Source organism: Aedes albopictus, chromosome 2, assembly GCF_035046485.1.
Source record: "Aedes albopictus strain Foshan chromosome 2, AalbF5, whole genome shotgun sequence".
Classification (NCBI taxonomy): Eukaryota; Metazoa; Arthropoda; class Insecta; order Diptera; family Culicidae; genus Aedes; species Aedes albopictus.
This window is the reverse complement of record NC_085137.1, coordinates 326,524,465-326,596,553: the sequence shown is the minus strand read 5'-3', so window position 1 is coordinate 326,596,553 and position 72,089 is coordinate 326,524,465. Positions and strand designations below refer to the sequence as shown.

The following is a 72,089-nucleotide window of genomic DNA, read 5'->3' as shown; positions in this document are numbered from 1 at the left end:
CAAAGTCAATTAAACAAACTTTAGGCCCAAATAATCGGGTTGATTTTTTTTTCAAACTCCCTTAACGTTGAACTTTTCGTCATTGAAATCATCGTCATCATCAAACATTTGAAAGCAGTTTTTTCGTTCAAAACAAAAGTTTTTGCTATGAAAATATATTCACTGTACTTCACATGAGGAATATAATGCAATGAATATATTTTCATGAACCTTGTTTTGATTTGCAGCGAGAAAACTGCTTTTTACTTTCCGAAAAATGATGACGAATGCTTGAGCAAGGGGGAGTCGCTAAGCACATCTTTACTTGCGCCAATTATTTTCAGTGTGCCACCGGGTATTGAATTGTGCCTCAGTGTGCCCCGAAGTGCCAACTGCTTGATTCAGATTTTGCTTGGCAACTACCAAGACAACCAACTGTTTGTTTTCATTTTGCAGGTCAAATGCACATGGTTGCCTAGTTTTTTTCACCCAAACTCAAGTGTCAAAATTGTGCCTTAGAGTGCCTCGGTGTGCCACACAGCGTATAAGACGGTGTGCTTGGCACCTCTTGGCACAATGTTCCAAGCGACTAGCCCCTTGTGCTTGAGCCTTAAACGCCTCGCAATATACAATGCGCGTAGGTACATCTATCCGTAATTGCCAGTGTTCATTTTGCCTCGAATCGACTACAACATTAAAATTGCTATTTTGAGTACCTAAATTCTGATCAAAAATAAAATACTTCAAGTATTGCTAAATCTGCGTTTACATTTAGATAAGGTAACAATCCACTTGGTTTTATGGCGGACACACTCAAACACTCGTAATACCTTATTTGCAGCTGCTTCGAAATTATAAGAATTTCACCATATTTGAAATTCCATGATATTTTGGTTATGTTGGAGGAATATAAAAGGTACTTTTGGAGAATAGAACAGTGACTTGTTGTTTTCCACTGCATTAAAAGTTTAACATAAAAGTCAATGGTTTCGGCAAAAACAGGGGTGTCCATTTCGCCCCAGGTGCCCATTATGCCCCGATCTCCCCTACTACTACTACTATATACCTTACAGCTCATACTAAAACGTACTTCTTACTAAGAGTATCTGGATTCGATTCTAGGTACGGTCCAAGGTTCATTTGTGAAAAGTGTGACAAAGTGTGGAAGCGCACTTCAAGAAAAACACCTCCCGATCAATTTCACCCCTGATTAATAATATAACGTTCCACAATACATTTGTTCTTTATGGGCAAACAACACATAGTTCTGTAAGACAACGGTTTTACAGACACGTATTTTTCTGCTGCGATTTCCAGGTTGGACAATCTTAATTGATTGCTTCCTATCATGTTGAAGAAAGAAACACAACAGAAACAACGATCACCAAACAAATTTACAAGTTCAAAGTAGGTACGTATTCACATTGCTCGGCGCTCCGCACTGAAACCGATTTTAGTAGTGGCAGAGAAACATTTCCTGAGGTCGAGTTCAATGCCAAACAAAAGCAACGGCAACGCTGGCTGGCTTGCGCTGCCTGCTGTCAATAAATGGCAACGAACCACCATAGTATAATAGCGGCCACGCGCCAGCCGCCTTTGAGACCGTAAAGAAGTGGGACCCGTATACCTACTGTGGAACTACCGTCATCGGAGGAAAATGAGCTCTACGGATCGCTCTCACACAGATTTTATTGTATCACAGATTGATTCATAGAGAGACCGTAAATATGTTTTTTTCGTTGATGTGAATTGTGCAGACAACAAATGGACAAAATTGGCGATATCATGTAGGAACTCATATATTACCAATATGGTTATTCATTTATTTCATCTCAACTAAGTTTTCAATATTAGGTAGACTATGTAGGAATCGATAATATTAGCTCAAGTATTAACTAGCTTCCGATTATTTTCAAACTAGAAACAGTTTATCATCAGAATCAGTATTTTGATACATTTAATTGCAGATACTTCTATAAATAAGCATTTATTAATTTTGAAAAACGTTATGGTAATGTTTCGAGGGTTTAGTTTTGTCTAACTGTTTGTAACTTATAGTCTCTAATTTCCACTGAAGAGTAAACGTATCTCTAGAGCTGAAAAGCATAACCGATGTAATAAGTGTCGCAATCAATCCATTCTAAATAGCACCTACCATGGAGAAGCGAGCCATTACTTTTCAAATGGCGTTGATCAATCATCCGGATCAATAATCGATCCCAATCATCAACATACCGCTCTGTTCTAAATTACACATCTCGCGTATACTCCCCGGGTGCGTAATTAAGCACGGAGTACTTTTATTACACCCCACCACTGCATCGCACTAAATTAAGTCGTTCATGAAAGCCGTCATAACTCTGCAGCTCCTGATCAGGATTTCCTCAATTCAACCTGAAAAATCAAGTCAGAATTCCTCGGCAGTCAGTTGTCAGGCAACAATTATAGGCACTGTGATGAATTATAATACCATTCGCGCATTGGCGCTCACGGTGAACCGCGCTTCCAATCGAAAGGATAGTCATGAGGTAAAAATATGTTAATTAATTTCCAGTAGCTAGAACCGCGTCAAGCCTCATCTAGCCCAGGTGCGAAACGCGTATGCAGCACACTTTACCCGCGAGAATGTTCCAGGAGACTGAACCAACAACGTCATCACCGTCCACCACGCCGATCGACGCGACGCGACGTTCACTTGTCGTCGTCATACCCTAAGTCAGCAGAACTTCTTGACTGACCTCCGGAGGACGGTAAACGAACCGTCCACAACCTCATGCATGACCGATTCCCAAGCCTTTCTACATTTGGCGAAGCGTGTACTAAAGTGAGCAACTTAATTCGATTCACCTGAGATTAAAACCGAACTTTTAATTGGATAATGCGATGGAAGCACTCTATTGGATGAGATTGTTTCAATATGGGTGAGGTTCAAAAGCGGTAATTAGCATGCGTTGGCAGCTGGCAAGACCAAGCGTAACGAACGGATCTTGCAGGCATTTATGATCGGATCATTTTCTTACGGAAACGAAGCATCTGATGATGGCGTATCAAATGAGCTTGCGATGCCACGCGAAATTTGACGCCTTGTTGTGTGGATTGTTTGGATTCGATCCACGGAGGATAGGGTCTGGAACCATTTGGGCAGGGGGACCTATTTTAGGCTGCTACTGTAACTCATTTAATTTTGAACAAATTGCTTTGATTTTTGGGGCACGGTAAGATACGTACAATATTTAGTATGGTACAAAAATTCAAGCCTATTGGTTTGAAATTCAATGAGTTATAGCGGAAAGTATCCAAAAATGGTCCCCCTGCCCAAATGGTCCACGATACTATAGGTCGGATTGTATGACGGTATCTGGAGGAGTTGCTGCGTAAGCTATGAAATCTCTAGGCGAGTGAAAGACATCTTTTGCAGGTTCAGGTACCAGGTATCAGAAGGCCGGCTCCAGAGGCACGTTATCCTCCATTTGGGACATTTGTGCCATCGCCATACATATAAATAATTAGAATGCTGTCTAGCATTCGATAAAAAAATAATTTTATTCAATTAAACACTAAGTTACAACTCACGATTAAGACTAACTTATTCTAGACACTGAAAGTGGCTTTTATAAACTCATTATGTCAACTCAGCAAACCTATCCGCCTGGTGACTGTTCCTCTGTGGGTCCGTCGTCGATCGGGTGATCGGTCGAATCGATTAATGCGTGTCATCAGTTTATGCGTTTGCCAAAGTGCAATTCCTCATAGCGCCTGCTCGTTCGTCCAATGTGGCATGGCGCCTTACTTTGTTGTTGCTATGTCGATGTTGCCACCCTGGTGTTTCTATCTGTGTTGGTGTTGGGGTTCTGGGGCCGGCTTCCTCCTAACGTCTCCCCCCTTAAGTGTCGGGCGTCCTCGTTCGACTTCTCCTGGACCTCTAACCTCGTAAGCCTTGGGAGAGGGATGAACTTCGAAGGTGTTGGCTTTCCCTCTGATGATATCGTTTCCAGACTGGTTACCTTGTCCTCAATGATTTCTGCCTTGGTGTTTGTTGGTTTACCAAAGCACTGCTTCCTGAATCTGTGAAGATAGACTATGATCAAAAGAAAAATGGTTATGGAGGCAATAGTGGCTCCTCCGATCATTTGTGAATTGGACAGCTGCAATCGGATCCTTGCGATCTCCTCCAAGTTCTCCAAGTGTGCCTGATGGACTTCTTCTACATCGGCGATCTGCTTGTTTGCTTCAATACGTTTCCCAAAAATTGGTGTGGAAAACTCGGCATTCGATAAGGTTTGGAAGTTTTGCAAGAACGTTTGATTGTGTATTTTTACCGTGCAATTTTCCGTTTCAATTATTGTGGTAGCCGCTATAATACGGTCATCTCCACAAGAGTCGTAAACGTGTACCCTAGCTCGGGTATCAAGAAGGATGGTACCTGGGATGATCTCTTTTAGAATGAATTGGTTTGTATCCTTGGACATGTTGCACTTTGCCGCCTGGTTGGTTAATATGTTGTAGACACACTCATCGGCTAATTTGTGAGTGTTGTCGCATAACACGCATCTCTCGCTCTGCTTGTACATGGACTTTCTGAATTTGGCCACATACTGGGTCTCCAAATTGATTCTGCTCCCGTTGATGTTTGTTGCCTCTAGTTGAATGAGCTGATATTCCTGACTTTCTACAACTGGTAGTTTTATTATAAAAACAATATGCTCGTCTTTCAGTGTTGTAATACATTTAACAGATTCCAAGATTTCGTCATCAAAATAAAGTTTGATCCCTTGCTTTTTGTAAAATCCAATGATATAATCTTTGTCTAAGCGGGATAGAATGTTTTTGTTAAGGATGTTTGATTTTGAAAAAATAATTTGTTCTTCTATGTCTTCAAGAATTTTAATGATTATATCCAAATTTCGAATCAAGTTAATTTCTTCTACATCTTTCCTGAACGTTTCCCTGTCCGTACTCATTCGTTTGGCAATCTTGGCTATTGTAATTGATACTTTATTAACCGTTTTTTGTAAAGAGTTATTGATTTTAATCTGTCTATCCTGGTTGCTTATAATGCGGTTCTCGGTTGATTCGATTTTTTCCAAATTATGTTGTACAAGTTCAAGGTCTTCGTTATCTGGATTTCCTGCTACAAACTTTATTACGGTTCCTAGCGCGTTTACTAATCCTCTCTTATGACGTTTTGGATATAGGCTGTTCAGCTTGCTTTTTGCAATATTAAGTTTATATAGAAATGTATCTGCTAGGTGGTCTGTAAGATTTAATAGATTACTGACATTTTCAATATATAACAAGTTTGATTGTACATCATTGAGATCTACTTTATGAATGATTCTATGGTATCCTGTTCTGATTCTCGCTTTATGTAGGTTGATGGTTATTAATCCATTATGGTTGCTAATGTCTTGGTAAACTGTTGCAGTGACGATTGATATGAATCTGAAATTAAAGATTTATCGATTTGATTATTTTATTACTTTTTTATTCGGTTTTTATGGATTTTAATATCGTTTGTATCGCGAAATGTTAAATCGTTATCATTTTGGATTGTTATGAGTTTGAATGGGTCTTTATCTTTGGTTAACCTTTGGGATATTTTAACGTATTTCTTTTCTCCGGCTTCAAGGGGTTTAGGTTTTTCTTTGTTTTCGTGCTTTTCCTCGTATTTAGTTTTCCTCTTAAGAAGTTCTACTTTTACCGCCGAATGCAGATTTTTTAATTTTTCCGTAATTTCTTCCATATTTATGACTTTTGATTCGTTAAAAATTAAACTACGCGGTTGTCGTTTCGTCGATTGATGAAATGTATTATTATAAATGTCAACCGCGATGTTGATCATTTCTGTTGTATTCAAATTTTCAAACTTCGATTTGTTCGTTCTGTAAATTTCGATAAGTGTAGAGTGGAAACGCTCTACTATTCCGTTGGAGTTAGAGTTACTAGCGAAATGCATTTCGATGCCTAAGTCGTTCAAAAACCCGATAAAATCAATTGACCTGAAAGATGGCTCTTGGTCACCTACTATAGTTTTTGGTCTGCCAAAATGTCGTATGTGCTCTGTAATAGCGTTTTTTATGTCGACTATTGTTCTGGATGGTAATGGGATCGCGTTTGCAAATTTTGAGAAAGAATCTACTATAGTAAGCCACGTTTGCCCTTTGAGAAAAAATATGTCAATGTGTACTCGATCGAAAGGGTTATCTCCAAATACGCTTTTATGAATTAATTTTGGTGGCCTTCTGTCATATTTGGCTCTTTTACAGATATCGCAAGATTCATAGAAAATTTTAAGCTTTCGGTCGAGCTGTGGAAAGAAATATTGTTGTAAGATTTGTATTCGGTTCTCTTTGGGTCCTCTGTGCCCATAGTTGTGTGTTTCTCTCACGAGCTCGTCCTGCTCGTTGTCCATTCTCACGTCCTGTAGTAAAGTTGCTGAAATTAATACCTTATAGGTTTTGTTAGATGAGAAATGTTTTTTAAATGTTTCTTGGAGTAATTGAGCAAGAGATATAGGAATTTTAATGCAGCTAGGGTTAAGTTTTTGCTTAAGGGTTTCGACTATATCCTCTTCTGTAAATTCACTCTTGGCGATTATGTGTCTATGATATCTGGGGAAGATTTGTTCGTACGTATTGATATCGTTACCACTTATTCTGAAAATCACTTGGGTTCTGAAAAAGTTTATGGGTCTCTCAGTGTAACGTATGTAATAATCGTCACTAGAGTCCGCGGAGTGCACCGTCATTCCATCGCTTTCTTGATCGGTGTCTTTTTCATGTTCCGAAGGTTCGACATCCATCGATGCTTGCGAATTCGCATTCAATTCATCGACTTTAATTCGAGACAAACCATCAGCTACCGAATTTAGTTTTCCCGGTTTATATATTAGCTCGTAGTCGAATTCTTCTAACGCGAGTTTACCTCTTATGATTCTATGGTTTGCGTTAGTCATGGAAAATGTCAAAGGCTGGTGGTCTGTGAACAATTTGAATTTGCGTCCGTACAGATACGGTCTGAAATGTTTAACTGCCCATACAATAGCGAGAAATTCTTTTTCAGTTGTAGAATATCTTTCTTCTGTTTGGGTTAAAGTTCTTGATGCGTAAGCTATAGGTCTGTCTTTACCTACTGACCCTTGCGAAAGTACAGCGCCTATTGCAAAGTCGCTTGCATCTGTTGTTAGTGTAAACTCTTTGTTAAAATCTGGGTATGTTAACACAGGGTCTAAAGTCAAAATTTGTTTGCATTTTTCAAAGCTTTCTTTGATTTCCTCTGTAATTATGAATTCAGCATCTTTTCTGAGTAGTGCTGTTAGTGGTTTTACTAATTTAGCGAAATCCTTTATAAATCGCCTATAATAACCCAATGTTCCTAAAAATTGTCTAACTTCTTTTTCTGTTCTAGGCATTGGCCATTTTCTAATGACTTCTATTTTGTCACTGTTTGGCTTCACACCTTCTTCAGAAACAGTGTGCCCTAGGAATTGAGTTTCTTTTCTGAAGAACTCACATTTATCAAGTTGAATTTTTAATTGAGCCTCTCTCAATTTTTGTAAAACTTGGGCGATGTGTTTCTTGTGTTCTTGGAGAGAGCTGGAAAATATGATTATGTCGTCCATGTAAACGAAACAACATATTCCTATTAGTTCTCTTAATACACAGTCCATAACTCTCTGGAAGGTTGCCGGGGCGTTTTTCAACCCAGATGGCATACGAGTGAACTCATATTTCCCTCCGTTTACCGAGAATGCTGTTTTTTCTGTGTCTTCTTCCGTCATTTGAATTTGGTGAAAACCGGACACTAAGTCAATGGTAGTAAAATAGGTAGCTCTACCCAGTTTATCTAAAATATCTGTAATCTCCGGTATTGAATACTTGTCGTTTATTGTTTTTTCATTAAGTTTCCTGTAGTCTATGACTAGACGAAACTTTTTTCGACCGGTTGCATCGGTTTTTTTCGGGACTACCCATACAGGTGACGTGTATGGTGAGATTGATTCTTTAATTATCCCGTCATTTAACATTTTTCTTACTTGTTCCTGAACTTCGTTTTCGAACGCGTAAGGATATTTGTAAGATTTCGTGTGCACTGGAATGCAATCTGTAGTGCGAATTTTATGCTTAATTTTGTGTGTAAATGAAAGTTTATCAGACTCCGTGTAAAGAACTTCTTTGTTTTGCTTAATAACCTCTTGCAGTGCTTCTTTTTCTTCATTATTCATGTGGTCATCGCGAAAATTATAGTTAGTCGGGTCAATTTGCGTTGGCAATTCCAACAAATCGAATGGATCGTTATCTAATTTGACTTGATTTAAATTAATCTCTTGAGTACATTTTGAAATATTTTGGATTGCCACAATTGCTTTGCTATTGGTGCTTCTGTATAGGCCGGGTAAAATTTTAAATGAGCTATAATTTATTTTATCTGTTATCAAAAAATCACCGTCTTTTTTTGTTTGAAGCGAAATGTACTGGAATTCTTGCTCGTTTATATTGATATTTTGCTGATTATCTGGGAAACGTTTGAGCATCTGGAAGGTTTTTCTACCAATTTTCAAAGTGTTTTTTCTTATGTCGATCTGAGCATTGAGGTCTCTGAGCGACTCGTAGCCGATCAACCCGTCAAAATATTTATGGAATTTAAAAACAAAAAATTTTTGCTTTTTGTTAATTTGGAAAGGGTCAAATGAAACAGATTTATTAATAGTTATGGTTCCATTTATGTTCGTTACTCGGATTCCAGTTTCATTTTTACAGTTATCGATATTCACGTGTTCGGGGGAAATGTAATTTTTATTCGCACCAGTGTCGACCAAGAATTTCATTTCTCCTTTGGAAGTTTTTATTGAAATATAAGGTATAAAATTGTTACATTTCACGTTTTTCCCTTTACCGTCTCTTCCTCGAGAAAATTTAGCTCGTCATCAACTAAATATTCATCATCGTCTGACTCGAGCAGTGAGTCGTCGGGCTGATGTGGGGTGTCATATTCTTTCTCCCTCGAATTACCGCATTCGTTTTGCGTTGCACAGCTGTTGTGGTTATTCACCTCAATTTTTGACTTGGCCGTTCTCATCGAAACGTCGTCATCTAAATTATTTTTCTGGTTTCTAAATCTTCCTGATACATTGAACTTATTATTTAGATTTTGAGATTGCTGGGTGTTAAATTTTGCTTGCGGGTTCTGAAGACTTGATGGTACTTGACCTTGTGGCTGAGATTGTGTTCTTTTATCCGCGTGCCACTGGCGGTCTTGTGTGGGTTTTTTGTTTAATTTTTGCCTATAAGCAGCGTTTGAATATTGAACTGTGATTTCGTACGCTTCTTCCAGTGATTCTGGTCTATAACTTCTCACGTGGAAAGATAGTTCATCCGATAAGCCGTCTATAAATCTGGTGAGTGTCATAAGACTCACAAGACTATTTATTGCTTTCGTTGAGCTTTTATAGTCATCAATCGTTGCTGCCGTTGATTTAATGGCTGTATCGATTGTTTTAATTTTGTTATAATATTCTTGTAGGGTTTTCTTTCCCTGATTCGTGTAAAATAAGGATTGTATATGCGTTGTAAGGTCACGTCTATCCCCGTATGAATTAAATAAAACGGATTTAATTTCGTCCCAACTGTTGGGGTTACCGGCGGCTATCAGGATTCCTTTAGCCTCGCCAATAATCTTGTTTTTTATCGCTCTGACTATTTGTGAATACATCGGTTTCCCTCTGTATTCCTTAAATAAGTCAAGAGTATTTTCTGCATCTTCTAGCCATGCGCTAGTTTCTTTTTTATTGCCACCAAATGTGGGCAGATTTTTGACTGGATCCGGTGTTCTAAAAGCTAGGAACGGATCGTCGTTTTTTGCCTTCAGTTCGGCAATCGTTTGCATCAGCATGTTTTGATTGTTTGTGAGCTGGGTAATTTGATCAATTAGCTGCTCTTCAAGTGTTGGCGGTGGAACGTCTGGCAGTTCCCCGTCTTGTTGAACTTGGTAATCATTATTCATGATTGTAGTTTTTTGACGTAGGACTACGTCTCTCTTTTCTATATCGGGTGTCATTCTAAATTTTCAAAAATCGGCCGCGTTACGTTTGAAGTGGAGATTTTGAGCGTTAATAACTCAGCCATCTTTCGTTGAATTTTCAAAATTTTGGCTCCAATCGATTGGAAATCTTTACACCAATTATGTCCAATATTAACATTTGCTGATTTTCAATAACAAACTATTGAAAAATTGGGAAAAGTGAACCCATGTTTATTCCAGCCAATCACGATCGAGCACATTTTGGATGCTCCCGTCGAATATAAAAGCTACTGCTTCTTCGCATCTTCCCTCATTTGTGTTTGTCGTCTCGAGGTGAACGCATCGAACGAGAGCTGCCCACTTTCTTCGTTTGCGTTTTCCCTCATTCTTCTTTGACGGCCGTATCAGTTCGGTGGTTGTCGGCATGGGTGCTGTTGCACATTCACCTGCTAACCGTCTAACGCGGCAGACGCAGACCAAGGAAGGAATAATTTTCATCGATTGCTCGGCGGTGGTGGCAGAGTCAGCAGCAAAATCCGGAATCGCACCCACGGCAGCAAGCGGTGGGCCAATTTTCGACGGCTTCCAGCAAATAGCACGGAGAAATCCAACACGCATTGCGTGGCATGATGAATTCATGTAAATTTTCTGTCTGAAATCGTCCAATATTCAAACGATTCTTTTCAGGATCATAGAAAATTATTCCTCAAGAGTTGTGAATCAGATAATTATTTCATTCCATCGCTCGGTTAAAGTGTGGTGTAACCGAAAAGTGAAAAATTGTATGCTTGGTGGCTCCGCAACAATAATGATGCCGGCCACTAATGATTCCACCACGAATTTAGCAACGCTTTATCCTGTCCTGACCATTTTTCATTGTTTAATTTAACCATTTTTAACCATTTTTCGAATTGAAATAATCGGAATCTTCCAATGTTTCGGTTACTTTATTCGTTCAATGAAAATTTTCTCAATTCTCGGTTGATTGATCGTTTGAAGTGTCCGGAGCATACGGGGCGGGTCATACAAATGAAATAAACTGGAAAGCCAGCCGAATGGGAGGAGCTTCATCTGCCAATCTAGGGACATAAAAGCTGTTCCCTCTGATTTCTTTCGTCATTTTCGTTGGATCAGTCAGGAAGGGTGGATGTCACCTCCACAGCTGAGCAGTGGCACTTCAACCCAGCCGCAACTCTCGGCTATCGTGCGGATAGCACCAAGAATCTCCATGGCAGAAAGCGGCGTACCAGTTTTCGGTGGCATCCTGTATTTAGCAAAGAGAAAACCAACACGCATTGCGTGACATGATGTTTTCATGCCATTTCGTTCCTAAAATCGTCAAATAATCAAACGGTCCTTTTCAGGACCACCGAAAATAATTCCTCAAGAGTTGTAAATCAGATAATTTCATTCCATCAATCGAGAAAAGTGTGGTTCAATCGAAAAATGAATGATTGAATTCCGGCCACTAATCGTACCACCCAGAATTTTGCAACGCATTGTCCTATCAGAAACATTTTTCGTGAAACATTGGGGAGCGTCCAGAAATTACGTCACATTTATAGGTCAGCAAAGTGTGACGACCCATACAAAAATTTCAGAGGTTTCATACAAGAAGTGTGACATAGGAGGGGTTGAAAATTACTCATTTTTGTGTGCTGTAATTTAAGGACGATCCCTTGTTTAATTCTAGCATTTTTCGAATGAAAATGATCTAAATCTTTTTATATTTTGGTTACTTTATTTGTTAAATGAAAATGTCTCTCATTTCTTGGTTGAAAATCGTTTGAAGCGTCCGAAGCATGCGGGGCGGGTCATGCAATCGAAATAAACTGGAAAGCCAGCCGAATGGGAGGAGCTTCATCTGCTAATCTAGGGACATAAAAGCTGTTCCCTCTGATTTCTTTCGTCATTTTCGTTGGATCAGTCAAGGAGGGTGGAGGTGGATATCACGTCCTCGGCTGCGAAGCAGCACGTCAACTGCGATGAGTGATAACACCAGGAATGTAATCCACTAATCAAGGCTGTTGTGGGCCTAGCAATGGAAGTTACCTCCGGAGCTGGGTAGCTGCGCACCAACCCAGCGACGACTCTCGACTATCTATCTGATAGAACCAGAAATCTCATTCACGGCAGCAGGCGGCGGCAGTTTTCGATGGCTTCCCGCATTCAGTGCGGATAATTTTCAATTGTCTTTCTAAAATCAACCGTTATTTGAACGGACCTTTTCAGGATCAGAGAAAATTGTTCCTTAAGAGTTATAAATCGGATAATTTTCGGATATATTCCATCGATCGTTAAAAGTGTAGTGCATTCGAAAAGTGAATGGTTGAATGCTTTGTGGCTCAGCAACAGCAAAATCGATCACTAATCTTTCTACACGAAATTTAGCAATGCATTCGAACAATTGTGCCTGGAACATTGTTTCATTCTAATATTTATCGAATTAAAATGATCTTAACTATTCAATACTTCTATTAGCTTATCCGTTCGATTAGAAATTGTCTCAAAGAACGGTTGATTAGTCGTTTGAAGCGTCTGACACAATGTGGGCGGGTCATGCAAACGGAATAAACTGGAAAGCCAGCCGAATGGGAGGAGCTTCATCTGCTAATCTAGGGGCACAACAGCTGTTTCCTCTGTTATCTTCCGTCATTTTCCTTGGATCAGTTAAGGAGAAGGGAGATGTCACCTCCCAGCTAGGCAGCAGCACACAAACTCAGCGATGACTCTCGGCTTTCGTAGTGGCAGCACCAGGAATCTCATCCACGACAGCAAACGGTCGCATTCAGTATGGGTAAAATCGCAATGCGTGATGAATTCATGCAATTGTCTTGCCAAAATCTTCCGTTTTATAAACGGTCTTTTCCAAGATCAGCGAAAATAATTCCTCAAGAGTTATGATTCGGATAATCAAAAGCGACAGACTGAAAGCTTGGTAGTTCAGCAATAGTGAAGTCGGCCACTAATATGTTCTTCCTGGATGAAAACATCATTATTGTGGAAAAAGAGTTTCACGTTAAACTTTATTTGAAAAGATCTATCTAACGCCGTTCAACTATCTAATAATTTTATCCGCTCGATGAAAATTCTCTCGTAGAACAGTAATTTGACCATTTCTCTTCAAAACTAAATAACTTTTGAACTAGTCAACATGTTTCCAAGTAACCGAATCAGCTGAATAACAGCTTCTTGAGCTAAAGTTAGCTTAAGAGTGATTTGTTTTACTCTTATACAGCAAAAATGTTTGTTGGGTTATAAATGCGTTCAGCGAAAGCGACCACACAACAACTTTGCTCAACACATCAGTCCACCATTTGTATTATCATAACAACAAACATTGTATTATGGAAATATAAAAGTCGGAATCTCGTTCCAGCCTTTGTCCTACGTCAACATTGCGGTTATGTGACATTACCCACTCCTAGTTTTTTTCTTTGTTTTGTCACTAGACACTATGTTTCCCGTTTCACTTGGGTTTATTGTACGACTGATCGCGTATGAAAATAATTAAATGCCGTGGATGGAAATGAAAGATATGCCCTCTTCACTCGTATCACTAGCACTGGTTATTTCAATGTGGTTCTTTTCGATCACTTTATGATTTAAAAAAGGAAGGTTTTACTTACAGGAGAATAATTTTCATCCCGGAGTCGTCTCGTGGTTGTCCCGTGGGTTGTAGGTTGTTGCGTGTGGGTCCTTCTGTCGCTTCCGAATCACTCAAACAGAATGATATTCCCTCAACTGTGGCTGTTGCCGATGATCCGGTTCTTCGCACTGAAGTTTGCTAAAGTTGGAAATTTCGTAATGTCTTTGGTTTCACTATTTTCACTCAAAGTCCTTCACTACTTCCACACACTTTTCCGAAGACTGCGCCAATAATTAGAATGCTGTCTAGCATTCGATAAAAAAATAATTTTATTCAATTAAACACTAAGTTACAACTCACGATTAAGACTAACTTATTCTAGACACTGAAAGTGGCTTTTATAAACTCATTATGTCAACTCAGCAAACCTATCCGCCTGGTGACTGTTCCTCTGTGGGTCCGTCGTCGATCGGGTGATCGGTCGAATCGATTAATGCGTGTCATCAGTTTATGCGTTTGCCAAAGTGCAATTCCTCATAGCGCCTGCTCGTTCGTCCAATGTGGCATGGCGCCTTACTTTGTTGTTGCTATGTCGATGTTGCCACCCTGGTGTTTCTATCTGTGTTGGTGTTGGGGTTCTGGGGCCGGCTTCCTCCTAACGTATAAGTCTATTTCATCATTTACCTGAGGGAGAATGGGACAAGGGATGGAATGGGATAAGGAAAGGGAAAGGTGATGAAACAGGAAGGGGTACCCTAGAAGAGGGAATGAACGCATAAGCGCAACGAGAGCTCATAGCCTATACCACAACAACGGGTTTAATCTGTGCCCTGAAAAGGACACTGTAAAACGTATAACAGGTCGGATTGTATGACGGTACCAGGAGGAGTTGCTGCGTAAACTATGAAATCTCTAGGCGAGTGAAAGACATCTTTCGCAGGTTAGTAAAAGGAGATCACAGTTGTTGGTTTAATTTTTCACATGACTGCATATATGACTTTTTATTAAGAAGGACGACCTTTGATTTACCTTAAAATATAATAAAATAGTCCCAACTGGCCGGCGAAGATTGGTTACACGGTTCCCGTCAACGCCACCCGGAACTGTCCCTGTGTACTCCTGAGGCAACGTCCGCGTCCCGCGCTGCAGGATTTATTCAGGTGGCGGAATCGAATTTCTTCGACATTCTTCAGGCTGTCAAGGATGCTAAGGATTTTCCAGCGAGCCGAACGTACAATGTTGATGAAACTTCGGCTGTGACCGTAAGTAAACCGGAAGTTGTTAAAATTTCAATTGACCTAATCACAAACCTTTTTTTATAGGTGCAAACCAAAAAATCGAAAGTGCTGGCGCTGAAAGGAAGACGACTTTTTGGAACACATCAGGCCGACTGCAGCTTCTCCGGTGCTACTGATTCTGGAAGGGCACGTCACCCATACCAAAAACATAGCCATCCTCGAAAAGGCCCAACAGAATCACGTGACGGTGGTCAGTTTGCCTCCTCATTGTAGCCATCATATGCAGCCGCTCGATGTGAGTTTCATGGCTCCCCTCAAATCCCCTCAAGCGGAACCCGGGAAAAGTGGTCACAGTCAATGATGTGAGCGCATTGTTCGGGGAAGCCTACTTGAAAACTACAACAGCTCCCGTGGCAGAGAGTGGATTTAAAGCTACGGGAATCGTACCGTTTGACCAGTTCATTTTTACTGCGGCCGATTTCGCACCGTCCGACGTAATTGATGCTCCGGAAGCCGTGGAACAACTTGAACATTGAACAACCCGCTAGGGCGATGTTTTTGCATCACTGTCACATCCGGGGCAACCTGCTGAGCCACCAATACCTTTTCGTCCAGACCCAACTTTAAAACCTCATATTGAAGATGATGAAATAGGCTTTTTTCTCGGATTCGACGAATGCGGCAAACCGATTTTCCAGCAACTTGATGGGGTTGTTGTTGATGAGCCTATGCCATGCACCAGTCAGGAAACTGCCAAAAAATCATTCGCAGCAGGAGCCTTTGATGTCACACCTGAAGATATCCGTCCTCTGCCAAAAGTACCTATCAAAACAGTCGGCCACAGAATTGACTTCAAGTCCTTACCGGCGAAGTCTCAAAGGATTTCGGACATCAGAGGACATAAAGCAACTGAAGGAGACGGAACGTAAATCTACAGTTACCGTAAACCCGGGGTTAAATTGATCACTTTAAAACAACTTTTGCGGATTACATTTGTGACAATTCAAATATTGCCAAAAGAATTTCTGTAAAATCAGTACCCAGTTGATCTCCATGAAACCATGTAACAGAATTTTGTTTAACAAATTTAAACTCTTAGTTAAATTACCTCAAAAATCAAAAAATTGAAGAAGCCACTTTGGGGCGAAATTGATCAGTATACAATTAAGCTTGCTGTGCATATATTTAGGCGTTTTCGGCATTTAGGTATGTTTTGTTATCGTCTAATGCCCAAATATATGCATATCAATCGAACACCACAATTTCTCCATGCAAGCTCCGGTCATAAACTGTGAGGCCTTGCACTAATATTTTTCAAAAATTCTTGCACTATAACACCTCTAGGGTCCCAAACTACTGTTCTTTTTTTTTTTTCTTATTCCATAACCAGAAAAAGTGTAATCAATTCATTGTCCCATTGGCAAAGGGGATATTCGGTCGGAACTTCCTGTGGTGTTTTTTTCTGTTGAACAAGGAAAACTGAAGAAATGCACACCCTTGCTTTTGAACCACTGTTGGTCATGTGTAAAAAGAACGGTATCCTCTTCAAAACCCAAATACGCACTCGCGGACTTTGAAAGGGCTGTTGTGGACACTATTCAAGACGTCCTACCTGAAACAGAGTGTTTTGTTTGCTTCTTCCACTTTTTCCCAAAATCTCATACGGCAGCTGCCATCATTTGGCTACAAGGTGTCATACTCAAACCAAACGGATGTTTACATGTTAGTGAATAAAATTCACAGGTTCTCGTTTCTTCCAGCTGGTAGAATCGGAGCTACTTATATCAAGTTCAAAACAACTTCACCGGATATCCTACAAAACTTCTTCGACTACTTTAAGCAGACCTATATACGTAACAGGTTATAAACAATAACAACAGACCCCTGTTCAATCCGAAATTCTGATAAAATAATAAGCCAGTGATTAGCAAGATCACGGTGCTAACATGCCACTTAGAAGTGTAGCACCGTCGTTGGACGGCATTAGTCGGGTTAAGCCATTTGTCGATATTTACCACGGCAAAACTACAACAAGCGTTTTCTGATTATACACGAATTGGATTTTGACGATAAGAAGTTTGTAATGTTTGAAAAACATCCGATTCGCTGCGCCGCTGATTCAGCCCCTCAACAATCGTTTGAAAACGCTCATGCAGGACAAGGCTTTCGAAGTAGCTTCGTTTTTAGATTCTCGATTCAATTGCTTGAATTATACAGTGATATACCACTAGCAAAGAAAGAATAAAGTTCAGCTTTGTATTGGTATTTTTATTTGTTTCTGGTTTGTTAGTCAACGGTGCAGAAGAATTAACTTCAACCAACAGTCAGCAGAGCTTGGGAAATAAAATTTCAGAATTCATAAGCGAAATGTTTGGTGGCACCTGACAGGATGCAACTTACTTACAGGATGCTAAGGCTGCCCAATAAGACAATCCATGAGACAGATGCGATCAGCTGATTTTTTTTTGTTTACCATGTGATTTTGACATCCGATGATCGGGGGTAACAGTTGAACACAAAGGAACTTGTTAAGCACTGACGACACTTGACGAAACTTTGTTAAGTAGTACCGTAATCCGGGGTCAAATTGATCACTTTAAAACAATTTTTGCGGATAACATCGGTGCCTGTTCAAATATTGCCAAAAGAATTTCTGTAAAACCAGTACCCAGTGGATCTCCATGGAACCATGTGACAGAATTTTGTTCAACAAATTTAAACTTTAAGTTAAATAACTTCAAATATCAAAATATTGGAAATGCCACTTTGGGGCGAAATTGATCAGTATACAATTAAGCATCTGTTGGAAAGGAAAATTTCCTTCACCGCTTAATTTTGCTGTTCTAAACCCGAATAACGCGTCTAAAACCTTACAACTAGTGAATTTAATACTTTAAATGCAAAATTAAATTTCGAAATTTCCCCTTAAACGCCTAAAGGTAGGCAATTTCATTTGAAATAAGTGATTTCTATTACAATAAATGACTATTTCTTCATAAAATAAACTTTTTATAACAATTTCATGTTCTGATTAGCTGCATAACATCCCAACCAAGGCTCCACAAAAATGTTAAAACAGAGACTTCACGGGAAGTCCTATTAGCAATAGATTGTTAAGCAGCAATGATTTCAGCTAAATGAGAAATACATTGCAATTTCTTGAAAAAATATGGCAAAACTAACTTTTTCTAAAAAAAATTAAAAGTCTACACTCATCTCTAGACATCTACGAATCAGATGACGTAAAAAGTTTAAGATCATTACGACGCTTAAGAGTTCCTCGTATGGAATTACAATGTAGTACCCGAGTGATCAATTTCACCCCGCTGATCAATTTGACCCCGGTTTACGGTACTCACACTGTGTTTACAGTTTTGGCAGTCACCCCCATCGCGAAAAGTCGCAACACACTACAATAACTCAGCACCAAAATGTGTAAGACCTACTCATAAGTGCATAATTTCCAGACCACATATAAATGTGTAACAGTTACACAACAGAGAACAGACATTCAAGCTAGAACAAATTTTCTCTCGAAAGCTGTGTAGGAACTCAAATGTTTTAGCGTTAACAATAATAGCGCCACCATACAGCAAGTTGCCACAATCAGTGGTGAGTATACATATCTAGATAAGTTTCATAATCACCACTGACAACGGCATGGGAACTTTGCGATGGCAGCGCCGCCACGAAATTGCCGCTTGTGTTGCCATTTCAAATGACCGTTAAATTCCTTACACAGTTTCAGAACTAGACTTGGATGTTTGTTCTCTGTGGTTATTGTACGTATCTCACCGTGTTTCAAAAACCAAATCAGTTGGTCAAAATTGGCTGAGTTATTGCAGTAAGTGCCCAAAATATGTACCACTGCCAAAATGGTCCCAGACCCTATATCCTCTAATTGCATTACTTTTTCTGCCAAGGACGCCTAAAAAGTGAGATAAATCATCGACTACGTATGCCAACAACCAGCACAACAAAACAAATCAAAAATAATTTCTTTGTTTTGCTTCACTGTCTACCCCAAAACTGCAATTGAATCATTTTACAGCACTTCAACACCCACATACCATTCGGTCATTAATCCTCTTAGTTACAAGGCTTCCCCGTCTTGAGGAGGACAGTGCGATCAACTTTGACATTACTCAATACACGTAATCTAGATCACGTCTCGAATCAGCCAGTCACACTTTTTCCATTAATCTTGGCCCAGTTATGCGTGGTCCAACACGGCTGTTACTTCACTACAACGGGTTCCTTGCTCCGAGCGGCGGGAATTCCTTCGGTGACATAACCGAGTAAAACTAGTCAAACAATCCTGAATTTATCACCTTGTAGGTCTTGTTCCCTTTGATCATGTGTGAAAAGCTGGAAACAGGTTTGTTCTGTGGAGAACAAGCCCCACGAGAGAATAAAGCGAAGGCGTCCACTAGTAGCGCCAGCTGGGCAATTAATTTACCCCAAGATATGACAGTGCCGCTAATCGCTGGTTAAAGTGCAATCTAAGACAATCAACGGAGCAAAACGATTTACCTTATACCTAAGTCGCCGGAAATGTTGGCGTGAGAATGCAGCCTTTCAGTTCAGTCTCAGCTTCGATTTTATGATTTCATTTGACTTCACTCGTCATAGATTCAGGTGTCGCTGAGGGCGTTGGCGATTCAAATGGCTGTTGTAGAGTGATCGAACCTGGTACCTACCTGATGCTAATATCGGTATGGTACCTAGGTCTAGCCAGATCATTTACAATGACTCAGCTCCCGGGAACGAAGTTGTCGATTCTAATAAACGTTTGTAAAACCGCTCCAATGAGCGCGCTGCTTATCTAGTAGTGGCTGCTGCCATGCTGATAGAATACAGGGGTGCTGCAGTTACTCTTTGTTGCACGAGGCGTGTGAAAATCATGCGGTGGGATCTAAGTGAGTAATAGTTGATTCTGTGTGTGAATACATTTGTTTACGGTACAAGCTACGGCTGTCTTCGAACGTGAGAACCTCTCCTGATTAAGTGAAAGTGTGAATCATTCATAAGATTGTTTCTAATCTTAATTTATAAAGCTGAAACTGAGATTAAAATTCTGATAATTCTCTTAAATGAAGGGTGGTTGATATTCGACATCCAGATGACGTGCCAACCGTAGCCTCCCGATTTTCGCGGTGTGGACTAGTTGGTTCTCTCAGCAGCTGATAGAGCTCGTAGTTCATTCGCCTTCTCCAAATCCTGTCTTCTATCTACACTCCGTCGTAGGTGGTACACAACACCTTCCGTTCGGAAACTTCAAGAGAGCGTTGGTCCTCTGCACGTACACACTTAAAACTCATTCTCGAGCTCGGCAGAATAATAAGCCGATTTCAATCGGCAAACTAACATTTTGCTGATATTTCAGCAAACAAAACATGTTTGCCGAGACTGTCCAAAATGTTTTACTGAAATATCAGCAAGTGGATTGAAAACTACGAAAACTGACAGCATTTTTTGCTAAGTCCACCGGAAAACATATATTTTACTGAAATCAGCAAACAAAATTACCGAGATTTCGGCAATCTTTTCATTCATTGCCAAATTTCGGTACCTACTACAACTGTCACTTCTGTAGCCGCCTCGATCCGAAAAAAAAAACGCTGAGATCTGAGGAAAGTGTAAGTATATATTTTTTCAGTGAGCCCAAGTACACGAATTCTTCAACCGCCTCGATAGAAATTTGGGGTGGCATGCGCGGTAATTCCTCGTATTATAATGAGTAAAAAAATATCTACTATTCTTGACTAAACACATGTGCTGTGTGTAAATGAATTCGGCATAATAAAAAGAAGATCATTGTTTTTTCGGTGTCGCGACCAGAAAACACGAGTTTTATTGCACCTCCCTGGAGCCCTTCACCATTATGTACTTTGTTTTCGACACATTAACGACTAATCCGATTCGCCTGGTATTAGTCGGATGTACGCTTCCGCCATCGTCTCAAATTTGCGAGCTATAATATCAATATCATCAGTGAAACCAAGCAGCTGAACGAACTTTGTGAAAATCGTTCCACTCGTGTTTATTGCTGCTCCCCTTATTACACCTTCAAAGGCGATGTTAAACAGCATGCACGAGAGATCATCACCTCTCCGTAATTCTCTGCGAGATTCGAAGGAACTCGAATGTTATCCATGATACTCGAACTACGCATATCACTCGATCCATCGTCGCCTTGATCAATCGTATCAGTACATTGCAAAATATTTTTGCTGGTAATCAGCAAATTTTGCTGATTTTTGGCGTGCTGGTTGCATTCAGCAATACAAATTTCTGAGTATCAGGAATTATTTTTCAACTTGCTGAACAATCCATCAATTTTGACAGTTGATCAGCAACTTTATGCTGAAATTCAGCAAAAATGTTGCTGGAATTCAGCAGTTTCTTTTGCTGATTTTTTGCGAGCTGGAAGCATTTCAAAAATTTTGGTGTGTATATCCGGGAATTCGTATTCGTGCATAATCGGCCATAGCTGTTCTCGATCGATTGTATCATACGCCGATTTGAAAGCGATTCCAGCAGTTCTTCCAAAAATTGTGCCAGGAATTCCTCCAGGATTTTTTTCCATAAATTCGTCCAGGAATTCCTCCGGCAATATTTCTAGGATATCCTCAAAACTTTTTCCAGGAATTCCTCAAGGCACTCCTTCAGAAATTCCTCCGGGGATTCCTCCAGCGATTACTTCAAGAAATCCTCCGGGGATTCCTCCAGGAATTCCTTCACAGATTCTTTCTGGAATACCTCCAAAGATTTCTCCAGCAATTACTTCAGGAAGTGCTCCGCGAATTCCTCCGGAAGTTCTTCCAGTAATACTTCCCGGAATTTCTCCAAGAATTCTTCCAGGAAATCTTCAAGATTTTTCTCTAGGGATTTTTTTCAGAAATACCTCGAGGTATTTCTTCCGAAATACCTCCGGGGATACATCCAGGAATTCTTCCGGGAATTTTTAAAGAAATTGCTCCATTGATTCCTCCGGGGATCCTACCAGCACTTTTCAGCTATTCCTTCAGAATATCCTCAAAGAATTCTTCCGAGGATTCTTCCACGATAGCTTCAAACAATTCCTTCAGAATTTTTCCAGGAATTCCTCCAGGATTTTTTCAAGAAATGCCCCCAGGAAGTCCTTTGAAGATTCTTCCTGTAAAACCTCCACGAATTTCTCTAGTAGTTCCTCCGGAGATTTCTTCAGGAATTTCTTTGAAGATTCCTTAATTAAATGCGTCGTGAACTCCTCCGAAAATTCCTCCAGAAATTCTTCCAGTAACACTCTCAGGAATTTCTCGAAGCATTCCTTCATGGAAGAATTCTTTAAAAAATTTCTGGAGGAATCCCTGTACAAATTCCTGGAAGACCTCATGGAGGAATTCCTGAAAGGACTCCTGGAGGAATTCCTGGAGGAATTCCTGAAAGAACTCCTGGATTTCTGGAGGAATTCCTGGAAGAACTCCTGGAGAAATTTCTGGAGGAATTCCTGGATGAATTCCTGGTGGAATACTCAGAAGAATTCCTGGAGAAATTCCTGGAAGATTTTTTGAAGGAATTACGGGAAGAATGTCTGGAGGAATTCCTGGAAAGAAAAACCTGGAAGAATTCCTGGTAATTCTGGAAGAATTTCATTCCCGGAAAAAATTGTGGAGCTATCCCCAGAGAAATTTCTGGAGAAATCCTAGAGGGATGTTTTTTTTCATTATTATTAAAGTGTTTTAAACAAATTATTGTTCAACAAGGTGGGCGGAGGGTTTCCTGGTGGTATCTCCGAAGGAATTCCTGAAGCATCCCAGAAGGAATTCCTGAAAAAAGCCCACATGGAATTCTTGAAGGATTCTCATTAAGAATCCCAGAAGGCATTTCTGGAGACATTCCAGAAGCAATTCCTGGAGGAATTGTCAACCGAGTTACTGGAGGAATCGTGGACGGAATTCCTGAAGGATTGGTGGAGCAAATTCCCGGAGGAATTCCAGGCGTAATTTCTGGAGGAATCTTAGAAAGAATCCTCGAGGAATCCCAGAAGGAACTCATGGAGGCATCCCAGAAGGAATTCCTAAAGGAAGTCCGCATGCAATTACTGGAGGATTTCCAGAAGGAATTTATGAAGTATTCTCAGTATAATTTCCTGGAAGAATCAAAGAAAAAATCTGAAAGAATCCCGGAAAGATGTCTGGGGGAATCCTGAGAGGAATTCTGGAAGAATTTTGTAAGGAATTTCTGGAAGAATCCCCGAAGGTATTCCTGGAGGTTTCTCAGAAATAATACCAGAAAGCATTCCTGGAGGAATCCTAGAAACTCGCCCATAAGCAATTCGTGGACGGAATTCTTGAAAGATTGGCGAAGGAAATTCCCAAAGGAATTTCAGGAGCAATTTCTGGAGGAATCTCAGAAAGAATTACTTGAGGAATCCCGGAAGAAACTCATAGAGGGATCCCAGAAAAAATTCCTGAAGGAAGCCCGGGTTAAATTGCTGGAGCATTCCCAGAAAAAAATCTGCAAGAATCCCGGAAGGAAGTCTGGAAGAATCCTGTGAAGAATTCTGGAGGTATTTTGTAAGAAATTCCAGGAAAAAACTATGAAGGAAATCCAGAATCCAGATCGCTGAAGTAATTCCTGGAGGAATCCCAGAAGGAATCCCAGAAGGAATCCCAGAAGGAATTCCAGAAGGAATTCCAGTGGTTCCTTCCGGCGACAGCTGACGGCAGAGTCTCGAAAAGTTGGAATTAGATTTCGGCAGGAACAACCGGAACAACAGCAGCCGCTGCATGTTTTTCTTATCTCGTGCAAAACCGGTGCAAACAGTGCAACCCTGTCATGTCAATGAAATTTTCAAGTGAGTACCATCCCTCCTGAAAGACGACCAAGACGACCAAAGACGACCAACCATCATCGGATAAAGAAAGTTATTGAGTCTGGAGCGGTAGATGAAACATACATACAGTACGCAGGATTAAATGTTTCGTTATTTTATAACATAATCTCCAGATATGCCTAAGATGTTCATTATGCCCATTTCGAATGGCATTAACTTACTATTAAAGAAATCCATATTGTTCCCCAGCAATGTTCTTTTCAATTGTACAGCGGTAATGGATATATTGATCCGCTTATTCAGATTCCTCCCATCATGACATCAATCCATCAGATTCACACCAGCTCCATTTGTCGGTGGGAACGCCCGTCTATAAAGCGTGCTTACGGAGCGAGGGCGTGGGATACGTTCGTTTGAATAAAAAACCAATCAATCTAGATTCTCAACTAAGAAGGAACCTCCGAGGAAGGTTTTGCCGCCACCCAGTTTTGATCACGAGTTCTGCCGGTCCGAACAATGAACGGTACCTGGTGTGCGCGGTTCATTCATCGTAAGGGGTGTCTATTTGCCCGGACAAATTCAATTGATTCAGTTTAAGTGGGAATGAATCACCGACATTTGATCCATCACCACCGGCACGGAATACAAAGTCCGGTTGGCCAATAGGTTGCCGGCGCTGCGCTGTGGTGGTCGGTTGGTTGAACGACCACGGCCTTGAAGGTATCGGAACCTTTGGAACCGAATGTTATTCAGCATCCATTCATCTATTTACCTTTAGGGATAAAAGCAACGTGTGGTGGACTGTGTCTTATGCAATATCAGTCGAGTGGCGTACCGTTCCACGATCCGGATCGATATCTGAACAATCACCGACACGAAAATAATTAACTTTTAATTGTAACCGTTTACGGGTGGACCGATCCGTTTTGCGAGTTTCGCCCAGAGGACTTGGTTGAATTAGAACATGTGGAACAAAGTGCAAATGGCCACCGCGCGAGAGAAACGGTAAGCTACCGCATTTGCGGCAACGATCGATGGGCATCGGAGGCGTGTGAGCTCAGCAACGTGGTTCGAGCAACGTCGATCGAGAGCTAAGCCGTGGATTTCGAACAATCAATCTGATTAGTGATTAATTATTGGTGTGGATGTGGTTTAGAAAGGTCGCCAAATGCTACTGACTGAATGGTATGGAGGGTGGGAATAGAATGTCCGTCATACAGTTGCGACACGTGCAGCATGTGGCGGTTCAGAACATTTAGTTTAGAGCCATTGACGAATTCTCACCCAGACGGGCTTGGTGGTCTAGTGGCTACCGCTTCTGATTCGTATGCAGAAGGTCATGGGTTCAATCCCTGGCCCGTCCCTTTTCATCCTACTTTGTATCTTTCTATCCACTTTATCTTTCTCTCTCTCTCTCTCTCTCTTCTCTACATATACAACTCATGTATATTCATATGTTCATAGCCATCGCTAGAACCAGAAACGAATTGAAAAAAAAGTCGTTTCCCTCCCTTCCAATTTCCACTCACAGCACAGTGTATATAACGCCTACAAGTTATGTAACCAAAGCGTGCTGTGCCGCTTGACCTTATTCACCTTATTCAATTGCATGACACCACACAATCTATCACCTTACGAACACTATAAAGAACCCCCTATCCATGGATCGCATCACCGACCCAACGGTGACTCCCAGATCTCCCATCCTTTCCGTCTAACAAATACCCCAGTCCGTGCTGGATGTGGGGATGCAGAGGTGATCTCGGTCTTTAGTAGCAACAACCAGCACACTCTAACATTCCTTTCCCTTCCCAACTGACTATAAGGACGTGGCCGGCGCCGGTATTGATCCAAAATGTATGAGCTGCTAGAATTGCACTTTGAGAATAAGTGGAGTGTCCCAGCCCTTATTCATTTGGATCTCAGTGCAATTGGTACCAGCTCAGATCAATAACGGAGTAGCAACCATTGACATGTATAGTCAGATTTGATCGTTGATTGATCGATTGACGAATTCTCATTTCAAAGAATTATCTAAATTTTACGGAAATTATGCAGTTTCCTCGTTTTTAAGACTCGCTGTAAGGTACACCGAGGCAAGCTGAAACGGGTGGGGCAAGATGAAACGCGAAACTTTGAGAATGATACCAAAACTAATGCAATTTAGAAATGTATCTTTTATTAACAGATTGTTTCAATAAAAAACTATGTGTTATGGCATTAAAATTTATGGTGTTGATTGGATAACATCCTGTTAACCCGCTGTATCATCTTACCCCACCCGATTCAACTAGTACTTCATATAAAAATCCCGTTCTACATCCAATCAAGCGACAAGGCGGAAGTCCAACCGCATACAAAATGCACAGAACAAAATTGCTCACAAGCCCACAGAAGCAAAAACAGAAACACGACACACCCAATATTCAAGGTCACGCACGTAGCTTCAGCGATGTACCCACGGAGCGTGTTTATTTTGCGTTTACCTTTTGAGCAACCGACCAACAAGAGCCAGGTGGTGAGACAAACTGATCTCCCCTGTCAGTTGGCGCCTCCATCTTTGCCGCCACCGCAAACATCCGTTGTTGGGTGCTACCTGTATTAAACCATGGGATGGAAGATGAAGGCAATCATGATATATTTTGTGCTATTAATTATACACGAAGTGAAACGACGAACCCGTTTGATTGATTTTCTAATAGACATATACTCAGATTGGTTCACTACATATTAATATCTTGTTTTTGAATTTGAGTTTTCGCTATGGTTTTCTGAAAGTGCATGCAAAAACAGTTAAAAAACGCATGGGGTTGTTCAAATTGATAGATCCCTCGAGCAATGAAACCATTCTCAAGTTATCTGCGGTTTTGTAAATTTTCACATTTATTGTAAAATTTGCAATTTTATTCGATATTTTTTAGGCAAAAAAATAGAAATTGTTGATATTTTGGTTATTTGACAACGCCTCTAAATAATCTGCTCTACAACAACGTTTTGACTATCTTTTTAATGAATGGTCACTTATTTTCGGTAGATCAATCATAGTAGGTTCTAAATCTGGCCTTGAAGCTTTTAGTCAAGCGTGTTTTTATGAATTTGGGCCAATTTTGTAAATTGGGACATATTTCTTCATACACCGATAAACGCCTAAAAGTATGCAACGCCGTGAAATTTTATATACCGTAATCCGGGGTCAAATTGATCACTTTAAAACAACTTTTGCGGATAACATCAGTGCCAATTCAAATATTACCAAAAGAATTTCTGTAAAACCAGTACCCTGTGGATCTCCATGGAACCAAGTGATAGAATTTTGTTCAACAAATTTAAACTTTAAGTTAAATAACTCCAAATTTCAAAAAATTGGAAATGCCACTTTGGGGCGAAATTGATCAGTACATACACAATTAAGCATCGGTTGGAAAGGAAAATTTCCTTCTCCGCTTAATTTTGCTCTTCTAAACCCGAATAAAGCGTTTAAAATCTTATGACTACTGAATTTAATACTTAAAATGCAAAATCAAATTTTAAAATTACCCCTTAAACGCCTAAAGGTAGGCAATTTCATTTGAAATGAGTGATTTCTATCACACTAAATGACTATTTCATCATAAAATGAACTTTTTTATAACTATTTCATGTTCTGATTAGCTACATAACTTCCCAACCAAGGCTCCACAAAAATGTTAAAACAGAGAATTTACGAGAAGTCCTATAAGCAATCGATTGTTTAGTAGCGATGATTTCAGCTAAATGAGAGACACGTTGCAAATTTCTTGAAAAAAATAAGGCAAAACTTACTTTCTTCTAAAAATTTAAAAGTCTACACTCATCTCTAGACAGCTACGAACCAGTGGGTCCAGGATATTTCCATTGCAAATTAAATACTGTGGAATGGCTGATCAGGGGTTCCGCTCACTCGAATCCCTGCGGCGTGAAGAAACAGCAACAAATATGTGACGAATTAGAGCATACATCCAAAGTAAGCGTAAACCGGGCAACAATTTTCGATTGTCTTTCTAAAATCAACCGTTATTTGAACGGACCTTTTCAGGACCACAGAAAATTAATCCTTGAGAGTTATGAATCGGATAATTTTCGGATATATACCAACGATCGGTAAAAGTGTAGTGCATTCGAAAAGTGAATGGTTGAATGCTTGGTGGCTCAGAAACAGCAAAATCGATCACTAATCTTTCTACCCGAAATTAAGCAACGCGTTATCTTATTCGGACAATTGTATTTGAAACATTGTTTCATTCTAATATTTATCGAATTAAAATTATCTTAATTAGTATTCAATACTTCGATTAGTTTATCCGTTTGATTAGAAATAGGACAGATCGGTGAAGTACCGTAATCCGGGGTAACATTGATCAGATTTTTTTTTATCTTTCTTGAAGAATTCTCTTGTTAAAGCAAACGATACATGTTTTATATTTTTTAAACAAGTACTGGCCCTCTGAGTATGTGTGAAGCTACTCGAAAAAGTATTGTAAAACTTTGAAACATGTTTAAATAGACTTCTTAATCTAATTTTTGAATTTGTTGATTTGGGGTAACATTGATCATGTCAGTGATCAATGTTTGTTAGTGTTAAAATTACCCTTGTTTACTAAATTTGGGGTCGCTGATTTCGACTATGTCGTCCAAATTCTTACAAGTTATATACTTTTTGAGTTATTTTAGGTTTTAAATCCCCCAAACCGCGAATAACGCCTAAAGGTAGGCAATGACTTAAGGAATTGAAAGCCTACTTTGAAAAAATCTCATATTTTACTAAAAAAGAGCATTTTCATAAAAGTTTTGTTTATTAAATCTAACTCTAGGATATAATATTGAAGTAATACAGTGATTTCGAACCTCATATTGTATCTAGTATTCACGCCAAGCATAAATGTTAGAAATGTATCTCATTGCGTTACGAAACACAGTTATGGAAAAAACGAGTTATTGCAATGTTTATGAAATTCAATTTTCATGAATTGCATGTCATTTAATAGCAAAATGATAGCAGGTTACAATATACCATTCGATAGCAGAACCTGATTCAATGTAAAATGCTTGTTTGAACATTTCATGAGGTCGGTCAAGCCGATCAATGTTACCCCGCTGATCAATGATACCCCGTTTTACGGTAACGGCAATAGTAATACCAGAAACATGGCTCGTAGATTATTACCAAATCCACAAAAGTTTGCTCAACTTCTCGGTATGTCTGAATATCTCGTGAAGCGCATTTTACCAGACGAGACGTGAGACACTCTCCCTTCAAACACATGCAACAATGACTAAATCGAAATATCATAGGGTGATTTAGTCTTGGTTGAAACTTCGTCGTTTCAGTGTAGTTGAGAAAGGGTTGAGGCCAATTTTGAGTTCGACAGGTTTAAATCTCCCGTAACGAAGAGAACAAAACTGCCAAAAATACATAAATTCCCCTGTTCAGAAATAGAATCGTTGCTGTTCAAGGAGTTCCCGCTTATCTCATTTTTGCCAAACCAAAAATAGTAAAGTTACTGGTAAAAATAGCTTCTGCGAGAAAGACGGGGATTACCCTCTTGTTGAGTTGTTCTTTCCGAAGTTGAACCGATTCCAAAAAATGTTTTGCCACAAGTTTGTATTTGATTCGATCGTCTGTTTTAAACGGTCCAACTTGTTCACAGTGTTTGCAGAAGAACAGAAATAATTTGCCGAAAAACCTAAGAACATTGGACAGGTTTGAATCGCAGACACTCCTAACAAGAAAATGACTATCCTTTTATAACTGGATAGAGACGGACACCAAAGAGTTACTAGTAATAAGCAATGCTTATTCAAACTTCTGTACATACAACGGACATCAATAACCGCAAGCAAGCCGTGCTATAACCGTCAAAGTTTTCCAAGCTCTTACCGTGGATACCTTGGGTGATAACCTCGTCAAACAATTGCATTATGGTTCATAATGCAACCAAAATGAGTTGCATTACGAACCATAATGCAATTGTTTTTGTTTGGTGAGGAAAAGTAGGCTATTCTGGTACTTGAACGGTAAGTATAAAATCAAATTTGTAGTCCCCAATTGTTTTTTACAACCACTTCATGAGAGGAGTCGATCAAGCAGAGCAAATGACGGCGGCGTATGACTCCGACCGAAAAAGCCGAAAATGGTGGAAAAGAGTTTTCAGTAAGCTCTTTTGTTTGCCAGTTTTCAATGCCTATATCGTATTCACGGAGCTAAGAGGCATCCAACAATAGTTGATACCGTAATCCGGGGTCAAATTGATCACTTTAAAACAACTTTTACGGATAACATGAGTGCCCGTTCAAATATTGCCAAAAGAATGTCTGTTTAATTTTGCTAACTTTTTTTTTTAAATTAAAAGTCTACACTCATCTCTAGATATCTACGAATCAGATGACGGTAAAAGTTTAAGATCATTACGACACTTAAGAGTTCCTAGTATGAAATTACAATGTAGTACCCGAGTGATCAATTTCACCCCGCTGATCAATTTGACCACGGTTTACGGTAATAAGTGAAAAAATCAGTGAATTTAGCTATCAAAAATCAATATCTGTAAAAATATATTTTTGCGGTACATAAGCATATGATTATATGCTACGCAAAGTAAGTTCTCCATGTATAAGTTGTTCTTCGTGTTTTTAAAATAAGGAATTGCATACTTGTAGGAGTTTATGTATGGATTTTTGTCGCAACTTACAAAATTGATTCCAATTTGTAAAAACACGCTTTGTTGAGAGTTTCAATGCCAGATTTATAGTCTAGGTACTTCGATCGATCTACCGAAAGTAAGTGACAATTTCTTAAAAACATTTGTTGCCCAAAAACTATAATATAAGCTTGGTTGTAATGAAAATGCCTATGAAATGGACTTTCATATGTATAGTTTTGATCTTCGTTTGCCTTTTTCTCAACTGATCGAAGGAATCATAGTTATGACTTCTGAGATAAAATGTACAATGCCTGCCGCACTATCAAAGTCACCCCGTTTTACGGTACTCATAACTTATCGATACTTTTTTGTTTGAAAAAGAAACACTTTTCCTATGCTGGTTAACAATTTGAAGCAGGCATTGCTTCTGTTCCTCATCTTGCGTGATTGTGTCATTGAAATCTGATATACGCGCAACTCCCTTTTCGGTATTATCATTCGTGACGGTAAAATTTCTTAACTTTGATCGTGCATTTTGAACATTTCGATCTTCGTTCCCACTGCACTGGAAACATCTTTTTCTAGCAAAGCAGTGGAAATGTTAAACCTTTTGAACAGGTTTTTGGTTTCCTCGTTTACAAAATTTGAAATGCATACAGTTTCAACTTCTTTCAAATCAATGTTGTCCCTATTAACTTCAACATGGTTTGGAGGCGTTTTTAGAGCTTCATTCATTTTCTTTTCAATTTCCATTTAGGTATATCCCGTCGCCGAAAAAAGCGAATCCAACAAGTTCTGGATAAAGATACCGTGATTTTTTTTCCTTTCACTTTTTTCGGTTCCTAATTCCGTTCACACCATGCAAAACCAATGCGGTGAACGGAATTAGGAACCGCATAAAAGTGATAGGAACTAGAAGTCTGGACTTCTCCGTGGCCGCTAAAAACGTAACATAAGGGCAACTTCACCAGTGATCCAAATCGACTGTTTGATCCAAATTTTGAATCAGCGCAAAAAATCGGCTCGCACCAGTGTTCTAAATTCTGTTTTATACCAGATTGTTGATCTATTTTTTTAGAACTCGCTAATTTTTTGTTTCATTTTTGTCTTGATTTGGACCAGGATTTACGCAGTTCTAAACTTTCTTTCACTGATGCCGCGCTCATCTGTCAATCACTTTGCGTCATCGGCGTCACGCGATTTTGTGAGTTGTTTTTGTTCCGTCCGCGAGTGTAAAAGTAAAATCGAGAGTAAAATGTCGCAAGCCTCATCATCTCAGCCGGAATGTACCAAACGTGGAAAAAATTGGGCAGCCGCGGAGGACGAACAGCTGTGCCGATCGTGGTTACACGTCTCGAAAGATTCGGTAAAAGGGACCGATCAACAAAAGGGTGATTTTTGGAAGGCCATTAAAGCTCACACCGAAACATTTCTTCCCTCGTTTGCCAACCGGCCGTGCGATGGACTGCGGCAGCGGTTTGGATCGATCAGCCATCAAGTATCCAAATATGTCAGGTGTTTGCCTGACATATGGCGCTATCTGTTCATTTCATAGCAGCCGTTTTAGTTATTTTAGTGATCCATTGAATTCCTCTAGAAGTTTTCGAAGGAATTCTTCCAGGAATTGCTCTGGAAATTACCGAAGGAATTCCTTCAGTAATTTTCCTTCAGCTAGTTGCGAGAAAAATTGTTTCTGTTGTTTCCGAAGTGATTCCTCCAGAAATTTCCGAATACTTCTGCGCTGATTCAGTAGCAAACTAAATTCCCAATACAAATTGATCTATAATTTCCTTCATAGGAGGAATTCCTCTGGAAATTTCTGGAAAAAAAATCCATCGGAAATTCCTGTAAAAATTTATTCGAAAATTCCTTTAACGAATTCCTTTCAAAATTCCTAAAGGAAATACTTTGGAAATTCCTAGAGGAACTCCTTCGAAAATTCCTGGAGAAATTTATTCCAGGAATTCCTTCGGAAATTTCTTGATACATTTTTCTGGAAATTCTTTAAGACATTCTTTCGGGACTTCTTAAACGAATTCCTTCAAGAAATCCTTTGGAAGTTTCTTCGCAAAATTCCTCCAAAAAATCCTTTGAAAATATATTGAGGAACTTCGGCGAAAACTACTTGAGGAATTCCTTCCAATCGTTCGGAGATTCCTTGAGGAATTCGTTCGGTGATTCCGTGAGTATTTCTTCCGGAAATTCCTTGAGGAATACCTTCGGAATTCATTCGGAAATTCCAATTCCTGGAAGAAGACCTTCGGAAATTCCTGAAGCAATTCCCTCGTAAATTTCAAATGAATTCCATCAAAAAAAATTTCAAAAAATTCATCAAAAATTCAATGTTAGTATTTTTTGTGTTACCTACCTGTATGTATCAGAGGTGATCGATCCAAAACCAAAACATTGATGTCGTTGCAGCTCCCAGGGCAACCGAAAAAGGCGTACCAAATATGGGTGCTCTTTGACGCGAACACTTCCAGCACGATGGATGGTTTTCCTTCCTTTCCTTGGTACTGCCCTTTCAGGGCGACCGGGCAGTTTTTCCATGTCCAGTGCATGCAATCGATAGATGCTACCATTCCTGGAAATCCTCGTTCGGCGTTTATTAGAACCTTAACATCTTCTGCATCAAGAACTTAGGCCCATAAACTACGATGATTGTTTTGCAAAACTTCCGCAGATTCTCTAACGTCGTGGATTCACCGATCCGGATGTTCTCATCCAATGAGCTTGCCGAAGATCCATATGCTAGCATCCTCAGGGCCGCGGTGCATTTCTGCAACGGGCTCAGTCCCATTTTACCCGCAGCGTTGCAACGAAGCGTGAAGTATTCATCATGTGACTCAAGATCATTCTTAATCATCAAAAACATGTCTTTCGTCATCCGGAATCTGCGGATAAAATGTTTTTCGTTGTAGGTAGGCCGTTCTCTAAAGTAGTGTTCGAATAGCAAGAGATGCCCTAATGCGAAATTCCTCGCGATATTCGGGCTTCGTCCAGGCAGAGATCCTCGTCTAGAAGATTCGAGATCTGTGAAATATGAATAGTTAATTTATAAAAATCATCGCATATATCACATTTTTAGGGGGTTAGATTCCAAAGGGGTGTAAAATATCACTGTCTAGAAAACGTAGCTCAAAGTTTTTTTTTTTCTATTAACGTCAAAATGCATGGATTTTCAAAATCAACCTAAACTTCTTCGTTTTACTGTAATTTTTCTAATCAACAAATTAAAAAATCGGAAAACTTGCAGTCTGGAGAATATTTAGATATGTTAAACTCAAAATCATTAATTATTGAAAACAAATAAAAATACTCACTTGAGCGTTTTGCTAGAAGACCGATCATAAACTCATCCTCATCGTCAAAAAGTAGAGAAATAGGAACTGGATTCTCAATATCGTCAAACGAATCCATTGTATCAGATCCACAACAGACATTGAAAAAAAAAATAAAATAAAGAATTAGGCACAAATTTACTTCGGAAGTTCGTGGAGGAATATCAGTAATTTCAGGAGGAGTTTCTTCGGAAATTACTGAAGGAATTTCTTCGAAAATTGCTGGAGTAAGTCGTGGAAGAATTCTTTCGAAAAGTTCTGGGGGAATTCAATTGGGAATTCCTGAAGATTTTTTTCTCGGAAATTAATGGAGGAATTCTAATAGAAATTTCTAGAGGAATTCCTCCGAAAATTCTTCGAAAAATTCCTTCGGGAAATCCTGGAAGCAATCGTTCGGAAATTCTTGGAGAAATACATTCAGATTCTTTTGGAGGAATTCTTTCAATTATTCCTTCGAAACTTCTGGAGGAATTCAATTTGATTTTTTTCGGAAATATCTGGAGGAATACCTTCAGAAATTCCTGGAGGACTTTCTTCGGAAATTCCTATAGGAATTTCTTCAAAAATACTAGGAGGAATTCCACCGAAAATTCTTGAAGGACTTCGGAAGTTCGTGGAGGAATATCAGTAATTTCAGGAGGAGTTTCTTCTGAAATCACTGAAGGAATTTCTTCGAAAATTGCTGGAGTAAGTCGTGGAAGAATTCTTTCGAAAAGTTCTGGGGGAATTCAATTGGGAATTCCTGAAGATTTTTTTCTCAGAAATTAATGGAGGAATTCTTTCAGAAATTTCTTCCGAAAATTCTTCGAGGAATTCCTTTGGAAAATCCTGGAAGCAATCGTTCGGAAATTCCTAGAGAAATTCCTTTGGAAATTACTGAAGGAATTTCCTTGAAAATTCCTGGAGTAAACCCTTCGCAAGTTTTTGGAAGAATTCCTTCAGAAATTTCAGGATAAATTTCTTCGGAAATTCTTAGAGGAATCCTTTCGGAAATTCCTGAAGAAATTCCTTCAAAAATTCGTTCGAAAATCTCTGAAGAAATTCGTTTGTAAATTCCTGGAGGAATTCCTTCGGAAATTCTTAGAGGAATTCCTGGAGAAATTTCTTCAATAAATTCTGGAAAGAATTCCTTCGGAAATGTCTAGAGGAATTCCATCGGAAATTCCAAAAAATATTTTTTACGGAAATTCCTGGAGGAATCCCTTCGGAAGTTCCTGGAAGAACTACTTGAGAAATTCCGAGAGGAATTCCTTCGGTAATACCTTGTGAAATTCCATCGGAAATTTCTGTAGGAATTTCTTCAGGAATACTTGGAGGAATTCTTTCGAAAATTTCTGGACGAATTTCTTCAAAAATTCTTGGATACTCCTGAAGGAATTCATTCAAAAATTCCTAGAGGAATTGCTTCGGACATTCCTAAAGGAATTCCTTCCAAAATTTTAGGAAGAATTCCTTCGGAAATTTCTAGAACAACTCCTTCGAAAATTTCTGGAGAAATTCCTTCAAAAAATCTAAGAGGGATACCTTCGGAAACTCCTGAAGGAATTCTTTCGGAAATTCCTGGAGGAGTTCCATCGAAACTTTTTGGAGGAACTCATTAGACATTGCTTGAGAATTTTTTGATAGAATTTTCTGGAGATTTCCTTAAAGGATTCCTCCGGAAATACATTGAAGAATGTATTTGAAAGGGATTCCTTTCGGAAATTGCTGGAGGAATTCGTGCATGAATTTTCGTATGATTTGCCCAATACATTTTTGAAGGAATTCCTCAAATAATTTCGGAAGAAATTCCTCCAGGAATTTCCGAACGATTTTTTTCAGGATTTTTCGACGGTATACCTCGAATAATTTTTGAAGGAAATTCTCCAAGAATTTTCGAAGGAATTTCCTAAGGAATTATTACAGGAATTTCCGAAAGAATCTCTCCTGGAATCTCTGAAGGATTTCCTTCAAGAATTTCCGAGGGAATTCTAAATTCCTCCAGGAATTTCAGAAGGAATAACTGCACAAATTTCCGAAGGTTTTCTTCTCGGAATTTCAGAAGGAATTTCTCCAGGTGTTTCCGGAGGAATCTCTCCAGGAATTTTTGATGGAATTACTCCAAGAATTTCAGAAATAATTCCTCATGAAGTTTCCGAAGAAATTCTTGCAAGACTTTCCAAAGGTATTCCTCCAAGAATTTTTGAACGAATTCTCTCAGGAATTTTCGAAGGAACTTCTCCAGGAATTTCCGAACGAATTCTGCCAGAATTTTCCGAAGGTATTTCTCCAAAAATTTTTGAAGGAATTTCCGAACAAACTCTTCTAGGAACTTCCGAAAGAATTCCTACAAGAATTTTCGAATCAGTTTCACAAGGTATTTCCGATTAAATTTCTCTACGAATTTCCGAAGGAATCCTTTCAAAAAATTTCTGATAATTTCTTCCTTGAATTTCCACAAGTTTTCGAATAAATTCCTCCAGGAATTTCCGGTAGAATTCCTCTAGGAATTTCCGGTAGAATTCCTCTAGGAATTTCCGAAGGAATTCCTCCAACAATTTCCGAAAGAATTCTTCCACGAATTTCCGAGGAAATTCCTCCAGAAACTTCCGAAGGAGTATTTCCACAACTTTCCAAAGGAATTCCCGCAGGAATTTTCAAACGAGTTCCTTCAAGATTTTCCGAAAGTATTCCACAAAGAATTTTTGACGGAGTGCTTCCAGGAATTTTCGAACAAATTCTTCTAAGGATTTCCGAAGGAGTTTCACACGGTATTTCCGAAGAAATTTCTTCAGGAATTTCCGAAAGAATTCCTCCTTGAATTTCTGGAGGAATTCTTCCACAAATTTCCGAAGGAATTCCTCCAAGAATTTCCGAAGGAATACTACCAGGAATATCCGATGGAATTTCCGAAGGATTGCCACTGGAAATTCCCGAACGAATACCTCCAAAAGATTTCGAAGGTATTTCCCCAAAAATGTTTGAAGGAATTTCACCAGAAAGTTTTGATGGATTTTCTTCTGGAATTTTTTTCACGAAATTTTCAGAAAATTCCTCCGAATACTTCCACAAATTTCCGAAGGAATTCCTGTAGGAATTGCCGAAGGAATTCCTCCAGGAATTTTTGAACCAATTCCTTCAGGATTTTCGAAAGTGTTCCTCCAAGAACTTTTGGATGGAATTCCTCCAGGAATCTTTGAAGGAGTTTCTCAAGATATTTTCGATGAAATTTCTCCAGGAGTTTCCGAAGGAATTGTTCCAAGAATTTTCGAAGGAATTCCTCCTGGATTTTCTGAAGGAATTCTTCAACAAATTTCCGAAAGAATTTTTCCAGGAATTTCCGAAGGAATTGCTCCAGGAATTTTCAAAGCAATTCCTTCAGTAATTTCCGCAAGGAATGGTTTAGGAATTTCCGAAGCAATTTCACCAGGAATGTTCTAAGGAATTCCCCCAGGAATTTTTGAAGGATTTCCTCCTGTAATTTTTGAAGGATTTTCTCCAGAAATTTCCGAAGGATAATTTCAGGAATTTTTGAAGATATTCCCCCAGAAACTTCCAGAGGAATTCCTTCAGGAGTTTCCGAATGAATTTTTCCACGAATTTCCGAGGGATTTTCTCCAGAAATTTCCAAAGCAATAGTTCCACAAATTTCCGAAGGAATTCCTTCAGAAGTTACTCCAGGAATTTACGAACGAATTCCTTAAGGATTTTCCAAATGTATTGCTCCAGGAATTTTCAAAACGAATTCTTCCAGGAAATTTCGACGGTGTTTCATAAAGTATTTCCAAAGAAATTTCTCTAGGAATTTTCGAACAATTTTTTCCATTAATTTCCAAAGCAATTCATTCTGAGATTTCTGAACGAATTCTTCCACGCATTTTCTCCAGGAATTTTTGAAGCAATTCCTTCGGTAATTTCCGAAGGAATTGCCCAAAAAATTTCCGAAGGAACTTCTCAAGGAATTTTCGAAAGAATTCCTCCGGGAAGTTCAGAAGGCATTCCTCCAAGAATTTCATAAGGAATTCTTCCAGGAAATTCCGAAGGAATTCCTCTAGGAATTTCAGACGCAATTTCTCCTGGAATTTCCGATGGAATTTCCCCAGGAATTCAAAAAAAAAATCCTTCAGGAATTTCGGAAGGAATTGCTCCAGAAATTTACGAAGGAATTCCCGTTGAAATTCCTTTTGGAATTCTCGAAGCAATTCCTCAAGGAATTTCCAAAGGAATTTCGTCAGGATTTTTTGAGGGATTTCTTCCGGGAATTTCCGAAGCAATTCTTCCACGATTGTCGAAAGGAGTTTCTCTAGGAGTTTTTAAAGAATTATTCCTGGAATTTCCAAACTAATTCCTCCAGGAGTTTCCCAAGGTATTCCTCCAGGAATTTCAGGAGGTATTCCACCAGGAATTTCTGAATATAGGGTATGTGTACCATTCCTTGGCCTAATATGCCAGCCGCCTTGACAATTTTGACCATAACTCGTGAATTAATAGCACTAGAAATGATGTGTTGACCCTATCACGCACTCTAGGCAGTGCATTTTCTCCAGTTGGAAGTAAACTAACGTAAATATTCAAAAACTTACTTAATTACGTTGAAAAGATTCGATGCGATGGTATGCAACGTTGGTCTATGGTACACAAATTGGCCTATTAGTAGATACAACGTTGGCCTATTGCTTTCCAAGTGCTAGAACCACTTATTATCTATTTTTTTTTAATATTTCTGCTGAAGTATTATCACTGTTTGTTCACCAATCTTGCTTTCAAATTACATTTTCGGAGCCAAATTTTCACACAACTATAAATAAATCACTTAAACTCAAGTTCTTTCTTAATTTAGTAACGAAAACAACGCAACCCTATTATTGTGTTATATTTTTACAATCTCCGCACACAAAATCTTTCTTCCCGTTCGTTTTTTCTGGTTCATTCGCAAGCAATGTTGTTGACGTAACTTTACTGATGGGCCAAGATTTGGGTGCATAGTGAAAAAAATGTCCTCAATATTCGGCTCACATTTAATTTGAAAAATAGTTTGTTTTCGTTGAAAACAAATATACAAGTTCAAAATTGTGTCTTTGGCCATCGCATAAAATGTCCAGTTATCGAAAAGTCAATTCGAAATATTCGAATCATGACATTTATGATCATGTGTATAGGCTACCCACTAAGCCAAAGAATCATGGCGTCTACAGAAACTAAACAAAGTGACATTTTCATTCAATTTAAAGGACAAACGTCTTGAAGTCCTGCTTCAACAGTGCATCAGAACTTCAGACGCTCAAATCTCAAAAAGCAAGATTCAAACAACAGTGCATTTTATTATTCTGTTCTTGCTCACTTGTAAATAGCTTAAAATAAGATGGTCAGGTGCGCTGGTTTTGTTTACGAAGAGATTTGTGCTCTCAAAATCGTGAGTAGGTGCCAAAGTCGGCCATTGTGGTGGCCATTTTGGGATTCTAACAAGTATGTCCTTAATGCTCCAAAGTGCTAAAATTGAAACGAAATGTTACAGTTGTTTGGCGCATAGCTTTTCCGATCTCCAGTTATGCGTGTTTGTTTGAGTTTTTAATTAACGTTAGGATAGGCCGAACGAGGGGACTATGCCAACGAAGCATCCCGATACCCTATTTCTCTAGTAATTTCCACACGAATTCCTCCCGGAATTTTTGAAGAAATTCCTTCAGAGATTTTTGAAATAATTCCTTTAAAACTTCCGAAGTATTACTTCCATAAAAAAATCCCAAGAAATCGCGGAATCTTTGAACGAGTTCCCAAAGGATTTTTGAAGAAGTTTTTTAAGGAATTTTCGCAGTAGTTCCTCAATCAATTTTCGAAGGAATTTCTTGAGGAATTTCGAAAAAAAAAACTTCTCAAGGAATTTCGGATGAAATTGCTCAAGGAATTTCCAATGAAATTCCTTGATGAATTTCCTATAAAATTCCACATGAAATTTCGGACAGAATCAGGATGCATTTGTAGAGTGATGATCGTGCTTTATCATGGTATTTAAAATTTAAAAAATTGATTGTCGTTGTTACTGCAAAGTGGTTATTAGTGTGAGGGTGCTTGCACCAACCCCCCCCCCCCCCCCCCTGGCTGGAAAGCTTGGAACTAGCCCGGAACTAGAATTCTAAAAATGATTAAATCACTGATTGCCACCAGCATTCTGGATTAAATTTATAAAATTTCCTAGCTTTAATTCGAAATTCAAAAATAAAAGAATCACTGAATGCCAACCGCATTCTTGAATCAATTCTAATAATTCCTAGCTTTCACCAGAAATCCAAAATATATTTTATCACTGATTATCACCAGCATTCTGGAATTAAGTTTGAGAATTCCTAGCTTTTACTAGAAATCCAAAAATAGAAGAATACCTGATTGCCACCAGGATTCTGGAATAAATTCTAAACTTGCCTAGCTTTTACTAGAAATCCATAATTTGCGAAACGCTTCAGAAGAGCATAAATTATTATATCTCCAAAACCACATAATGTTTTAAACAAAACAAGATTAAACTTCTGTATGATAAAAAATTGGGTCATGGAAAATGTTTAAAAGTCCATTACCTGCTATGTACTGCCAAATTCGGATCCGGCGGGGACACCTCCTAAAATGGACCGTCCCGATTGTTACGCGCTGGCCTGTCGAAGCACCCGCGCTGGTTCCACTAAAGACCCGAGATAGTACTCACCGCCGCCGCACTTCTGGACTCCGAAGATCGATCCTCCTGGTCCACGCTGGTAACAGATCGGCGCCGGGGCTGTGGTGGCCGCTCCGAAGGGACTTGACAGTTGTCTAGTACCAGCTGTTGTGCCTCCTCCGAACAGCAGTGCTCCGAGGCAGTGCTAAATGAAGATCCACAGGAAACGGCAACAGTCGATCCGAATGCACAGAGAACAGACATCCAAGTCCAGTTCCGAAACTGTGTAAGGAATTTAACGGCCATTTGAAATCGGCAACACAAGTGGCAATAGCGTGGCGCTGCAATCGATTAATTTCCCATACTAATTTAATACACCACTTGAAATGTTTCAATTCACCACTGACTGTGGCAATATGGTGTCAAGGAGAATACATTTTACTAAGGTGGCGCAGATAAACATTGCAAACCACTGGTTGTCTCTTCCATTCTTCTGGTGTTCTTATGGAACTGAAATAGTGACGTCACTATTTTAGTTGCATAAGAACACCAGAAGAGTGGAAGAGACAACCAGTGGTTTGCAATGTTTATCTGCGCCACCTTAGTAAAATGTATTCTCCTTGATATGGTGTTTCACAGATCGAAAAAAGAGTGTAAAATTCTGTGACATATGATGCACATAATTGGAGCGTGGGATATTACAGAAGTTTACATGACATATCATGTAAAGTTCATAAAATATCATGTAAACTTCCATTATATGTCATGTAATTCAGCATGACTCTGAGAGTTTACATGACATATAACACAAATTTACATTATATATCATGTAATCGATCATAACATTAAGTTTACATGACTAAAATGAAGTTTACATGACGTGTAAATCTCATTATTTTTATCTGTGTTGGTAGCGTTAGTGGTGTCATCGTGTATTGGTTTGCAACCTTACTCAAGTAAAGATTCAAATCCTTGCACAACTTTCCGAATGAAATTTGTTCTAGCCTGGATGTCTGTTCTCTGTGCCGAATGCACAGCGGTTTCGTCTCGCTTACGGCAAAGGTAATGTGGTGATGCCAAAAGCACAACTCCCGGCTTCGGACTTCGGAGAGGTGCAGGAAGCACATCAGAAACTATTTTCGGAGGAAGATTTCTGAGCCGCCAGACTCGACGGAAATAACAGCACCGACGAACCGACGTGACAGTGGTGTTTCAAAAGTGTCCCCCCTGAATTTAACGGTCGACCAGCAAAGCGAGCGAACGCTTCTGTCAAATCAGCTCAGGCGCGAACCTTTTCCTATATGAATACACAGGGGTTTGGAGTCAAGCTATCAAAACAACGCGAACCGTTATAGAGGAGGCGGTAGTGTTCGGCTATTTTTCATCATGGCGTCGGGGACAACAAATTTGATTTTTTTGTGATAACAGTGTGGGAAATGGTGCAGTGGTAACCGTTGCAGACGATCGGAACCGAATGAGAAACCGGAGGATTGTTGCGTGGTCAGAGACGGGAGTGCTATGGAAGAAAATGTTGTAGGAAACAAAGAAATATGTACGGACACTGCAGTGACCCCACAATTTATGAATCGGCAAAAATGACCACAGTTTATGGATCACTCCATTTGATCAACATGGTGATTCATAAATAGTGTACACAAATTAAAGTGATTCATCGGTGTGGGGTCACTGTACTAGCGACGTGGAAGTTTGTGAAACTTACCTATAGCCACAACGCCTTGGTCCAGTTGAAAATCCTTGATGATCCGGCAATGATGCGGGCGGTTATTTTATCGGTGTTATATTACGTAGTATTTGATCGCCATTCGAATATGTAATTTATGAACGATCCTTTCAATCATACACACCGCCATTCATAATCTCCCTTTCCATTCATTCGTTATCCGAGTGCGTACGAGTACGGAAGCATTAATAAACGTTACTTTGTAAAATCTACACCGAAATATTTTATTTGATGACCGAATAAAACATGGTGTCAGAAGTAGTCGTGGACTAAAAAGTATTTTCCGACGTCATTCGTATATCGTGGAAGTGTTTTTGAGGAATTGTTCGGTCCGAGCGGCGGGAAAATCATCAGCAGCAGTGATTGCGGAAAGTTGTGCGGTGAAGAGCAAACTTGTTGGATCCTGTCGTGCGCCATATTTTTTTCGCTATCGTGTCGGACTCGAGTGTTTTCCCGGAAGTGAATAAACTTGAAGAAAATGGATGCAGATCAGTTTTCGCGTTTTATGGAAATGCAAAGGCAGGCGATGCAGGCTCTGATTGGTTCAGTGAAAACCGTTCAGTTGAATCAGCCTGCGGCACCGGTTGCGGGAAGCGCAGCCGCGTCGTCTGTTCCACTGCCGCCGCCGCTAGAGTTGGAAGGTGACATGGAACAAAATTTCAATTTTTTTGAAGTGAATTGGAAGACCTATGCCAGTGCGGTCGGCATGGATGCGTGGCCGGCCGATCAGAACAAGCAAAAGACGAGCATTTTGCTATCGGTGGTTGGAAAAGACGCGTTAAAAAAATACTTCAATTTCGAACTGAATCAGGCTCAGCAAAACGACCCGGAACTTGCTCTCGCGGCAATAAAGAACAAGGTTGTGCGTGAACGGAACAAGTTTGTCGACTGGTTTGATTTTTTTTCGCTGGTGCAAGATTCCACAGAAAGTGTTGACAATTATTTGTGTCGTGTAAAATCACTCGCGAAACTGTGCAAGTTCGGTGTGCTGGAAGGGGACATGATCAGGTACAAACTTGCTACTTCGATCAAGTGGATGAAGCTTCGATCTAAGTTGATAACGACCCAAAACTTGACGGAAGCGCACGCCATGGATTTGTGCCGTGCTGAAGAAATAACTGAGAGGCATCCGGTTACAGTGGGTCAAGCAAGCGCGGAAGTGAACATGGTGAAAAGAGAAAAGATGAAGTGTAAGTTCTGTGGGGCAAAGCATGATTTCTCCAAAGGTGCTTGCCCAGCGCTGGGGAAAAGGTGCAATCGTTGTGGTGGAAAAAATCACTTCGAGAAAGTGTGTAAGGCGGATCGGAAGAAGAAGCTAAAGAAGAAGCTCCGAGTGAAGCAAGTGCGCGAAGAAAGCAGCTCCGAAAGTGATTCAGCGGAGAGCAGTGATAACGACAACGATGAGTCGTCCTGCGGTGAGAGTGTGTCAATCGGAAAAATCATTGATAAATCCGGTAGTGGTGGACATGTTACCGCGGACCTGGACTTGCGGATCGGTGGGAAATGGCAGCCCGTGAAATGTGAGTTGGACACTGGTGCGAACACAAGCCTTGTGGGGAAGAATTGGTTGGAGAACATGATTGGCAAAGACAAAATCGAGCTGCAGCCATCCGCGTACCATCTCCAAGCATTCGGCGGGAACAGCATTCCGGTGATCGGGCAAGTAAAAATTCCATGTCGGAGGAAAGACCGTAAGTACAGCCTTGTTTTTCAAGTAGTCGATGTTACCCATGGACCGCTCCTCTCAGCAAATGTGTGTCGCATTCTGGGCTTTGTAAAATTCTGCAACACAGTGAATTTCACTGCACCGAAAACGGAACAAGAACTTCTGAATGTATACCGTATAAAAGCTCAGAATATCGTCAAACGACACGAGGAGGTTTTTCACGGTATCGGTAAATTCGCCGGAGCCGTGTCTTTGGAAGTTTCTGCCGACGTCACACCTTCGATCCAGCCACCTCGAAGAGTTCCAATCGCAATGAGAGAGAAGCTGAAGGAAGAACTGAAGAATCTGGAACGCGATGGGTTGATCGTGAAGGAGAACCGCCACACTGAATGGGTTAGTAATATTGTGTTGGTCAAGCGCAAGGAGCAGAAATCGGAATCCGTTCGTATCTGTCTCGATCCAATACCGCTGAACGCAGCGCTCAAACGTCCCCATATGCAATTCACCACTATCGACGAAATTTTGACCGAATTAGGGAAGGCAAAAGTGTTTTCAACGGCGGACGTTCGCAAGGGTTTCTGGCATGTGCTACTGGATGAGAAGAGTAGCCGACTAACAACGTTTTGGACACCGTTCGGGCGGTACCGATGGATTCGTCTACCTTTCGGGATCGCTTCCGCCCCGGATATCTTCCAGATGAAGCTGCAAGAGGTGATTCAGGGATTATCGGGAGTGGAATGCGTTGCTGACGATTTGCTGATTTACGGCTCGGGAGACACGTTGGAGGAAGCTTTGGAGAACCACAATATCTGCTTGGAGAAGTTGTTGGTTCGCTTGAAGGAATGCAACGTCAAACTGAACTTCAGCAAACTCAAGCTCTGCGAAACGTCGGTCAAGTTCTACGGACACGTGTTGACGAACAAGGGACTTCAACCGGACGAGAGTAAAGTTGTTTCTATCAAGAATTTTCCGCGTCCGACAGATCGTAAACAGCTTCAAAGGTTCATTGGAATGGTGAACTACCTCAGCCGTTTCATACCAAATCTCAGCGCAAATTTCACTGTCCTTCGGCGATTGATTTCGGAGAAAGAGAATTGGGTTTGGTCAGAAAAGGAAGAAGAGGAGTTCAATCGTGTCAAGTGTTTGGTGGCAGATACTAATACACTGCGATACTACAATGTGAACGAGCCAATAGTGATCGAGTGTGATGCTAGTTCTTACGGTCTAGGGGCAGCTGTTTTCCAAAGCCATGGAGTAATTGGATACGCTTCACGTACACTCATTGCACAATTATGGGTCAGTCAAGGAACAATCATTTCATAATATGAATCGTTTTTCATACAAAAATAACACTTTCATTATTTTTATTTTATATTCTTTTCATTGAAACTCCTTTTTATTGTTTTATATAAACATCTGCTTGTAAAATTCACTTTATGCGGTGAAAATTACTGAAATGTTGGTGAATAATGAAAACCACAATAATGGGTCAAAATTGGCTGTGTAACAATGGACTACCCGCTTGGCGCACACCCACAGTTGATCAGCAGGAGTAAATCCATTTTATTTTGTATGGTGAAAAGCATCTAAACTTGAATTACTTGAAATAGAAAGCTTTTACTGAAAAAATATTTGGTAGGCTTAATAGTAGTCACCATTGTGCACAACCACTACCAAATATTTTTTTGAATAACGTATTCCACTTCGATAAATTTGCCTTTAGATGCTATTCGCCATACAATATTTTTGCGATTTACTTTTAGCGATTTTTCGCGCATAGAAGCTAGCGCCACATTGGTCGATGCGGAGAGTAGGAAAACAGCCGATGTAGTTAATTCATTATGGGTCAATTTGTTGCCTATTATGGGTCACTCGAGAGGAATCGGCTCAACAATCATGTTTTGTTTATTTTTTCAATGAATGGTCGCTTATTCTCGATAGAACAACTATAGTAGAATCTAAAACTGGTCTCAAACCTCTTAACGAAGCGTGTTTTCACGATTTGGAATCAATTTTTCAAAATTGGTACAAAATCTCCAACACAACCTCTGATAAACGCCTAAAAGTATGCAATACCCATGTACGCAGAACTGTCAATATTATGCTGCACAAAATGTGACCCATAATTGTGTGATTTTCGGTGTTCCTTGTCACAATAATGAGTCACTTAAATTTTGCCTGAAATAAGCTTTAATTAGCTGCAGTCACATAAATTTTTACAATTAGAACGTAAATTATACTTTTGTTCTGGTGACGATACCATTTCGCACTTAAAAATCACTAAAGCTCGCCTTTACAGAGCTTACGAAAGCAGCGCACGCACTTTCTGATGTTCAGAATCGAAGCGTTACTTTGACAGATGGCTTTATGCCGAACAAAAAAATACTGAAAATATGTATGTTTTGACGTATAAGCCCGTGTGCGATACGTCTAGTGACACAAAACAAATCAACTCATCAACGAAAAATGATAATGGCTAACAAAAGCTTGCAATTTATTAGTATTTATCTATTAAAGTGGAAAGTGACTAATAATTGTGTGTGACCCATAATTGTGCAATGAGTGTACCCTCACGCCTACTGAGAAGAACTATGCACAAATCGAAAAGGAATTACTCGCTATCCTCTTCGCTTGCGTACGGTTCGATCAACTAATTGTGGGAAATCCTAAAATTACCGTAAAGACTGATCACAAACCGTTGGTTGCAGTGTTTCGGAAGCCACTACTTTCTGCACCGCGACGTCTGCAGCACATGTTGCTAAATCTGCAGCGCTACCGATTGACAATCGAGTTTGTCACGGGCAAAGACAACGTGGTGGCTGACGCGATATCCAGAGCACCGTTCGACGAAAATCTTGCGGATGATAGGTTCAATAAGCGGAACATCTTTCGAGTATTCCGTGAAATCGAAGAAGTCAATCTCTCCAGTTTCCTGAAAGTGAAGGATGAGCAGTTGAACGAGATCATTGCAGCGACAGAAGCGGACACATCTTTGCAACAGGTTATGCAGTACATTCGTGATGGTTGGCCCGCATCAGTGGATAGAGTTCCGGATAGTGCCAGAATGTTCTTCAAGTACAGGAACGAGCTCAGCACTCAAGACGGAATCATATACCGTAACGACAGGATTGTTGTCCCGTATACGCTACGTCGGAAGTTGACTGGCAAAGTCCATGTCAGCCACAATGGGATGGAGGCGACTCTAAAGTTGGCACGGGCGAACCTTTTCTGGCCTGGAATGAGTGCCCAGATTAAGGAAGCTGTCGCTCAGTGCAACGTGTGTGCTAAATTCCAAGCATCTCAAACTCCAGCGCCAATGCAAAGTCACCCAATTCCAGTATACCCATTCCAATTGGTATCAATGGATGTCTTCTTTGCTGAGTACCAAGGAAAAAGATGCAAATTCCTCGTTACTGTTGACCATTTTTCGGATTTTTTTGAAGTTGACCTGTTGAAGGATTTAACACCGAAAGCAACGATTGCTGTATGCAAATCCAACTTTTCCCGACACGGCAAGCCGCAACAGGTCATATCAGACAACGGAACGAATTTTGTCAACCGAGAGTGGAAACAGTTCGCTCGTGAATGGGACTTTCTTCATTCAACATCGGCACCACACCATCAGCAGGCTAACGGAAAAGCTGAAGCGGCCGTGAAGATAGCGAAACGGTTGTTGAAGAAAGCAGATGAAGCAGGCAATGATTTCTGGTACGCATTATTGCACTGGAGAAATGTTCCAAATAAAATTGGTTCCAGTCCCGCAGCACGGTTGTTTTCTCGAAATACTCGCTGCGGTATACCAATGTCTACAAACCATCTAATGCCAAAACTAGTGTCGGGTGTTCCTGAAGCGATTGAAGAACGAAGGCGTAAAGCGAAGATTCAGTATGATAGAAAAGCCAGGAATCTACCGCATTTGGAGACGGGATCTTCAGTCTACGTACAACTTCAACCAGAAACATCTAAGACTTGGACACCTGCCAGAGTTAGCAACAAACTGAACGAGCGGTCGTACATAGTTGATGTGGATGGTATGCAGTATCGACGTGATTTGGTGCACTTGAAACCACGTAATGAACCCCAGGCGCCTGAAGTGAATCCAGATCAGTTCATCATACCAAACGTTGATCCTGTTGCCACGGAGCAGTTGGCCGTGCCGGTTTCTGACAGATCGGTGTCTAATCGAGAAGCGACCAACAGTGTACCTGATGCCGTTCATCCGGAAGTAGCATCAGCAGCGAAGCCACCGGAGACCCCGAAAGTTACCAAACCATCCAAGGATTCAGTCGCTGATGATCAAAGTGTTAGACCTAAGAGAAATGTTAAGCTCCCAATGCGATTCAAAGATTACTGTCTCTAATAGTTTTTCTTTTACTATAAAACAGGGAGGATGTTATATTACGTAGTATTTGATCGCCATTCGAATATGTAATTTATGAACGATCCTTTCAATCATACACACCGCCATTCATAATCTCCCTTTCCATTCATTCGTTATCCGAGTGCGTACGAGTACGGAAGCATTAATAAACGTTACTTTGTAAAATCTACACCGAAATATTTTATTTGATGACCGAATAAAACAATCGGTTCGGAGGATTCCGGTCACTTTTCGCATATATTTTAAACACTTCAACTTTGAACAGCGACAAACGGCAGCGACTTTTGTTTACCTTGAAAATAGATCACACCAAATTAGAACACCGGTGCGAGCGCGCGACGTTTGGTCTATTTTTGCTTGATCTATTCAATTTGGACTGGTCCAAATACGGTATAAACCTAGACCACAAATGGACCACTGCTGAAGTTGCCCTAACGCTCATAGACATATTGATAAATTGCAAGATAAATTGTTTCCTTATGTATAGAAAATATCGCACGGAAATGCAGTTCGGAAATGCACCAGTCCTCAATTAAACAATGAGCTTCTTGTGTTATCCTTTGCGTAATCATTGTTATATGATGCATCCAGGAAGTCAAATCGAAGTCATATGTAACTTTTGTATGCCAAAATTACAATGCATATCTTCATACGATTCAAAAATTAAATGTCCTATTCTTCTACTAGCTTGTGTTTCAATGGTGCTATGGAACTGTTTTATCGAAATATTTTCAGTAAACGAAAAGTCACAAAACCCACACAGTTGATTATAACCAAATTAAATTGACCTTACATTTTTTCAGTTTATGATTGTCTACTTCCACCTGTATTGTAGCTGGCACCTGAACCGAGTATGGACAACTCCCGCCAATAAACGCTATAATTTGACCATTCCACTGACTGCGGGCGGCAATGCGTCTGCATTTTAAGATCGCGTTTGAAATCACCCTTAGATTAAGTTGTCTGTCCCACACGTGTCATTTCTGTCGACCGCCTTCGTTGATTTCGATGTAAATTTGATTTACTATTGTCTGTCTGGACGCACTAATTCCATGCTTAGCGATGCTGAGTATTCGGTCCACTCGATAATGATCTTGTTTCCAAGCGAAGCGTGGACCATTTAAATTACTAGAATTCCCACCTACTCAGAAGACTAGCACCAGTCAGTTTATGGCGACGAACTACTTCAACGACGGAAGAGCTAGCAATTACCCAAAGTATGCAGTAGATTGTTGTAGATGGAAGAGCTGAGCAAGAGTTTCGTCGTGCTTCCTCTCCCGTGGAGTGCGTGGAATTTGCAATCAATGGACAAATTGCACTCGTCGTGAAAGGTCTCCTCCAGTGGCCAGTCAGTCAGTGTTATGATTTATGCCAGTAATCCACTTGCGACCGATCGATCGAAGTGGACCCAGTGGAGCACTATACTAATCGAACGTCGTTGGATTATTTAAATCTCACCCTTGTTAATAGAGCTAAATAGATGGTTACATACCGCTGTTGCTGCGATCGATGGTGGCCTACGGGGTTCGTCGCCTTCGAGCGACTTTGGCGGCGACGATGACGATTGGATTGATTAATCGCATTAGGGGGGATACAATAAATCTATTACTCATAGTTTGTTGTTGATGACGGAGTATGGACAACAATGTATTTTATGCAGCGCTGTTGTTATTTGAAGGCGGATAAGCAAATAAGTCAATATAATCAAGGTATTTTCAACGCATTGTAAACTTTATCATTTACATCAGCATTCAAATCGGAAGTTTCTGGAATGTTTGTTTGCTTGACAGTGGATAATGGCGCTAATATGATCAAAATGATGAATACCAAGCACGATTAGTTTGGGCGGAAAGAAGAATGCGATGTCGGAATCTACGGCAAAATTTCATGATGCTACGTGATTTCCTACAACAGAATAATTTGGTGTGCAATATAAGGAAGGGCCCATATAGCCGAGGCGGTAAACGCACGGGTATTCAGCATGATCATGCTGAGGGTGACGGGTTCGATTCCCGGTCGGTCCAGGATCTTTTCGTAAAAGAAATTTCCTTGACTTCCTTGGGCATAGAGTATCTTCGTGCCTGCCACACGATATACGCATGCAAAATGGTCATTGGCAGAGGAAGCTCTCAGTTAATAACTGTGGAAGTGCTCATAGAACACTAAGCTGAGAAGCAGGCTTTGTCCCAATGAGGACGTTACGCCAAGAAGAAGAAGAAGAAGAAGCAATATAAGGAACTATGTACGTGAATATGAATTTGGGCAATGGCTCACTCACCTCAAATGATAAATCTAGCCACTCAGTTTTCTTTATCGCAAATCTGGTCTGGGTAGGAATTATTGCCCAATTAAACGTTTTTATCAACGTGAACAGTCAAGTTTTGTATCCAATACATCTTAATCCAGCTGCTGAACAAAATACTAACCAAGTCACGATTGGAAACCATGTTGGAAGGATTCAGATTTTCATCACAAATGTCACTGAGTATTCATATGATATGCTTCACTTGAATATGCACCAAATACAAGGCAAAGGGACCACAGTGCGTGAGGTAAATGCATTTTAAACGCTGCTGCTATGCAAATCATAGCAAACCATGATTGGAACAATTGCGTCTTGGCATCAATAATGTTGATTATTACTTTTGTGATACTGTAATCAATAATAATAACCGTGTTTGCATAGATGTTGGCCTCATGAATAATTTACCCAAGTAACACACTTGTCACCGAAGAGTCACGGCGGCGCAGGTTTTTGTTGCGCAGAAGTCAGTGTGACTTACTTCTAACAAATAAATACTTACTTGCTAGAATTAAGTCGCAACAAAAACCTGCGCCGCCGTCACTCTTCGGTGACAAGTGTGTTACTTGGGTACACATAAGGGGCTGTTCATATACTAATTATTAAATGATTATTAGAAAAACATTGTACTAAAAATTTATTATTCAGCTCTTGAAAACGAATTTTAATCGGAACAACCCCTGTTAATACTTCTATAGATTTTGTGTGGGTGGAATTCATTAATTTTAGGCAAATTCTTAGACAACGATACTGATTTTTTTCAAGTTTTGAAAAATGTGTTTGAGATGCGGAACCAGAAGTAAAGATTTGTAAAGAGTAATCATATCTGAAGGATACCACCAAGCATCGGTAATAGTACGGAGAAAATTTATTCGCTTGGCACAAATTTTTTGAATGTATCTAATATGACAATTCCAAATCAGTTTTAAATCATACCAAATACTAGATACAAAAACTTGTTCAATTTCGTTTCCAGCAAGATCCAAATCAATGCTAATGGTAGAATGTTTACGTGAAAAAATAATAAATTTAGTTTTTTGAGCTGAAAAAGTAAACCCATTATTATGAGCCCATAGACTAATATTATCCAATGAACATTGCATGAAATGTCGAATTACTTGCCTATTTTTTTTCCACTGATGGAAATTACATTGTCATCGGCAAATTGAATAAAATAACAACCATTAGGTATTATTGATAACATATCGCTTGTGAATAAATTGTATAAGAATGGATTCAAACATGAGCCTTGAGGAAGACCAAAATAGCTATAACGAACCATTTTTGAAGACCCGTCATGATAAAAATTCATGATTTTGAAGGAAAATAAATTATAAATAAAATTAGTTATTATTACTGGAATTTTAAAATTATTCATTTTATGGAATAGCAAATCAATCAAAACAGAATTTTTAAGTTATTTTAGGATCAACATTCTGTAAACTACGGATAACGCCTAAAAATAGGCAATGGCTTAAGGAATTGATAGCCGACTTTTAATTAATCGAATATTTTACTGCAAAACAGCATTTTCATAAAAGTTTCGTTTACTAAATCTAACTCTAGGATATCATATTGAAGTAATGCAGTGATTTCAAACCTCATATTGTATGTAGTATTCACGCCAAGCATGAATGTTTGACAATGTATCTCATTGCGTTACGAAACACAGTTATGGAAAAATCGATTTATTTCAATGTTTATGAAATTCAATTTTCATGAATTGCATGTCATTTAATAGCTAAACGATAGCAGATTACGATATACCATTTGATAGCAGAAACTGATTCAATGTAAAATCCTTGTTTGAACATTTCCTGAGGTGGGTCAAGCCGATCAATGTTACCCCGTTGATCAATGATACCCCGGATTACGGTAATAATAAAACGATAAAAATAGAAAGATAATAAAATAAAATTATACTTAATGTTTCCTCGACATCCAACGTTTCTTCAATAAATCGCTTCTCCAATTCGTAATCTCCGTAATCTGCTCTTTCCATCACAAATTGATCCTCTTGAATCCAAAATCCTTGAATGGTCTTGGACCAAAACTTCAAAGAACGCCGCTGACTGAATCTTCTCCGAACAAATCCGCCTTCCAAAAATCCGCTCAAACAATAAGGCCGATGCAAATATTATTTTTCTTTTATGTCCGAGACCTCTCATTGGGTACGAGGGGGGGGACAAAAAATAATAAGGAACAAACGAAAAAAAACTATTGAAAAACTTAAAATTATACACACTATTGAAAAAATATTTTTCGACTATTGAAAAATTGTTGGTTGAAAACAATTTATCTATTGAAAATGGAGTCATTGGCCGCCATGTTTTTTTTTTCGCCCCTTCAATATTTTCGGATTTTTGAAGGGGGGGGTGACATAAAACAAATTAAATATTTGCATCGGCCTAACTCCGAAAAACTAGATCTCCCAATATTGAACAGCTGCTCATCTACAATATTCCAGCGAAAATCCTTGCTTGATCCCAAATCGATTTCCTTTAATTCCGCAATCTTCAAAAACCTGAAAATGGAAAATTTTTGAAAACGCAGAAAAAAGACCGTCTGGCCTGGTCAAGGCCTACCGAGTATGATATGAAAGCATCTTGTCTTGTAGGGGGATTAGGGGCATAATGGACACCCGGGGCGAAATGGACACCCCTGTTTTTGCCGAAACAGTTGACTTTTATGTAAAACTTCTTAAGCATAAGTGTAAAGGAACAAGTCATTGATTTGTTTTTCAAAAGTACCATTTACATTCCTTCAAATTCACCAAAATATCATTGAAATTGAAGTACCGTAATCCGGGGTAACATTGATCAGAATTTTCGATCTTTCTTGAATAATTCTCTTGTTTAAGCAAACGTTACATATTTTATATTTTTAAAACAAGTACTGGCCCTCTTAGTATGTGTTAAGCTACTCGAAAAAGTATTGTAAAATTTTAAAACACATTTAAATAGATTTTTAAATCTAATTTTTGATTTAGTTGATTTGGGGTAACATTGATCATGTCAGTGATCAATATTCATTTGTGTTGAAAATATCCTAACTAAATTCGGGGTCGCTGATTACGAATATGATGTCCAAATTCTCATAAATTTGGTACTTTTTGAGTTATTTTAGGATTAAAATCCTCCAAACCGCGAATAACGCCTAAAGGTAGACAATGGCTTAAGGAATTGATAGCCTATTTTCAATAAATCGTATATTTCTTTGAAAAAGAGCATTTTCATAAAAGTTTCGTTTATTAAATTCAACTCTAGGATATCATATTTAAGTAATACAGTGATTTCAAACCTCATATTGTATATACTATACACGCCAAGCATGAATGTTTGACAATGTATCTCATTGCGTTACGAAACGCAGTTATGGAAAAATCGATTTATTTGAATGTTTATGAAATTCAATCTTCATGAATTGCAAGTCATTTAATAGCTGAATAATAGCAGATTACGATATACCATTCGATGTCAGAAACAGGATCAAAGTAAAATGCTTGTTTGAACCATTCATGAGGTCAGTCAAGCCGATCAATGTTACCCCGCTGATCAATGATACCCCGTTTTACGGTATGTTTTTCATATGGTGGATTTCTTATAATTTCAAAGCAGTAGCAAATAAGGTATAACGAGTATTTGAGTGTGTCCAACATAAAATCAATTGAATTGTTAGCTTATCTACATGTATACGCAGATTTAGCAATGGATGAAGTATTATATTTTTGATCAGAACTTACTTAAAACAGCAATTTCAATGTTGTCGATTCGGGGCGAAATGAACACAGGCAGTTATGAATGGATGTACATGCGTTGCATACTGTTAGGGGTTTTAGAGAGTTTGAAAAAAATCAATCCGATTATTTTAGTCTAAAATTTATTTAATTAACTTTGATGTTATGTAAACTCGTCTGAAATGGAGTATTTGCGGTATTGATCTTCGTAGGCAAATTACGTAACTGGTCGATATTATCAAAGATACAGCATAAAATATGCAGGGGTGTCCATTTCGCCCCGTACCTTTCCTGCCAGCCCCAAAAAACATACGGTTTACAATTCATTTTTTCTTCACAATAATGACATTCTACCTGCTGTAAATGATTGAAATATGTAGGAAACAAGTTAAAGTTGTAAGCCAACTGATAATATGTTAAGTTTTTGTCTGTTATACTGGCCTAACACACTCATTTGCTTAGGGTGTCCATTATGCCCTTAATCCCCCTATGTTCTAGTAAATGTTTTCCTGTTTGTCATTTGATCATTTGCAGTGCTATGGAATAAAATAGGCTCATGGCATGTGGTAAATTTTCGATTTCCTATAGGGGGATTGGGGGCTTAATGGGCACCCTAAGCAATTGAGTTCGTTAGACCTGCATAACAGAGAAAACTCAACATATCTGTTGGCTTACAATTGTTACTTGTTTCCTACGTATTTCATTCATTTACTGCATGTAGAATGTCTTTATTTTGAAGAAATAGTGAATTGTAAACCGAGTGTCTCTTAGGGGGGCAGGAAAGGTGCGGGGCGAAATGGACATCCCTGTACCATTGAATACATCGACTATTTCAGTAATTTGCCTGCGGAGATCAATACTACAGGATATAATACTCCATATAAGACGAGTTTACATAACATCAAAGTTGATAAAATGAAATTTATGCAAACATAATTTGTTTTTTTTTTAACTCATTAAAACGCCTAACGGTATGCAACGCGTGCACATCCATTCGTAATGGACTACCCGCTTGGCGCACACCCACAGTTGATCAGCAGGAGTAAATCCATTTTATTTTGTATGGTGAAAAGCATCTAAACTTGAATTACTTGAAATAGAAAGCTTTTACTGAAAAAATATTTGGTAGGCTTAATAGTAGTCACCATTGTGCACAACCACTACCAAATATTTTTTTGAATAACGTATTCCACTTCGATAAATTTGCCTTTAGATGCTATTCGCCATACAATATTTTTGCGATTTACTTTTAGCGATTTTTCGCGCATAGAAGCTAGCGCCACATTGGTCGATGCGGAGAGTAGGAAAACAGCCGATGTAGTTAATTCATTGCCAGTGATCATTTCGCACCGAATCGACAACCGTTGTTTCAAAATTATAAGAATTCCATCAAATGAAAAATAGATTTTAACTTTGAAGATATTTTGGTTGTTCTGGAAAGGTTGAAATGGTACAATCGAAAAATAGAACAATGACATGTTCCTTTACACTTATGCATCAAAAGCTACATAAAAGTAAACGGGTTTAATTGATCGGTAGTAGGATTTAATAATGGAAACCTTTATGCAAGAGCCCTTTTTCAATAAAATATACGAGAATCCTACCTTTGGGCGTTATTCGCGGTTTAGAGGATTTTAAATATCTCAAAAAGTGCATAACTTGTAAGAATTTGTACAACATATTTGAAATCAAAGACCCCAAATTTAGTAAGGATATTTTGCCAGAATAACCAAAGCAAAGCCGATGTCGCTTATTCAGATTTGTGGTCCTTTTCAGAAACCGATGGATCCAAACATCATAATAATGTGGCTTCCGTTGTTCAATTTGGAGAATTTTTGGCTGCTGCATAATTCTAGTTTTGGGATCTTGATTTGCATCATTTTTAGAACTGAACCCACCGAACATCTCAGCCAAATAACTGTCGTTGTCGTTGGTAGAGTTGGAGCCCTGTGTTTGTCATACATCAGTAGTTTTATCTTGCGTTCTAAGCATTTCAATTCGTTCCCAACGCTCACAACGTAGTACAAACACATATAAGTCTAATGTTAACATGTATTCGATATTTTGATGGGGTCTGCAAACCTAGGGTCGACAAACAAAAATACTTTAAATAGCATGTATTTATTCAGACTCGCCATCCTTTCATTGAGTGCCTCAATCAGTGGGTTCGAAAATGGGATACTCTGCATGATTCGGAGGTCACAATTGCTAGAATCCATTCCATTTAGAATGGGGGAAAACTTGATTAATGAAATAAATTTGTACTGGAAATTGTTTGCCCATCTATTTGAACCCCACTTCTTGTGCAAATCTTTTAATCGACTTATATTTTCCACTCCATCTTGTTGGACACCAGAGGGGAGGGGATATGGCGATGGGGGTAGATCACTGTTGGATCATCTGATGTATGAACAAAATTTGTTACATGGAGCGGACCTGGTGTGATGGATAGAACATTTGACTATCACGCCGAGGACCTGGGATCGAATCCCACTCCCGACAAACTCGCAAAATGTGAGTTCTTCCTTCGGAAGGGAAGTAAAGCGTGGGTCCCGAGATGAACTAGCCTAGGGCTAAAAATCTCGTTAATACAGATAAAAAAAAAAAAAAATTTGTTACATTTGAATGCTTTAGGCCGTTACAAATATTTATTTCACTTTTTGTCCCACCACTCTGGCTGGTCGAGGGAGGGGGGATAAAAATAATAAAGCATTGAATCTTAAATATATTAAAAACTTATAGGATTTGTTAAAGATATTTTGGCAAGACCCGATATTTTGATAAATATTTTTTTTATCTGCCCCCTCAATATGAAAAATGTAGCCCAAAATTTTTGAAGGAGGGGGGGGGGTGGTTTTCGACAAAAAGTCAGTTAAATTTGTATCAGCCTTATGATACATTCATTTTTTTTTTGGTAACATACCATGCTGGACTGTTGTCATTATCAGTGTCCAATAACAAACTTTATCAACCTAAACAAGTACTAAAAAATAATTGGCAACTAGGAAAATTGATTATAACTAGAACACTGATACAATTTATTGATTGCTACCAAATTCATGGTAGCTGTCTAGCATTCAATTGATCTGATTGTTAGAGTATCTAAAGCGTAGTTTTAGCATTTAGCAAAATGAGAGGAAAACAGCCGAGAATTCGCATGTGTATATCGTGTGACAAGCATGAATATACTACATGATGAATATCCGCATCGGCTTCATATTAGTGAATAATACGCTTGCATCATGTGTTTGACTCTCGTCGTCGATATCCGAATCGTGTGAAACTGTGTCCTCGGTCGCTTCCTCAAACTCAAACGCGTCTTCTTCCGTTGCACTGGAGTGCATATCGCTGGTTCATGCGGCGCTTCCACTGTCTCCGTTCCATCCACATTATAATCATCATTAGGATATTCGCCTCGTCTTCTGCAACACGAATTCGATTATGTAGCATTTGTCTCTTCCGCAATGAATCTTCAAATAATCCTTTCGTTTCGTTTATACCAAGTTATTGTAACTTTGTTGACGTGGATTTCTGCAGAAGCTGCGGTTTGACATTCACATATATGTCAATGCCAAGTTGATGGATTTTTGTTTTGTTTTTATTTCTGCGTATTTAAACTAATGCTAATTCTACACACTGCTACAATTCTACACAAAAATGCATTTTCATACATTTAATGCAAATTTATTCTACATTCAAAGAGCGATGTGCCCCTTGATGACGACAATGAATGAATTTCAAAGTGCTGACAGTTAGAACGACTGAAGAATAGGTAATGCAAAACTTATTCATGGCCACCTGTGGTTTCTAGGTCACGAGTATTTGCCCTAGAGACGAACCAGCCAAGGGCTGAAAGTCTCTTCAATAAAGACAAATCAATCAATCAATATTTGCTCTAGTATTACGATATATGTTTGCTAACGTTAATTATGTTTGATTACGAAGCATCATAGCTCCAGCTACCATTTGGAGCAGTTGACAGCCTGCTCTCATAGCATTCAGACGCTTTTATAAGTACTCGCGCGCTTCATACTGTTGAAATGAATAGTGTTCGGGAGAATACGTTAATAATCGATTTCAGTGTTATTCCTGGGCGTCCCGATGTCCGAAAAGTGGAACAGTTTCTGGAGAAGGAAATACTGTTGAATCTCTCAGATGTAAAAAAAACTGCAGTTGCATAATACACGTAACTGCGTTTACATTGAGATGGTGAACAAAGATGTTGCGCTGCGCTATGAAACAGCGCACAACATAAAACAAGTTTTTGTGTGGCGAGAGAAACCTTTTAAAATCCCGGTATATGTGGACAGCGAAGCAGTACCTGTCCGAGTGCATGATCTGCCACCTACCGTTCCCCACACCACGGTAGCGAACTTCATGATGAAGTACGGGGACGTATATTCTATACAAACCGAACGCTGGAAACATTACTTTGCCGGCATACCGAACGGAGTCCGAGTGCTGTTGATGAGAATCAAGCACCCGATTCCATCATATGTTACACGTAGAGCACTCGAACCAAATCAAAACCTGTAGGCGATGCAAAAAGCCAGCACATCCAAAGCAGAGAAGCGTTGAGACTATCGTACCCGAGCCCGCAACAGCGACCACTTCTTCCAGCGAACCGATCTTCACTGAAGCTGATTTCCCACCGATGAACAGTAGCCAGTCGACTCAGTCTACCAGACTGACGAGACTGATACGTTCATCGAAATAGTGGCAAGAAGCAGACGCGCGCTTGTCGAAGCCGAACAACAAACCAACACAGCTTCCATACCGCACCAAACAGAACAACAGAGCACGAGTGACGACGATGATGCTGACGACGGGAGCAGTTCAACTTCTCCATACGAGCCTCGCGATGGCACCTACAAGCGACGGCTGTCAACCAAGCGCAGGAAGGAGAAAAAAAAGTTGTGTACTATTCAGGAATCACAGGGCTGTGATACCAAATTGTCTAACGAAAAATGTTAATAGTTGATTCGGCCCCGTTAAGCTTTTTGGGCGCATGGGCCTACAAAATAAAGAATTTGAAAAAAAATACCATTTGGAGCGACGTGCAGCGGCGCGAAAGCGCGCAATATCAACACACGACACCCCATTTGACTTGCTACAATGGGCGCTTGCGACAGAAGCGGCATTGTCCTAAACTGAGAGTTCTTAAATGCCGCAAATATTCAGAATGTTGAAAAAGCGCGACAAATTATGCGCGGCAAACTTTTTCACAAACCTACGCAGTTCGGAAGCGCCCAGTCATCGCTGTATTGCAGTTCGGAATGCTGATTTCAATTTGAAAAACAAAAACGGAAATGAAGGCCACGTGTGAATTTGAGCTATCTGATGACAAAGTTCTTCAACTCATCGACCTGGTTTGAAAGCACCCATTTCTTTATGACAAGAAGAGCCCAGCCTACAGAAAAGCGGTTTTAAAAGATCGGGCCTGGAGTTCGATTGCCAACATCCTGGCTGCCGGAATCTCAGGTAAACACAATGAGATGTCTCGCAGAAATATCGATTAAATTAATAATAAGCTATCTATTTAGCTAATCAATTTTGTATTTTTTGTTACAGACGATAAGATCCGGAATAAATGGAAAATCTGCGAGAAAGATATATGAAAGAGCTTAAAAGAGTGGAATCAACGACAACTTCAGGAGCCGGTAGTGACGAGATTTATCAGCCAAAATGGATCCTTTACGAAGAACTTTCATTTTTGCGAGAACATTGTGCGAGAAGACGGTATAAAAAAAATAATTAAAATTAGGAAGAACTTAAGTGTGATAATAATTTTATAATTTAGGACCACAAGCAACTACCCATCTTCCTTTCCTGTCCCGGACGACGAATCCTCCCAACCGCAGTTCAGCCTGTGTGTGGAGAATGTCGAGGGAGCCGAAGCAGGGGAGTCGGGAGTAGAATATCTCGACGAAGCTCTGGAAACTATGGAGCCATATGAGGACACAGATTCGCGTAAAAAAAAGAAAATTCGATCCAGTCGGAGCCAAAATCGAAAGTTTGGTGAACCAGGTCGGCCAAGTTATTGCTTCAATAAAGTCTTTTGCAGCCAAACTCGATCGCCTTCCGCCTCACGTGCGATCCTTGGAGACCAAATACACCGCGGAAGTTAATGCATTGCTGGATTAGGTACTATGATTCAATGTAAAATTAAAATGATCACAACTATTTCGAATAAAATGTATTAAAAAACTAAGTATTTAAAAGTGTTTTGCTGAAAATCGGTAACTTAAATTTTTTGATGCATAATTACGTGCTGATTCCAAGATTGTGCTCTAAAAATGTAAAAAGAGCAGTTGAATCCCCTATGAGGATAGGACCACGATGATTTGGACTCAATGGTGTGATGAATCATGTAGAAGAGATAATATCATTGATATTATTAATATAATATATTATTATATCCTAGAATTATGATGGAACTAAATTAATCTTGGAATTTATGTTAATCGGGGACGTTTGGTTTGCGAAAATATAACCGATTTTCCCATAATTTCTTTTCAGAACTACCAGAGGTAGTTACAAATTTGTAGAATAATATAATTGTCCCTTGCATAGCTACACAGGATGATAAATTGTATGTTAATCAAGTATAGAACATCTTGTTTGACGCGGTAAAAATTTCATTATTTTCCTTTTAAGCTTGACCATTTTCAAGTTACCTTAACCTGTTAAGGCAATAAGAGTAAAAAACATGGGAAGTTCAATAACTACGTAACGGTTGAGATTTGACCATTTGCGTAGAACATTTTTTTTTTCACTATTTATGGTCCTTTACCATCCTTTAAAAAGTTTGCACTCAGGAACCTAAAACCCTGTATGTAGAGATGTTGATCTATATAAATGTTAACCTAAATAAAGGAAGAAATGAAATCACGTTTGATCTCTCCTCCACACTCTCATTGAACAATGCGTAATATTTGGATGAGACCTCAGTGCATGTTCTAACTTAAGTGACAACTACCACATCACAAAGTATTTCTATGCTAGTTACAACCAATGACCAACCGGTAAGCAGTCAGAAGTCGTCAGAGAACATGAATGGCACGCTGACCATTTCCTTGATCTGGTTCGGTTCAAGAACGACATTGCGCGGAACACTCTTGCTCCATGTCAGTAGGTTCGTATGACTGACACCGCACTGACTACCATTTGTCGGTCGGAAGCGTATGTATGACTGTGGTTACCATCGTTGACCTCCCAGCAGTTGATGGGCGACTTCGACATGCTACCCTGGAGCAAATAACATGGCATTATGATCTGAGCAATAAATGTTATTGACACATAATTGAAAATCATCGGAAAGCAAGCAGATATTGTATATGTTTTTAACGGGTTACAAACAATTCCGACTTCGCAACCTTCGATGAAGGAGAACTACCAATGAATCTAATGTTTATGAACTGAATCAACAAGCAGAAACGCAGAGGTCAGCAACTGAAAATAATATTATTAATTAGATCCGTATAGCCGATTTAAAGTAAAGCAAGACTCTCGCCGGATCGCGATACGATAACGAGAGGAATTCAATCGAGGAGGTTCTCGTAATTGAATTGACAACTGCACAAGTAAAACAGCTGCATCGCCCATCAGGCAGCAGCAGAAGTAACATTTAATTGCTGCTAATTCTCACCCGGGTGACCGAGGTGTGCAGGTTTACTAGGTATATCGTTAAGGTTTGACGTGTTGAACGACGACGACGACGACGACGACGGTTCGCCAACAAGTGGCTGGGAAGTGTGGTGAGTTATGTTTGCCGGTTGTTTCTGTGCAGATAATTGGCACTATTTGTTGGGAGTTCTTTGGTGGATGGGGTTTCCGTTGAATGCTTCGTGAAGGCTGACGGTTGACTTTGAGACCATGATATTGGTTTTAGATGGTATGTTAATAGCACCCCAGTAGTATGTTTTGTAACCTGTAGGAATCGTCAGGCAGCTATGATTGGGCGTGTTCAGTGTTAGTTTTTTTTTTGAAGCAGATGTTTTTAAGGTTCATGATCAACAAAATTCTGCTCCTACTTGAAGCCGCAAACAAATTCTGCTCCTAGTGTAGCCGGAAAATCCTGAATAAAACCTGTAAGGGCGCTCTTGGAAAATTCTTTGACGAATTGTTGAACGTTTTACTGGGATAAATGTTGAACAAATGTTTATCTGTTATGCTGCAACTTCTTTTTCAATTGAAGTTTTTTTGTGAGACAAAAAACACATTAGATAAAATACCGCCTCCTATCGAAAAATGCACTGTCCACACTCGCAAAATATTAATTCCAATCTTTGCTGGTTTTTCTATTCATATGGGACAGTTATGCGAGTGGGGGCAGTGCAATGGATGGACAAGCAACAAATAAGCAAAAGGCAAATATCGACTGGGATGTTTTTCGACGTGGCAGTCGCATCACCCTTGTGTCTACAATAAGAAGTTAACCATGAAAATCCTTCTCAGTTGGCCCAACTTAAGAAGGGATTTGCAAAGAGATTTATGGTGGAATAAAAATGGAAAGCCGACGAATGATGACTTCTTCCCGATCCATGAAAGAGTACCATGTGTTACGGCTAGACACTCGTTGCTGTAGTCTAATAAACACGTTAGATAGAAGACCGTAGAATGAAAAAAGCCGCGAAATTTTTATTAGTCACTGTAGTCACTGTACTAGGGATCGTGTGGGAAGACCCAAAATGTGTTCAGTGATGCTTGAGCTTGCGCCTAAAGAGTAGATGTTGATTCTCAGGACTTCATGAGACGGTAAGTTTGCAAGCTGTTGCTAGTACCGGATATTTTTGGATGAAGAAGACAAGCCAAGAACACCACTGTTTGTTCATTTTCTTTCTTCTCAAAGTAATTAATTTACTGAAAAAAAAAACTTCAGGCTCCAGAGTCACGTTCTCCTCCATTTGGGAAATTTGTGCCATCGTCATGAACACGAGCCTATTCATCAAAAAAGCCGGAATTTTTTCAAGCGTTTTTACAAAAAGAATAGAATATAATGCAGAATATTTTTTCTGGATATCCTAGGTCATCCAAAGTGTTCTTGAGTTCAGATCCTGAAGTCTACAAGTGTAACGGTAACTTCTTTCATTATACAAAGCTATGATGTCCTGTAAGTCTTCTGAAAGTTCAAGATACATGCTCATGGAGTTCAATTTAGATTCATAAGTTTGGTTGAGAAAAACGTTTGAGCTTCAAATTAAAATTTAAACAAACAATTTAGAAGTTGCCCCTAGAATTGCCTTGAAGCCACTTTAAGAACTTGTCAGGCAGCTTTTACAAGAATTTCTTTTGAATCACTCCAAAAAGGTGAAATTTCTTGTGGAGTTGCTCCAGAAGGTTTTCGAGAAATTTCTTGAAGTTTCTTTTAGTTTCACTAGAATTCTCTTGAAACACCTCCAAGAACTCCTCTTAGATTTGCCCTTGGAACTGCCCTAAAGTTACTTTAGGAATCCCTCATTAATCGTATCCACGAATTTTTCCTTGAATAGTTTCTGGATTTTTCCGAAAATTTTCCAGGAGTTTCTTGAATATTTTAGTAAATTCTTTCCATAAGTCTCTTCTTAAGTTGATAAAATACTTCATCATTAAATTTCTTCAAAAATTAGATTTTTAACAATTGTTTCCGGAAGTTTCTTCATCATTTTCTTCTAAAGTTGCTGCATAAGTTGCTTCAAATTTATTGTTCAAATTTTCCTCAGGCGTTCTAGGCATCTTTTCTGTTTTGATGCAGTTGGTCCTGGAATCTGGTTTGTAGTTACTCCTGAAAATTCTCTTTTTGTTGCTCGAGGAATTTATTCTAAAGTTGTTTAAGAAATTTATGTTAGAGAGGCACCAGAACATTTTTCTAAGAGATGCTCCTATAATTTCCATGCAGTATCGCCACAACTTTCTCATTGAGTTTCTTCAGTTTTATTTTTTCCAGGATGATTCGAATTTCTCCATATATTTCGCAACTTTAAGCTTAAAATGTTTCTCCAATAATGTTTCCTGGAGTTTATTCAAAAATGTATCCAAAAGATTCTCCAAAAGGGCACAGGAGACGCTTTATGAAACTCGCCTGAGATTTTTTTCTTTAAGTTCGTTCAGGAGTTTCGCTTGGACAATTCAAATTGGATTCGTAAGTTTTGTTTAAAAAAATGTGTGAGTCATATAATAGAAATTCAAACAAACAGTGAAAATTAAACAATATTGGCAACCAAGTTGAGATTTGTTTTGTCAAAAACTTCGTGCTTTGTGTTTTTATGTTCTTCGGAAAGGCAAAATGTGAAATATTTGCTCAGCATTGCATTGACTGCACTTATTTCATTTGATTCGCACCACTTATAAATAACTATAAGCTGGCTTCGTGACTTCGCAGAAATGCCGAAATATTTCGGAGTTTCGATTTCGAATTTTACCAGAACAGTATGTTCTTTTTGTTTATTTATCATTTAATTCGTGTTCAACACTGTGAAAATTGATCAGCTTTTTTTTTTTGTTTGATTTCTTAATAAATTTAACGAGTAATAATCGTTCAAAAATTTCGATTCCTATTAAAGTATTCCGCGGGCCGCATCTTAAGGCTTGGAGGGCCGCAGGATGAGCACCACTGTCGTAGGTCATCCAAAACTGTTCCTGAGTTTAGATCCTAAAGTCTACGCGAGTAACGGCAACCTCTTTTATTATACGAAGCTACGATATGCAAGCTTCATATCCAGGAAATCTTCTGAATGTTCAATGGACATCATCAGATCGGCTGGGGTTATCCAAACCATTATGATGTTAAAAATCTAGCATTTTTAGCAATTGAAGTTTCTGTTTTGGCTATACAGAGTTATGTTGCATAATATATTAGCGGGATTCACTAAACAGCGTAAACTGATTAAACCTTCATCCAGCCAACGAGAGAGATATGAGGGTTTGAACATTTTTGACACTGGCGCCGCCTAGCGGCCGAATCGCGAACCAAAGTTGCCATTGCTAGTTAGTTCTTAACCTGCTGAACAAATTCGCCGAAGACACTATACTTCTACCTCATCGGGATCTTGAGATATTCGTTGCGCAAAGTATGTTGCCAATTTTGGTACCCCAAGACAATCCGGAATAACTCCGGAACCATGTGGACCAGGCACCCATGTCCCCGGCATCATAAACTAGAAGAGATTTCGAGAAGTTGTGAAAATTTCATCAAAATCCATCGAAAAACAAAAAAGTTGTGACCATTTTTGTGCTTTTCCGAAGGTGGAAAATGTACGTTGGCTGGATGAAGGTTAAACTGATTAAACGTCGCGATCACCAAGGCAATCTTTGATTATTTCACTCGCAAAATCATGAAACATTTCAAATAAGCAGAAAATCATGGCTTACGCAGCAATTTAATCTGTTTAGTGAGTACCCCTATTATATTAAACTAGCTGTCCCGGTAAATGAAAAACCAGTATTTTTACATTCTATATACTTCTTGAATGATTTTCGTAACTTTTTATCAATATAAACACAGCTACTATGAATACGAATCGAACCGTGCAAGAGTCATGCTGATCAGTTCATCCGTTCGTGAGTTTTGTTGCCTCCTCAAAGGAACTTCAAACTCATTTTTATACATAGAAGATGGAGCCAGGCCCGTGTACAGAAAAGGCGACAAGGGAGGGGTTTTCCTGATTTCGGTAAAAGGCGGAAGAACACCTAGTAAATATATGGAATATTGGTAATGGGGGGGGGGGGGGGCATATATGGACAGCATGCAACATGTAGTCTACAGCCATAATATCTGTTTTTTTGAGGTTACACAACATTACCGATCGTATAATTATAATAACAATGCTTATTGCTCATCGAATTACTTTGATAAATACAGTCGTTGTAACACTTTTTAACGTACTGATAAAAGCTAGTATCACAAGTGTAGACCTGAAGTTATGGTCTCCGAAGTAGTTTAGGTTGATCTGGAATATTTCAAGACTTTCTTGGAATGACTCATGAAATGCCGGGGGGATTACAGATTACAGTTGAATGCAGGCCCGGATTTAAGGGGGGGCAAAGGGGGCAACTGCCCCGGGCCCCCCGATGAAGGGGGCCCCCCAAGGATCCGAAATACAATTTATATTTTTCATCGACACCATATGAAATTCACGTGAATGAGCATTCATATTTTATACAAAGCCCCTATAGCCACAGCTGTTAAGGTGTGGATATTCAGCATGACCATACTAAGGGTGACGCGTTCACTTCCCGGTCGTTCCACGAACTTTTCGTAAAGAAAAATCCTTGACTTCCTTAGGAAAAGAGTGTCTTCGTGTCTGCCACACGGTATGCACATACAAAATGGTCATTGACAAAGGAAACTCTTTGTTAATAACAGTTCCACAGTTACTGTGGAAGTGCTCATAGAACACTAAGGTAAGAAGCAGTGTCCCAGTTAGGACGTCACACTAAAAAAAAGAACTTATAATAGGGTTCCTAAAGGTATCTAAACTATGTTTGGCCAATTATCTGGATTTTCTCTTAAGAATAATTCGAAATCAATAGTTTCATAATTTTTGGTGCAGTATTTAAAAATATGCGATTTTCTCTAAAAACCCTTGAAAGTTCTTATCGAGTGGAAACACTTTTCCGTGACTTCAAGTTGCTACAAAAAGTGTTTCTAAGCAGAGTGCAAGAAAGATTAAGCTTTTGAGTAATTGTACATCAATATAAATTTCAAAAGTTTCACAAATTTATCTATTACCACAGAGAACAGACATCCAAGTCCAGTTCCGAAACTGTGTAAGAAATTTAACGGCCATTTGAAATCGGCAACACAAGTGGCAATAGCGTGGCGCTGCAATCGGTTAATTTCCCATACTAATTTAATTCACCACTTGAAATGTTTCAATTCACCACTGACTGTGGCAATATGGTGTTTGGTGGCGTTAGTGTTGACATCGTGTATTGGTTTGCAACCTTACTCAAGTAAAGATTCAAATCCTTACACAACTTTCCGGATGAAATTTGTTCTAGCCTGGATGTCTGTTCTCTGAGCTATTACTAGCTGTCCCGGCAAACTTTGTCTTGCCGTCTTGTGGTGGTTTGACAACTGTTGAGCTCAAAATAGCACCGCACTCTAGATTGGTTTGATTTCGATCGTGTTGATTTTCTTCCCAGCTCATAAAAATCAGTACTTTATCATTTTTTCAACTTTTTGAGTTGATTTTCGTAACTTTTCATACATATAAACACAGCCAGCATGAATACGAAACGAAACGTGCAAGGGTCATGCTGATCGGTTCGGCCGTTCGTGAGTTTTGTTGCCTCAAAGAAGCTACAAACTCATTTTTATATATATAGATTTACAATGATTACACAATTATACATACGTTTGTTGATTATGATTATATTTTGGAAACAAATGTCTTATACTTATTTGCATCAGTACGCTGCTATCATGAAAAAGAGAAGATGATGAATTCTGGAGATGTTTGGGAGTTAAGGCTAGTTTTGAAAACCGAGTGTCCTGGAAACTGTAACTTTCCATATCTTTATGTTTGGTTTTTTACTGAAAATATTATGATTTATTGCCACAGTTGCTCCCAAGAGACTAATCTTTATATAATCTGAATTTTGAAATACTCGTCGATCCCGTGCAATCTCAAATAAAGTTGCTGCATGTTTTAGTAGATTTTTAACTGAACGCTAAGTTTTTAAACTTGTATAAATGTTTTCAATTCGAATGAAAGTTTAAAATATATGTACTATCTGAACGAGATGTCATTTACGCTAGCATTTTGACATTTGAGTCAAATATCAAATTAAATGTTCGAATAATTTTCTATTTGTCGGAGTTTTGGAGAAGTTTAGAAATCAGACGCTTTCAATATTAGGTCTAAAATAATACATAAGATTAAGAAAAAAAAAACGTATTGTATGGTTAATTTTTTTTCGAAATTCTGATTCTGGGGGCCCACTTTTTAGGGTTTGCCCCGGGCCCCCCGAGGCCTAAATCCGGCACTGGTTGAATGTGCAATGTTAAAGCGTAAAACTTCAGAGCAATAATATGTAATAGACTTTTGGTTGGTCCAGTAACCGCGATTGATTATGCAACGTTACTCAATATATCAGATATTGCTGAGGCTGTTACGAGTGTAGACCTGAAGGTCTGAACTCCAAGATAGTTTGGCTGACCTAGAATATTCCTATAGTGTCTCTAAATGACATTTGAGATTTCAATAGCTTCTCGGATCCCAGTGATTATGCAATGCTATTATTAATGGCGAAAACACATGAAACTATTCTTGTAGACTTGAAGGACTTTACTACGGGACAGTTTGGAACACCTAGAACATCCCAGGATATAACACTCCTTTTGATATTCATGACGAAGGTTAAATGAATACATATGAACGTAACCCGTATATTCAGCTTTTAGAACAACTGGTATGTAAATTATTTCGTAACTTCAAACTTTATAATGCCCAGGATGTTCTAGAATCTAGGTCGTCAGTGAAGTCTCAAATAGAAATATTCCTGTTTTTCTTTAATAAAGGATTTAATATGCAACAACTTTGTTCAAGACACTATTTGGCTTTACTGACTGTGAGAATTTGTACAGCCACCATTCTATGTTGGAGTCATATATCGCCCCCTTAATGCTAGAACTTGGAAACTCGTTTTGGAAAATGCGGATAAAAATGGCTGGTAAAACTTATCCTGGTATAAAACATACTCTTTGTTGGTCTTAAGTTGAATTAATATATGTTTTCGAGTTTTCAATTGACAAACTTGTGCTTATTGTGGTGTTCGTTCAGATATAAACAAATTTCTTGCGATTTCGCAAAACCAGTTACCTAGTTCTAGCATTAAGGGGACGATATGACCCCTCCGGCTCCAAAAGGTTGTTAAAACTCACAAAAAGTCCTAACAACTCCATCTTTAATGTTTATTTCCAATATTGTTACATAAACATTCAGTTAGGATTTCCCTGTGGAGTGGAAGCATTGAGTTTCGCGGTCATTTCGCTGTGCTATGTCGTAACCGTCTGGCCAGTGGCAGAAACGGAAACCGGACCTTGCTCTGACTCAGCTATTCTTAACCCAGTTGAACCCCACCAGGTGTAAACTGTGCAATGCGAACTCACACGTCAACACATACCTACTGAGCTGAGAACACCAGCCAAACTGCTCCAGTTACATGGACTATTTACTCTCTGTCCGGTCCGGAGTAAATTGCGGGCATTGCACGTTGATTCATTCTTGACTCCCTCGCTGCAACCAGCACATGCCCCACACACCGTCTAACAGTGTGGCGTTGTGGCGATTGGCCCACGTAGGTACCTAAGTGAGCTCGATTGGCCGTCCGCCCGTAGTTACACCTCGGCCTATACAGATCATTGTCGTCAACGCCAGTCGCCCGCTTCGCTGTAGGTGGTATTCATCAAAGATCCATTTCACGGTTCAACCGATCACTCGTCGATATCAACCACACACAAAGGGACCTATCCAAGGGTTGGAAGTTTTAATGGTCAGAACCTTCGCTTCGGCAGAACAGCACTAAATAGAGGGATCGCTATTAATAATAGTCGTAATGTGAGAATATAATTGCCGCCCCGTCAGTGACTAATACCACACCACAACACACGAACAGGGCATCGGTTCTGACTGCGAGGAAGGAATTTCCACCCGCCCTAGCGATCGATCGAATCAAGAAATATCCACAGAAAAAAGTGCACTCGATCAGCAAGGCCGTTGCTCTGTCGTGTTGGATGAATGGTAGCCCTAACGAGTGTACTTAAAGCTCTCGCAGCTTCTACAGATAGCCCCCACATCCATGTGGGAGAACACAATGCGGTATGATTTTCCTATACTGATCAGGATGTTTATTAACATCACATTTATGTACCAGTCCAAATGGGCGCGTGATTTTGATCGCTACAATGTCGATCGGTTAGGTCACTGTCATGACAGCCAATTCATGTGATCTAATTATAGCTCGCTTGGCTTGTAATCAAAGAGGCATTTAATTGTATGCTAATTACAAATCTTTGCTGCAGAATGTTGTCATAAAACAGAACGGGTGAGATAGAGTTCCCACAAGAGCTGATCAATGATCTGCAAATCGCCTTTTTTGATAGGATGTGCTTTAAGCAGCATCAGTTAAATGAGAAAGTGACTCACATACTCTGTACAGATACAGCACACCATTCAAAATGTCCTCGCTCACGTATTTATGTCCATACCAATAGAACCTCCTCTCCTCCTCTCCTCTTCTTGGCGTAACGTCCTCACTGGGACAAAGCCTGCTTCTCAGCTTAGTGTTCTATGAGCACTTCCACAGTTATTAACTGAGAGCTTCCTCTGCCAATGACCATTTTGCATGTGTATATCGTGTGGCAGGCACGAAGATACTCTATGCCCAAGGAAGTCAAGGAAATTTCCTTTACGAAAAGATCCTGGACCGAGCGGGAATCGAACCCGTCACCCTCAGCATGGTCATGCTGAATACCCGTGCGTTTACCGCTATATGGGCCCCTATACCAATAGAACACCATATCTATATCGGGAGATAATATTGGTGACCTGAAGACTGTTTTGCAAGTAGATCACACATATTTGTCGATTCTCTAGCATCAATAGTCGTTGTGCTCCAAAATGTAGCCCCCCTGGATCAAACCCGACACTATTTGTCCGTCTTTGTAGACTACAACAGCAGTCACAGCGCACTTACAGCGAAGTGCGTTGGTATATCCTTCGCTACTCGGTTAATTGCCTTTGGTCGATTAGTAGTGTGGGCAACAACGAACCGTAATTTCATTTTAACCGTACCGGTCTTGGAAATATCGCGTATAGGTAATGCAGAAGATACGATAACAACGCACGAAGTTGAGCACTTTAGCAGAGACCTAGCGAGAGTGTTCTCTACCTTAACACAATCATTTTTCTCTACGCTTTCTATTTGACCAGTTTTGGTTTGGTCCCACAAAATACATTCCCAGCTTTCGGATGCAGGTGATCTACAGCTGTGTTGATGGTGTTTACAATTTCGGTGTTCCTCAAACAGCGGAAACAACTTGACTTGATCGAAAATTTGATTTCGTCTACTTTCTTGGTTTGATCATACCGATCGATACTACTGAAACTCTAACTGACTTCAACTTTCTGCACTGCGTACTGCTGCCTACTACGGAACTTTTCAATCTCAGCAGCTTTACCGGACAGTTCAGATGCAGTCAATGTATGCACATCCACTGTGTTGTACTCGGTGGCAGGATCACAGTGGAACGGAATAATCGGCCGATCAATGTTGATGCTTGAACTGCGAGATCCCGTACCTATTCTATCGGGTTGGACCGACGCACTGTAGATGGACTTGATCAGGATTCCGCCAGTCAACGAATTATTCCCGACTTGCAATACTTTGCCGACATCTTCCCCACTAAATTTCTTCTTTACTCTCGCATCCATCCTTGCTTTATAGAGTAGTTCGACTTGCTCAAGGTTCCGTTCAAATTTCTGCCGCAACCGCCGACTTTCGTCCTCAAACTGCGCTCTCCGTAGAAGATGCATACTGTTCTTCCAATAATTTGAGGCGCTCCTTTAGTCGTTCCTTCCGGGTAATACTTCTACCGCTGGGCTCTATCCCGACTTAGATACCATAGAATTCTTGAAGTTTGTTAATGTCTTCCGCGGAAGAGTTTGTTAAGGTCGCGTCTTCCTGAGAAACTTCTCGACAGCAGCTTAGCGGTTTTCGCAGCTTCAAGACTGCAGTTTATTTACGCTTATGTATAATGATTAGATAGATTATACCCACATATAATACAGACTTACATTCTAGTTTCATCGATATATCTTCGAGGTGCGACACTCTTAACTATACAACAATATTCTGAGCTATAACTACGGACCTGACTTAATTCAATACTGTCCATGCATCTACTATCGCAGTATCTGACTGTTCTATCCTCTACGCAACTCTCATACCTAACCTATTCAAACTTATAAGCAGTGAGCAATAGAGATCTTGGGACTCACTGAACAC

At 39.5% G+C, this 72,089-nt stretch overlaps 1 protein-coding gene across 1 annotated transcript; it reads left to right on the top strand.

The window, feature by feature from the left end:
* The first annotated feature begins 42,491 nt into the window (after positions 1-42,491).
* On the top strand, positions 42,492-48,039 carry LOC134286699 (uncharacterized). The gene is made up of 3 exons (XM_062848353.1): positions 42,492-43,704; positions 43,807-44,952; positions 46,388-48,039. The coding sequence occupies exons 1-3, from the start codon at positions 42,492-42,494 to the stop codon at positions 48,037-48,039; spliced, it is 4,011 nt and encodes a 1,336-aa protein (XP_062704337.1).
* Positions 48,040-72,089: the final 24,050 nt, after the last annotated feature.

Excerpts from the sequence above, each read along its gene's own strand:
- LOC134286699 (XM_062848353.1), top strand. The coding sequence starts at position 42,492 with ATGGATGCAGATCAGTTTTCGCGTTTTATGGAAATGCAAAGGCAGGCG. Across the intron at positions 43,705-43,806 it reads TCCATGTCGGAGGAAAGACC|TGAATTTCACTGCACCGAAA; the intron begins GTAAGTACAGCC and ends TCTGCAACACAG. Across the intron at positions 44,953-46,387 it reads AGTAATTGGATACGCTTCAC|TGTTTCGGAAGCCACTACTT; the intron begins GTACACTCATTG and ends CGTTGGTTGCAG.